The 72,089-nt window shown below is 38.4% G+C and overlaps 2 protein-coding genes across 2 annotated transcripts; one reads left to right on the forward strand and one right to left on the reverse strand.

The window, feature by feature from the left end:
- Positions 1-7,373: 7,373 nt before the first annotated feature.
- On the forward strand, positions 7,374-8,087 carry LOC133790125 (protein FAR-RED IMPAIRED RESPONSE 1-like). Its single transcript, XM_062227693.1, has one exon. The coding sequence runs from the start codon at positions 7,374-7,376 to the stop codon at positions 8,085-8,087; it is 714 nt and encodes a 237-aa protein (XP_062083677.1).
- Positions 8,088-28,973: 20,886 nt separating this feature from the next.
- LOC133790216 (uncharacterized) lies at positions 28,974-29,834 on the reverse strand. Its single transcript, XM_062227792.1, has 2 exons — positions 29,520-29,834; positions 28,974-29,426 (listed from the first exon to the last, which is right to left on the reverse strand). The coding sequence occupies exons 1-2, from the start codon at positions 29,832-29,834 to the stop codon at positions 28,974-28,976; spliced, it is 768 nt and encodes a 255-aa protein (XP_062083776.1).
- Between the last annotated feature and the right edge of the window lie 42,255 nt (positions 29,835-72,089).

Genomic DNA, 72,089 nt, shown 5'->3' on the forward strand with positions numbered 1-72,089 from the left:
CACCCAACATAGACATACCAAGTCATTTACAATAATCAATAGAAATAAAATCCTAATAGAAACTTCAACGAAAGTTGTAATTAGCCACAAGCAATCAAGCTTCCAACAAGTGTCAAATAAACTAGGTTTCCTTTCTAAATGGACATATAATAGATAAACCCCACCAATGACTATTAACCAATAATCTTCTAATAGAAAGCGTGAGATAATAACTTCATTATTCAAACTAGGAATAAGGAAAATAAAACAACGACCAACCATGATCATAAGCCTCGACACTAGATATCAAAATTTCATGTAACACATGGCCAATAAAAATCGAGGAATCCTCCTGTTCTGACAGTCAAGGAGAGAAAAATCGAGATCCCTAAAGAAGCGATGTGCGCAAATCGAAGAACCACCAACCACCCAATAGGTTTCAAAACCATCATCCACTGCCATTATAACTACTAACCCTACTAGACTAGCAGGGTGGTGGTTGAAACCTACCATTATTTTGAAATTTAAACAAAACAAAGCCAACAAAACTAGGCAAGAAAAAAACCAAAACTAAAATGAAAATCAACCACCAAACAAGTGTAGTTTTAAATCTACTACCTCTTGTCCACCTCCACGAAATTATCCCAAACCAAATGCCCCGAACCCATAATCTAGCCTTAACTGAACAGATCCTCTGGTGACGACAGCACCCACCTTGACGACGACAGAACCCACACAAAACCAGAACTCTAGCATCGTCAACCTCTGGAAAGGAAAAATATCGCCACCAACAAAACACAAAAAGTAGAAGATCCAAAGCAACCACCTTCCACGCTCAACCCCACCAACCCAATCTGCAGAGACATGCTCACAGCCATGCATGGCTAGACGTACGAATGACGCTGGTACCCCTGGCCGAGAAGAGAAGATGAAGAAAAAAGAAAACTTAGGAAGCTCTAGCAAAAAAATAAGGGAAACCCTATTAATATCTAATTAATTGACTAATTTTTGGTATAACTTTGGATTATTTATTAAACAAATTAAATTATTCAACCACAAAAAAGGCTAAATATTCAAGTTGAAATCAAAGTATACTTTCTTTGTTTTTTTTTAAAAACATATTGTTTTCGATACTTGAGTAGTTATAATCTAAATTTTTTTACATGATGGTGTACATTTACAGCAGTCATCTACTTATTTTTGAAAATTTTCGAATCATTTGCTAGTGTCCAAACAATTTGTTGTATGTGTATTTTTTTTCATACGCGTGTGAAAGAAACTGTTTGAACCCTAATTTCAATACTATAAATTATTCAGAATTTTTTCAAATTGATGGGATGTCAAGCGTAACTACGCTATACATTATCATATAAAAAATTAGAATTACCAAAAATACAAGTGGTGTTTTGTAGAGAGCTACTCAATAATTACCCTATATTTTATTTAAGAATCATAAATTTATAGGTAAAAAACCAAGCTGTAGTTGAATAATGTAAATAATCTAAACCTAACAAAAATAAATTTCATTAATGATACGACAGTTTATAGTTTTACATATTGTGTGCATATATATTATAGGGGTGTATTTTATTAATATATCAAGTGGATGAAAAATTGCACAACCGGTGATATATGATTAAATATTTAATCGTGTTGCGCACAATTAAAATTAAAAAAGATATATTGAAAAAACTAGTTCAACAATTTAATTAATTTACCTTTATGAATAACTTGATTTCATTAAAAAAACAAATTGAGATAATTTTCAATTTGCAATCTTTTTTTTTGGACAAAAATTCTATTTGTAATTATTTTTTAAAGGAATTCTATTTGTATTCTTTAATCTTTATATATATGTATCAAAAATCATTTTTATATTTAATTTTTTAAAAATAATTTATTATTAATAAATAATCAACTCATCCTTTTATACATTGGAAAAAAAATGCTACCCTTTGATCCCTCTCCTCCACTCCTATATCTAGAATCTAGAGGCACAAAGTTTGAAGATAAAGTATGCCATCTTTGATGTGTTTTGTGTAGGTTAAATACTTATTTGATACTCTGTGTTTTATCGAAATACAGATTTTGTATCGTATATTTTCAATAATGCTCATTTGGTATTCTATAATTTGAAGTCGCACATATTTTTTACATTTGACTCAAATTTAATTAATAAAATTTTATCAAGGGTTTATACTTTTTTAGATCATGTGTTTTGCCTCATTACCTGTTTGGACCCTATCTTTTAACAAATTATTTTTTGGACCCTGTATTTTGTAAAATAGTTCAAATAGGCCCCTAAACCTGATTTTGATGAACAAAAAATTGAGTATAATAACACATTTCTTAGGCAGAATGACTATATTTTTGTTCTGAGTTGTTAATTTGATGAATTATTTGTGATTTTAGTTCAAAAAACTTTGATCAAAATCGGGTTTAGGGGTCTATTTGAACTATTTTAGAAAACACAGGGTCCAAAAAGTAATTTGTCAAAACACATGGTCCAAACATGTAATGAGACAAAACACATGGTCTAAAAATGTATAAACAATTTTATCAATATAATCAAATTGCCCTCAATTATATGAGTTTCAAATTCAAATTTAATTATTTAATTGCATATAACTTAGGATAGTTTGGTCATATTGATAAAATTTATTGGACAAATTTAAATCTAAGGTACCAAAAATATACAATTTTAAATTACATAGTACTAAATGAGTATTATTGAAAACATAAAGAACTAATACATGCATCAAATTGTTATTTACCATTGATTTTTTATTTATGAAATGGCAAGTCATCTAATATTTTGAAATATGTTAATTTGTTACTTACAATGTTTTTTTTTAATAATAGAATCTTTTTAACGCATAAAAATAAGTGATCTCCTATTATAATTTTTTTTAAAAATAAAAATATTTAAATAATTTTAATTAATCAATAACCTAAAATTAATACTTTGTTTTTTCTTCATTTTTATTAACTTGATTTTTTTTTAATTTCTTAACATTTTTTTTATAAATCAACTATTTATGCGTGTCGCGTTTTTTTAGTTAATTTTGTTTTGCTTCTTCCTACATTTTTAATTAATTATTTTTAAAAAAATTAGATTTAATTTTAAAAAATTATTAATATTTTAATATGTTAAATAAATATTTTGGTAATATTGAAAATAAATTTGACTAATTAAAATTTTGTACAAGAATATATTTTTTTGACAAATACAAGAAATCTATTTTACTGATTTATTAAATTCAAATCCATGTTCTTTAAGTTTTTAAATATATTAGATATATAGTTATTATTGATTTACTTTTTTGGTTATAGTAGATTTTAAAACTATTTATTATATATATATAATACTTGTTATTTTTATTATTAATTGATTATTTAATTATTTTTGTGGTTAGATAATTATTAGAAAATTAATTAAATAGCTATAAATTAGAAAATTTTAAGTTTTTAAAAATATTAGATAGATATTTATATTATTGATTTACTTTTTTTAGTTAGAGTAGATTTTAAAACTATTATATATATATATATATATATGATATTTATCGTACCCGTTGCCCAAGAAATGAGTAAAATGTATTAATTCTATATGATCACTTATTTACAAATGATGCATGAATGTTCCCAAAATCAAGAAAAAAGTAGTCAAGAATGTGTAAGATGACCACTTGAAATGAAAAAAAAAAAGTAGTAATTTTAGATTTGACAAAGCATAAAATAGCTAGAATTGACATTCCTACTATACAATATACCTCCATGTCATGAAAATGGCTCAATCATGATTTTTGTATAAGAAACCAACATCTCAATCTTAAGTTGTGTATGTAAGCTCTTGATCGATAACTTCAATTCAACCTTGCAAGATAATATCAACAATGATGTTAATTAGATAAATTGAAACTACAACGACTCAGTGAACAAAAAAAGAAAGAGAATAATATTGATCTCGGTCATATTAAAATTCAAATTATATATGAAGATTGTAAATAAATATATATATTTAGAATTTAAATATCTCTCATTTAAAATAATTAATTAATTTTTTATTATTATAAAAAATAAAAATAGATTATCGTAATTATATATAAATATTTCAAATTTAAATATCTCTAATTTAATTAATAAATTAATTTAATTTAAATTTTATATGAATTAGATAGATATTTTTATTTTTTTTAATAAAAAATGTGAAAATGAGAAAATAGAAAAAAAAAATGCTTTGAGTAATTTTAGAGTGTCACGTGCTCTCATTTATATAAATATATTGATTTATAGAAATTTTAAGAGTGGGACCCACCACATTCTCACAAACTTTTAAATTAATAAAGTTAAAAGATTTTTTCTAAACCAATAGACCCACACCTCAGTCTACAAACTGACGACAAACTTAGGAAGATACCAGTTTTTTAATGAAAGAAAAAAAAAATGAAATGATGTATTAAAATTATATTGGTTAACACATTATGAAATTCAATCATAAAAGATGTTGATTCATTGATGCTGAGATAGGAACATAACTTTTGCCATTAAGTGTGAGCATTTTTTATCTAAAATGATTGGTCCACGTAAATTGGTTGCACAACATAAAGATGAATTTGAAAGCATTCTGCCTTTCTTTCACATTATTACTTTTACTAGAGGTGGGTTTCTCTCTCTCATTTCACTTTTACGAAACAAGACCACAAGCTAAGGCCAAAGACAATGCATGATGTAGTTTCTTCCCCAAATAATTAAACTAAATCAATATGCTAGTTTTATATAAAATTAACAAATAAATCTGTATACATATATATTACAAGTATAGTGACATGGAAATACAACTATAGAGCACCTGGAAAGTTGCAGGGCATAATAAGACTAAGTAACTAATATTTTAATATCTTGTAAGGTTGAAACGTGAAAATGCAAGAGATGAAACTTTTTTTTAATATCTTGACCATTGTAAAAAAATAAAACGTACCTAAGATAGTCGGTTGCGAAAGATAAAAAAAAAATTAACCTAGAGAGATAGAAAGAGAAAGAAATAAAAATGTTAGGTACCATGTTAGAAAACAATCAGTATAGAATGTGGGTGTCCAAGTATGTGCTTTTTTTTTCGTTTTAACCCTTTATTCATTAATACGTAGGGAGTTTGGTACGAGAGTTTGAATTAGTAGGAATGAGAATGTCAAATATATTTTTTGGAAAATTTATTATTGAGGGCTTGGAGGTTTGAGATTCCAAGTGAATCTTATTTTTTAGCTTGATTTGAGGATAATTTTTACTTTTTTGAACACTTAAGTTTTACATTCTGTTAATCTATACATCTTTAACTCTTCCTCACAAACTTAAACCTCGTACCAAACACCCATAGGATAAAGTATGTCCTTATTTGTCTCTCCCTATGTTTTTTTCACAACGAAGAGAGCAATGGGCAAAAGCAACAGTTTGGATTCAGGTTATGGCATTAATAAATCCATACATGTATAGACATATACATCTATACACACTTAATATCTAGGACAAGTTCCACAATAAAATTGACAAGACATAGGAGGCTTTTTTTTTTGGCAGAATTATTGTTTTTTTTCTTTGCACAGTTCGAAGAAAACCCAACTAATGATGAAAAATAACATACGTTGCCTTTGGTCTTTTTATTATAGTCTATGTCATTGTCTTGTTTGGTAAAAGTGAAATAACTAATGAGAGAGAATTCTTAAAAAAAAAAAAAAGAGAGAGAGAGAAAGTGAGAAACCACATCTGGGAAAACGTAAATTTGATGAAATAAGACAGAGAGAAAGATATACGAGAAGTGTATATACAAAAGATAGGATGCTTTTAAGTTCATCGGTTTACTATGCAGCTTCTCTACGTGGACCAATCATTTTAGATAAAAAATATTCTCACAAAATAGGGGTAAAAATGATGCCCTACCGAGCCACGTGTGTGTATATGCAATAATAAATATTATATCTTAAGAAAGTACATTTAATAATAAAAAAAATACCATGTTGTACAATTTAATAATAATAAAATATATTTACTTGGGACTTTTCATTTTCTTTGCAAGCAAGAAATCTTTATACTCTGAAAATGAAGAACCCATATCTACCGTGGAAGTAGATGAAGAGAGCAGGAGAGACGCCATTATCATCATCAACAATAAGTAGATATTTACACTGCTACGTATCATCCTCTAAATGTGTTGTTAATGAGTTTTGAGAAATTTATGTATGATATTATCACTAAATTTATTCATTTTTTACTTTTCTTTTCTTTTTTCTCTTTTTATAATGATTTTTTTAAATGATTTATAAAGATCTTTATTGACTTATAAATGATCAGTCTACTAAACTACAAATAGGATAAAAGTACATTTCAATTGCATAAATTCAACCTCCATGATTTTTTTTTTCTTTATAAAGTTGACAAATATAAACAATTAAGGAATTAGAGATTATGTTTCCTCATAGTTTCTCATTGTAGTGGGTATATATATGTATATATTTAGTTCACAGTGAATTACAGATTACATTACTTATTTTTCTAGGTGGAACTAATATATGAACATGGATTTTGCAAAACAAAAAAGTGAAAGAGTTTTAGATGTGCAAAAAGAGAAAGATGCTAGAGAGTGTTTAGAAAATCTAAAATCTCATGAATCTGAATCTGGGATGTATTTTAGCTCATTTAATGATCTTTATGATTACTATAGAGAATATGGGATGCAAGAGGATTTTGTAATAAAAAAGAAAACAACATGTGCTTCAAAAGACAGAAAAATAAGATTTTTGACTTTGTTGTGTTCTCGAGCTGGAAAATCTGCATCACAAAAGCAACATTGTCTTAATCCAATTCCTTTAACAAGAGTGGAATGTAAGGCCATGATTAATGATTCTATTCTTGAAGATGAAAAATGTAAGATTAATTTAGTTATACTTGAGCATAACCATGGATTAAGTCCTCAAAAGTCACGATTCTATTTGTGCAATAGAGAGATAAGTCTTGGTGCTCAAAGAAAACTTGAACTAAATGATCGAGCGGGAATAAGTGTTGTAAAGAATTTTCAGTCATTTGTGGTTGAAGTTGGTGGTCATGATAATATTCTATTCTTAGAGAAGGATTGTAGAAATCTTATTGAGCAATGGATTTAGATGATAAGTCAAGATTCAAAAATGGATTTTGGGTTGATGCAAGAAGTAAAGCAATATATGAAGAATTTGGTGATGTGGTTTCATTTAACACTACTTACTTGACAAACAATTATGATATGCCATTTGCGTCTTTTGTTGGAGTAAATCACTATGGCCAGTCAATTTTGTTAGGGTGTGGATTACTATCAAGTGAGACTACTGAAACATTTATTTCGATTGTTTGAGACGTGGCTTGCATGTATGTCTGGATGTGCTCTGAAAGCCATTATTACTGACCAAGCTAAAGCAATGAAAAATGCAATTGAGGTTGTGTTTTCCCAAAGTCGACATCGTTGGTGTCTTTGGCACATAATGAAAAAGATTCTTGAGAAGTTAAGTGGTTATCAATCATACAAGCCAATTAAAAAAGCATTGAAAAATTGTGTTTATAATTCTTTGACTAGGGAAGAACTTGAAAGAACATGGGGTCTATTCATCAACGATTTCAATCTTCAAGACAATGCATGGTTAAATGGTTTATATGAAGGAAGAAATCGTTGGGTTCCTACTTTTGTCAAAGACACATTTTGGGATGGAATGTCAACCACTCAACGTAGTGAGAGTATGAATGTATTTTTTGATGGATATGTCAACTCAAAGACAATACTTAAGCAATTTGTTGAACAATATGACATTGCTTTAAGAGACAAGATTGAGAAGGAGAATCGAGATGATTTTCAATCCTTTAGTACATCGATTCCATGTGTGACTCATTTTGCAATAGAAAAGCAATTTCAGACAGCCTACACAAATACAAAGTTTAAAGAATTTCAAAAAAAGTTAATTGGGAAGATTTATTGTGATGTTTCTTGTGTTAATGAAAGTTCTGGGTTATTCAATGTATGTGAGGTTGTGTTTTTTTATGAAGTAAGTAAAGAAGTTTATTTCAGTTCATCTCAACAAAGAAAATTATGAGGTTCAATGTGCTTGTCGATTGTTTGAATTTAAAAGAATTCTATGTAAGCATGCAATCTCAATTCTCATTAGAATGGGAGTTTCAAATGTTCCGATGAACTATATTTTATTATAGTGGAGAAAGAATATAAGAATGTATCATACAAAGATGAAACTTGTTTATGATGATTTACATAGCAATTTCGAAGCACAACGATATCATGAGCTCCAAAAGAAGTTTGACAAAGTCGCAGATTGGGCTATTGTGTCTGATGAAAAGTTTAAAATATTTTGGAATGTGATACATGACTTTGAAATAAAATTAGCTACATATGAGGCTAATTGTGTACCTGATTTTTCAACCACTCAAGGTTATCCTACCAAGAATCCTTATGATGAAATAATTAATGAAAGTATTGAACCTCGTTCTCCTGCTGTAGTTCGAAGACATGGGTGTAGAGTCCAAGAACTTTACTTAGCTAAGATAGATAGTAGTATTATAGTACTAATAGCATTATCTTTGTAACTGTGGATTTTTGGTTCAGACCGGGAATTAATTGGACACTCATAGTAGTACTTATAGATTTTCTAAGTTTAACCTATAGTTTAAGAATATTAATTTTAACCCAAGGTTTGATTAATATGACTGATATTAAGGATATTATTTATTATACTATAAGGTTTAGATAAGAACCAATAGGATTTTAAGCACATGTTATGAATGGGTGATTAAGGATTAAGTATTTTGAGGATTAAATTTAATAAGGGGTAAAGTTTGAATGCTATAAGGTCAGTCAGCAGCTTTGAATACGTTGAGGGCTTAGTCAACGCTGTTTATTCCATTCAAATTTAGCTAAAAATGTGTAATTTCGTGTTTAAATAATCAGCGTGTGCCGATATATCGCAACTATAGGGGGCGATATATCGCAGCACGTAGATACGGAAAACACGAGACGATGCACGACAGCCTCGGGCATACTGGCCCAGGCGATATATCGCCTACAGGGGGCGATATATCGCCTCCTTCAGTATATTTTGAAACATTTTGAAATCATTTTCCATTCAGTCATTCAACCTCTTGATAAGTCCAGCACCTTTTTGAACGAGTCTTCAGCCTCTCTTGAACGATAATTCAAATTATTTTCACCTAAAAAGCTATTATTTTTATTCAAGTAAAATTAAGATCCTTTCATTCCTAAACTCTATAAATAGGACCTAGTACCCAGCCATTATTCATCTTTTGCTCTAAGTTCAGAGGCTGCAAGTGCTAAGTGAGTGTGAGAGTGTAAACACCTGGGTTGGGGAATCATAAGCTTGATCATCATAAGCTTATCAAACACTTTGGGAAGTAAGGTTTTATAGTATTTCAGTTTGAGGTGTAGATTGGTCTTACAAGTCTTCAAGGTAACCCAAAACTCTAGTTCATTTCTGTACTTGTTCTTTTAAGTTCTCATAGTCTTCTACTCAGCCTCTAACCTTAATCTTTATTTTCGTTAGGAAACCTAAGTTCTTAAGCAAAAAGGTTTTGGTAAGTATTTTTCTCAAGGTTTAGTCCTTCCATTTCTTTCATTTCTTTTTCTTCAAAACTACTCACCCTGTTATATATGGTTTTAGGAGTGTTCCAAAAGTCTCAAACTCTGTCCTCATATCCCGGTAACTTTGGTAAGGAAAATAGGGTAGAAATGCATATGTTATATGTTTTATATGTTATCTTATGATTCTTATGTTATGATATGTTTGTAGGCTTGGGCATATGACCCATTTGACTAACAAAACCCCAAATAGATTATGGGCATATGACCTACTTAGCTAGTAGGACCCCACTAATCTAATGGGCATATGACTTGTTTGGTCTATGGGACCCCAAGTAATAATGGCCATTATAGTATGTGTATGATATATATATATGTTATGTTTTTTTATGTTTCTTATGAAATTTATGTATATGAACTATGTGTTAGATTTTCCTTGCTGGGCATTAGGCTCATTCCTTTTTGTTTATATGTGCAGGAAAATAGCTATAGTGGCGGTAAGATTCGTGGATGCTTGGGAGAATGTGTATCGGTGATGAATGGATTCAAGGAGTCGAGAGTTCGATTTCAAGGATGTAGTCTTTTATTTATGGTTTACATGTATTTTCCACACTTGTTATGTAATTCCTTTCATTTTAAATCATGTTTTGTTTTTAAAGACAATGGAATCCCATATCCTACTTATTTTATGAAAGTAACTCTTATTTCTACAAGTTTCCAATAAAGTTATGGTATTTTCGCAAAATGTAAATTTTATTAAGGATTTGTATGTATAGTTTCATTAATGGTCCAAAAGTCTAGAGTAGTGGGTCATTACAGTTGGTATCAGAGAAACAGTTCCTTCGCATGAAGTTCTCCTCGATACACACGCTCAAAGCTCCGAATCTGACCGCCAAGTAAGTATTTAAGTTATAGTTATTTTGCTTATATGTATAGCTAACAACTTTAGTGTTTATGTTTTCAGTTAAGAATGAACGGAGCTTTAACCTACCAAGATATCCGAGCCATTAAGGCCTTAAAAAGAATAAGGGAGCCAAGAAACACCGTAGGAGCACTAGAAAGGATCACTCGAAGATTGCTCTTGTTCCACCAAGAGATAGGTCACCTTCAAGAGGCTAAGCAAATAATGTTAAGATCAACGGAACAATATGTATTAATAATTAGGCTATTTAAAGATTTCCATCCTGTAATAGCAGCCTTAGAAGAAATATGGGAAACCATGAATGATGAGGATGAATTACCATTAGCGATGAGATATTATTTCCTCTTAGTTAGGTTCACTGCAAAATTCAAGTTTCAGTTCACAAATGAGCAAAAACATAGGATTCTCACAAACCTTCCTAGAGGACATTTTGATGCTCATGACAATGATGATTATGAGGAGATAGATGACGATATGCTAGATGAGGGATCGGATGTAGAAGATCCCGATTTTTAGATTAATAGTTTTTATTGTTTGTTTTATTTACTTTTTTATTTTATGATTGTAATAAGTGAAAATATTTTTCCAAATGAATAACATGCTATTTTATTACCATATATGAGTTTGATTTTATTTTCGCAATCATAATAAGTAATAAATAAAATGAATAATGACTAAGTTCGGTGAGGGTGGATACAAATCAATGAACCAAGTTTCCTTATTGAGAGTTAGGGGGCCATAGTAGTGGGAACGATTTTACTGATCCCAGCCCTCCCTCAATATGGTTAACTTTGGAACAAAGATAAGTTTCGAGCCTGAGGATTAAGTCATATAGGATGATTAGAAACACACTTAGAAAATAAAGATGACTTATTTTTCTAAGTATAGAAACCCACTCTAACTAATAAATAAAGACCTATATAATTTTTTTCATAAGAAGTCATAATAAATAGGTCCGAGATATGTTTGTTTTAGAATAAGTTTTTGCCTTAGAGCCTATTAGGTAAAGTTCTAACATGTTTCTTTCAACTGTTAGAACTCTGCTACGATGTCGCTCCGAAGATCTGCACGCACTAACGGAAACGCCTCCAATGCCATCCCAGCAACCAATGAAGCTCCTCCAGTTCGCCAAAGGGGAGTGCGTGCTACTGCCCGCCGCAACACGCCGGCACCACCAGCTGACAACAATGCGGAGATCGCCAGACTGCGACAGCAAGTCGAGGAACTTTTGCAGCAACAACGCCAACAAGCTCAAAGTCAGCCTCCGCCGCAGCCGCAGCCCCAGCAAATGGCCCCAGCACCCCAAAAAGTTGGTCCATATGGGGGATGGCCAATGACGAATTACGCGCCATATCCAGTACAGCACATGGAGCCAGTGTATGAGAGGTTCCGCAAGCAGCACGCTCCAAACTTCGAAGGGACTACAGACCCCTTTGAGGCAGAAGAGTGGCTAAGGAATGTGGAGCCGATTCTGACGCACATGAATCTCAGTAATGCGGACCGCATATCCTGCGTCTCGTCCTTACTCAAAAAGGATGCCAGGATATGGTGGGACTTGGTCCAGCAATCCCATGATGCTGCCACCATGACATGGACCCGATTTGTGGAGCTATTCCACAAAAAGTACTACAACTCAGCTGTACTCGCGTCAAGAGTTAAGGAGTTTGCCAACCTGAAGCAAGGAAATTTAACAGTGGCAGAGTATGCTCGTCAATTCGACCGCTTAGCAAAGTTTGCAGCGGAGATGGTTCCAATCGATTTCCTAAGGGTGAATAAGTTTGTTAGAGGACTTCGACCGAAGATCAAAATGGGGGTTAAGCTAGCAAACCCGGGGAACACTACATATGCCGACGTGCTTGAGACGACAATCGAAGTAGAAAGGTTGCAGGCCAATGTAAGCAAAGAGGAAGCCAGTAAGCCTGAACCTAGACCGCAAAGTCAACCGCAGACCAGTCGGAGCAACAACCATAATGGCAGCAATCAGTCAAACAACAACGGTAATGGTCAGAAGAGAAGGCATCCTGACAACAAGCAATCTGACAGCAATAAAAGGGCACGAACAAATAATGGGGGAAATAGGCCGGGCTACGTGGAGTACCCGCCATGTGCTAAATGTCAGAAGAAGCATCCTGGAGAATGCCGCGCAAACACCCAGGAGTGTTTTAACTGTGGTCAAGAAGGGCATCGTAAAAGAGATTGTCCTCAGCAGAAGCCAGAAGGGAAGAATGACGAAAAGATGGTTCCTGCTAAGGTTTTTGCTTTAACCCAAGGAGAGGCTGATGCTAGCAACAAGGTGGTCACAGGTCAGGTTTCTATCCTCAATAACTTATGCTATGTATTATTTGATTCGGGAGCCACTCATTCGTATATCTCGTTAGGAATGATAGAAAAACTAGACAAACCTAGTGAAAGATTTAGAACTAGGTTTGTAACCGAGTTGCCTTCGGGCAAAGTAGTTTTATCATCACGGATAGTACGAGGCGTACCAATCAAGATTGAGGACAAGGAACTAGAAGGAGACCTGATAGAACTTGTGATCAAGGACTTCGATGTAATACTAGGCATGGATTGGTTAGCACGGCATGGCGCAACCATCGACTGCAAACGCAAGAAGGTGATGTTCGAGACTCCTGACGGCCAGAAACTATGCTTCATGGGACAAGCTTCAGGACTACGCACCCCGTTAGTATCATCTCTCAAAGCTCAACGAATGATGGAGAAAGGATGTCAAGCGTTCTTAGCCAGCATCACGAATGTGGAGAAGGAGACATCACTTAAGGTTGGAGATGTTCGAGTTATACAAGAATTTCCAGAAGTATTTCCCGATGACTTTCCAGGATTGCCGCCAAATCAAGAAATAGACTTCACGATAGAATTAGTACCAGGCACCGAGCCTATCTCTAAGGCACCATACCAGATGGCACCTACGGAACTTAAGGAGTTAAAGACACAGTTACAAGAACTCCTAGACTTGGGTTTTATTTGGCCAAGCCATTCACCATGGGGAGCTCCGGTACTATTCATGAAGAAGAAGGACGGAAGTATGCGGATGTGCATAGACTATCGTGAGCTGAATAAAGTAACGATTAAGAACAAGTACCCGCTACCTCGGATCGACGATTTGTTTGATCAACTCCGAGGCGCGATGGTATTTTCAAAGATCGATTTACGATCAGGATATCATCAGCTCAAGGTAAAGGGAGAAGATATTCCTAAGACAGCCTTTAGGACTCGTTATGGACATTACGAGTTCTTGGTGATGTCTTTTGGTCTTACTAACGCACCAGCCGCGTTTATGGACTTAATGAATAGGGTCTTCAAGGATTACTTAGATAAATTCGTCGTTGTATTCATCGATGATATCTTAGTATACTCCAAGGATGAAGTAGAGCACGAGGAACATTTGAGGATGATTTTGACGCGATTGAAGGAGCATCAACTCTACGCAAAGTTCAAGAAATGCGAGTTTTGGCTTTCGCAAGTGGCGTTCCTCGGGCACATTATATCGAAAGATGGAGTTGCAGTGGATCCATCAAAGGTAGAGGCCGTGAAGAATTGGCCCAGACCAAAGAACGCATCTGAAGTAAGAAGCTTTCTAGGGTTAGCAGGTTATTATAGGAAGTTTGTAGAGGGCTTTTCTAAGATAGCCACTCCGCTCACCAACCTGACCCGGAAGCAACAAAAGTTTAACTGGAATGATAAGTGTGAGGAAAGCTTCTAGTTGCTTAAGGATAAGCTTTGCTCAACACCAGTACTCAGTGTACCGACACCCAACGATAAGTTCGTTGTCTACTGCGATGCATCGAAGCAAGGATTGGGTTGCGTACTAATGCAAAATGACAAGGTGATAGCCTATGCCTCACGACAGTTAAAGGAATACGAACAGCGCTATCCAACTCACGATATGGAGTTGGCAGCGGTGGTCTTTGCGTTAAAAATCTGGCGTCATTATCTTTACGGAGAACGGTGTGAGATTTATACGGACCACAAAAGTTTAAAGTACTTCTTTACTCAGAAGGAGCTTAACATGAGGCAGCGCCGATGGTTGGAGTTAGTAAAGGATTACGACTGCGAAATCCTATACCACCCGGGGAAGGCGAACGTAGTTGCCGATGCACTTAGTAGGAAAAGTTATGGGAATTTAGCAGCTTTAGCCGGAATAGAAAAGCCGCTACAGCAGGAGCTGATTAGTGCCGGAATAGAAGTAGTTATAGGCAAGCTGGCTAACTTGTCTATCCAATCGAATCTGCTAGAGGACATACGGATTGGTCAGAGACATGATGAATCGCTAGCAGCACATATGGAAGCAGCCAGAGAAGGCAAGAATACCGATTTCTCAATATCTAGCCAAGGCTTATTGAGATATAAGGATCGGGTATGCGTGCCAAATGATCAAAGTATTAAGAAGACAATTCTGGAAGAAGCGCACATCACCCCGTACCAGTTCATCTAGGGTATACCAAGATGACTCATGACATCAAGGCAATCTATTGGTGGCCAGGGATGAAGAAGGACATAGCGGAGTATGTATCTAAGTGTCCGATATGCCAGCAAGTGAAAGCGGAGCATCAGCGCCCTGCAGGTTTGTTGCAACCGCTTAGCATACCAGAATGGAAGTGGGACGATATAGCCATGGACTTCGTGACGGGTCTGCCAAAGACGAATAAGCAGCATGATTCCGCTTGGATAGTAATAGATAGACTGACCAAGTCAGCTCATTTCCTGCCTGTTAGAACTTCATACACGGTAGACCAATATGCAGACATCTACATTCAAGAGATAGTACGGTTGCATGGAATCCCCAAGAAAATAGTGTCAGATAGAGGATCGGTGTTTACATCGAGATTTTGGGGGAGTTTACAGCAGGCTATGGGTACTAAGTTAAGCCTTAGTACAGCTTTTCATCCTCAGACAGATGGGCAGTCCGAGCGTACGATTCAGATTTTAGAGGATATGCTACGCGCATGTGTGCTTGATTTCGGAGGATCATGGAACAAGTACTTGCCGCTGATCGAGTTCTCGTACAACAACAATTACCAGTCAACGATCGGGATGGCACCTTATGAGTTGCTGTATGGGAGAAGGTGCTGATCACCGTTGCACTGGGACGAGGTAGGAGAAAGGCAGCTTCTAGGGCCCGAAGCTGTTAGACAAGCTCAAGAAGCAGTAGCGCTTATTAGACAGCGTATGCTTGCTGCTCAAAGCCGTCAGAAAAGCTATGCGGATGCCAAGCGACGCGATGTGGAATTCCAAGTCGGAGATCAAGTCTTCCTGAAGATATCTCCTATGAAAGGTGTCAAGCGGTTCGGGAAGAAAGGCAAGCTTAGTCCCCGATTCATAGGTTCTTTTGAGATATTGGACAAAGTGGGACCAGTTGCGTATAGACTAGCCCTACCGCCAGCACTAGCCGATAGTCACAACGTGTTCCACATTTCGATGCTACGCAAATATGTGTCAGACCCATCTCACGTCCTCAAGTACGATACAATAGCACTTCAGAAAGACTTAAGTTACGAGGAACGACCGGTTAGCATCCTAGATAGAGGGATGAAGCAGTTACGATCCAAGAGCTTTCCTATAGTCAAAGTCCTATGGAGTAACAGTTCTGAACGAGAGGCAACATGGGAGTTGGAAGAGGACATGCAAGGCCGGTATCCGGAATTATTTGGTAAGTAAATTTCGAGGACGAAATTCTTTTTAGTAGGGGAGAATTGTAGAGTCCAAGAACTTTACTTAGCTAAGATAGATAGTAGTATTATAGTATTAATAGCATTATCTTTGTAACTGTGGATTTTTGGTTCAAACCGGGAATTAATTGGACACTCATAGTAGTACTTATAGATTTTCTAAGTTTAACCTATAGTTTAAGAATATTAATTTTAACCCAAGGTTTGATTAATATGACTGATATTAAGGATAATATTTATTATACTATAAGGTTTAGATAAGAACCAATAGGATTTTAAGCACATGTTATGAATGGGTGATTAAGGATTAAGTATTTTGAGGATTAAATTTAATAAGGGGTAAAGTTTGAATGCTATAAGGTCAGTCAGCAGCTTTGAATACGTTGAGGGCTTAGTCAACGCTGTTTACTCCATTCAAATTTAGCTAAAAATGTGTAATTTCGTGTTTAAATAATCAGCGTGTGCTGATATATCGCAACTATAGGGGGCGATATATCGCAGCACGTAGATACGGAAAACACGAGACGATGCACGACAGCCTCGGGCATACTGGCCCAGGCGATATATCGCCTACAGGGGGCGATATATCGCCTCCTTCAGTATATTTTGAAACATTTTGAAATCATTTTCCATTAAACCATTCAACCTCTTGATAAGTCCAGCACCTTTTTGAACGAGTCTTCAGCCTCTCTTGAACGATAATTCAAATTATTTTCACCTAAAAAGCTATTATTTTTATTCAAGTAAAATTAAGATCCTTTCATTCCTAAACTCTATAAATAGGACCTAGTACCCAGCCATTATTCATCTTTTGCTCTAAGTTCAGAGGCTGCAAGTGCTAAGTGAGTGTGAGAGTGTAAACACCTGGGTTGGGGAATCATAAGCTTGATCATCATAAGCTTATCAAACACTTTGGGAAGTAAGGTTTTATAGTATTTCAGTTTGAGGTGTAGATTGGTCTTACAAGTCTTCAAGGTAACCCAAAACTCTAGTTCATTTCTGTACTTGTTCTTTTAAGTTCTCATAGTCTTCTACTCAGCCTCTAACCTTAATCTTTATTTTGGTTAGGAAATCTAAGTTCTTGAGCAAAAAGGTTTTGGTAAGTATTTTTCTCAAGGTTTAATCCTTCCATTTCTTTCATTTCTTTTTCTTCAAAACTACTCACCCTGTTATATATGGTTTTAGGAGTGTTCCAAAAGTCCCAAACTCTGTCCTCATATCCCGGTAACTTTGATAAGGAAAATAGGGTAGAAATGCATATGTTATATGTTTTATATGTTATCTTATGTTTCTTATGTTATGATAAGTGTTATGATATGTTTGTAGGCTTGGGCATATGACCCATTTGACTAACAAGACCCCAAATAGATTATGGGCATATGACCTACTTAGCTAGTAGGACCCCACTAATCTAATGGGCATATGACTTGTTTGGTCTATGGGACCCCAAGTAATAATGGCCATTATAGTATGTGTATGATATATATATGTTATGTTATGTTTTTTTATGTTTCTTATGAAATTTATGTATATGAACTATGTGTTAGATTTTCCTTGCTGGGCATTAGGCTCATTCCTTTTTGTTTATATGTGCAGGAAAATAGCTATAGTGGCGGTAAGACTCGTGGATGCTTGGGAGAATGTGTATCGGTGATGAATGGATTCAAGGAGTCGAAAGTTCGATTTCAAGGATGTAGTCTTTTATTTATGGTTTACATGTATTTTCCGCACTTGTTATGTAATTCCTTTCATTTTAAATCATGTTTTGTTTTTAAAGACAATGGGATCCCATATCCTACTTATTTTATGAAAGTAACTCTTATTTCTACAAGTTTCCAATAAAGTTATGGTATTTTCGCAAAATGTAAGTTTTATTAAGGATTTGTATGTATAGTTTCGTTAATGGTTCAAAAGTCTAGAGTAGTGGGTCATTACAATGGGCGTCCTCCTAAGAATAGGAAAGTTCTCATGGTTGAAAGGTAATAACTAAGAAAAATAAAGGAATGGGTGAAAGAATCAGAAAAGAAAGAAAGAAAGTAAAGGTAAGGCAATTATCTTGTTATATATGGTCTTAAGCAATAATATTTAGTCCAAATCAAAGTTTACATAAATGTTCCATAGTTTTACAGGATACAAACAGGGGAGAAGGATGCAAATGTAATGAGAATGTTGTTGGTACATCAAATAGATTGAACATTCAAGTATAAATTAGCAATTGATTTGAGTATTTCCTGATATAATTTTTTCTATTTAATTATCTAGCAACTTGTATAACTTTCTATGTTAATCTTTTCTAGAATGAAGAAGTACAAACACAAGTGCCCATCTCTCATGATTTACCTACAACACAAATTTTAGGTTTGCAAATCCAACCAAATTTGCAAACCTTACCTTTGTCCTTCTTTCATTATCCACCATCATATAATTCGAATCCTTATATCATATATGCACAAGGTAAAACAAAAACTCTCATTGCAAGAATTGTTATTTTTATGTATAAATATACATTTTTTATTGTTTATATCCTTGTTAACTTAGTTTTTTTTTTTTTCTTTTAGAAGAAACTAGAGAATTGATTTCTGGCCAAACAAGTAGACATCATCAAATGTGAGAAGGTATTTTTTGCATGCCACTGATTATGAACCCATGATTTTGAAGAAGTTCAATGTAGTACTTGTGAAGATGTTTTGTAATATTTTTTGTTTTGGTTTTGCAAAGATTGTATTGAAGATATACAAAGTGATTATGATTTTCCATGATTATGAAGAAGTTCACCGATTTTTGGACAAAAAGAAAATGAAAGTAGTTCTAGACAAATTAAAAAATAAATTTTTTTTAGACTTTGTTCATGCATAAATACTTTAAAGAATATGGTAAGCATAATTATTTTGGAATTTAAAAAAAAAGTCTTAAATTCATCATGGATAAACAAAAAATAATAGAGGAGAAGATAAACACAAACAACCACAAATGAGATAACTAAATCTTAAATTATTTGGTGAGTTTTTTTATATATTTTTTTAAAATGAGATCTTGTAGTTTCTTATTGATTGAAGAGGAGAGATGAGTGATATACATCAGAAAAGGGAAGAAAAAAAATTGTTTGTTTGATCTTTGGAAAAAGTAAAGTAATAAAAAAAAAACCTAAACCCAATAAAATATGGTTTTTCTTAAAAAAAAAAAAAAAAACTAAACCCATAAATAGTAACATGTGATCTTAATAAAAAAATACTAACAGGTTAAATAAAAGTAAACAATTTATTATAATAATATCACATATACTATTTACAAAATTATATACAATATATACTATTTTATTAAACATAATTATACAAACACAATCCATTGAGCCACTTTCCTAATTTGTTTTACATATATATAACTTCCCATATTTAATATTATAGGAATTCAATTAATAAATCAAATAGTAATTACATATTATACAAATTAATTATTATCTCAATTGAATGAGATACGACAACTAATGAGCAATTCCATGAAATTTGAATCACCGTCTTCAAAAAAATAAAAGAAATTGTCTAAATATAATTGTTTAATTTTATAAACTAATATAATGAAAAAAAATAAACATAAAAGTATTCAGTATAAAAATATTCATTGAATAATAAATTAACAAAAATATTTATATAATTATAATATGCTATTCTAATGTATTCTTTTATTTTTATTGATAAAGGTTTAAAATAAAGGACAACTATGTATAATTATATCCTACCCGTCAAACTTAAATATTTTTGTTTATTTTACTATACCATGATAAAAATAAATGAAAATGGTATTTAATAATAGCATTATTGTCTAGCATATAAACTACTGTTTATTTTATTAAAGCATGATACACAAATATGACAATTATGTACATTTACTACAATGGTATTTGGGAAGATCGCTGTGCTTATAAAGATTTTGAGGTAATTGGATATCAACAACATTTAAGAACCACATCTACCAATTTAAAATAAACAATAAAATTAAAAAAATAAACAAATTTGTTTAAAGTACAATATATTCATTCATCATTGATAAAATAAAATTATTTTCTGAAAAATAAACACAAACACAATTATATATTCATAGCAAGAAATATTCATAAAAATAAATATAAACATAATTGTATATTCATAAAAAGGAAAAAAGAAATTAACATACAAAACAATCCAGACAATTAAAAATGATATCATGAGCATAAATATAAAAATAAAAAAAATTGTTACTAACAATAACCAAGATATTAAATTTAAATAAAAACATACTATTCAATTTAGAAAAATAAACAAACAGTAACGTTATTTTTTTGAAAGAGATGGAAGAGAGAGGGTCATGGTTTGATTTATTTTTTTGCAGATATAATTTGGTTTTTTGAAAAGAAAGATAGTGTGAAAATGTAAGTAAAATGGGAAGTTATAAATCTCACATTTCACGTTTAACAATAAATGGTATTTAAAAATAATATAAAACAAAATCAGAAATAAAAAAGAATCTAATTAATTAAAATCTTAAAAATATTAGGATTTGTATATAAAAATGATATTATTATTATCGGTATTAATATGGTAATATAAAATATTATTGTAATAAGTTGTATAAAAATCCCAAAAATAAATAAATAAGTAAATACATGTCACGTGGCTAGTTAAATAAAGAGAAGCTACCTATTATATGCATAATCTGTTGGTTTTTATTGATCAAATAAGATATTATACGCAGCAGAACAACAATCAAATTGTTAATTTAATCCCATAAGATTTATAGATCTACTTCTTCACATGCATGTATATATTGAATCCAAGACATGAATAGAAAAAAATACCTCATGTCCTTCCTTGCTGCTATCTTTTTGTATAGCAAAATCCTTGAGATCTCACACCGAGATCTTCCAAAATGTTCTAAGCACACAAAGAACGAGTGTGAGCTCGCTGTATAAATAATAGGCAAAATTTATTTATCAGATGTTCTCAACACATGAGATCTGATAAAGTTTGGACCTAGGTTTTGTGAAGAACAGTGACTTTTGTATGTATCACTGTTCTCTTTCTCTGAGAGAGATTTCAAGATATTTTTCTATTCTTGAAAAGTTACGTTCTAGAAAAACTGATATCCTATATTTAATATATCCAATATATTAAAATAAAATCTTAGTTATTTTAAAAAAATTGAAAATCACTAATCAGTTATCAGATTTTTGTTTAAATAATAATATTTTAATCATATTACAATATCTCATTATTTATTTAATTTTTAAATAACTAAAATTGTGGAACCAAGAAACTGTTCTGAGTCTCTTATGCGGGTAGCACAGTGACTGTGCACTGTGCTACACTTGTACCACATGCCAGTGATGGCATGTGATTTTTCCCAATTTTTATTATTATTTAAATACAAAAAATCCCAAAAATAAATTAATTCAAAATTAATTATATTTTGTTAAATCAAATAATTAATTAATTAATTACACATAATTATACAATAATTATGTTTGATACATAAAAAAATATTTTACTTATCAAATAAGTCATTTTTGCCCATTTTTGTATTTACCTTTGTCAGTGTTTGTTTGAGCCATTTCGGGGACCATGGACCTATAACATTAAGCTTCAATAAATTGAAACTAAATAATTAAACTCTTTAATTATAATAGTTAATTTATTAATTATGATATTTCTCCACTATAAATTCAGAATTGCACTCTTTATGTTATAGATATTCTTTTACAGAAATCTTATCTTAAGTCGTCCATTGATATAACCATCTTACAATAGTTCAACCTTCTAATTAATTAGTTCATAAATTAGAATGGAAGAATTACCATTTTACCTTTCTAATTTACTTCTTATTCCTTAAGTATCATTAATTCACTAGTGAATAATTAATCTATAATCTAATTATAGATTTGAGCTCAAAATCATTCAGTTCTAGAATTAACCCTTAAGGGAACTAATATACGATCCGTTAGGAAATATTAGATTCTGTATTGTTGATACATGTTCCCAGCCATCCATGATATTAAATCTCCAAAACAAAAGTCATTAGCCTCATTCTTTGAAGAGACCTTAACGAATGAATCAAAAGATTTAATAAACATGAACAGGAGTTCATGAACACTCAGGATTTAGGTTGATCTATAAATGATCATCAGTTATGATATGAATTACAAGTCTTTATTGTTAAATGGTTTTTGGATAAAGACTTTAATTCATATCTGTCCATGTCTTATATAATCATATTATATAAAGCACATTTACCAAGATGTCTTACCACATCAATAATCCGAATCTAGATTATTTGTATCATTATGATACTCAGTAAACCGTACTTACAACTCCAATTAAAGAATTCCATAACTTTAATTTGTTGTTGTTGACTATTTTTATTCATTCATGTGATCTTAATTTTCTCGTACTAATACAAGATCACATCCTCAATAATGAATATGGAATTTTTTTTATATTTACAAAATTATTCAAACAATAATTTAACAATCTAAATATAACAATAATAATAAATCATTGTATTTATTTATTCACAGAAAAAACAAATGGTTGTAGACCCTCTGAAGAAAGCCGATGAAAAAAAATAAGCAAATTGATAAGTGGATGGTTTTGGAGGAGAATGCCAAGCTTAAGGATGTGCATACTGGGCAGCATGGTCCATCTTGGTTTGAAGAATTGAAAACAATCCACACTTGGCTTTGGGATTCTGTAAGTACTTCAACAATACTGGTTTGTTAAATTTTGAACATGTCATAAGTTAATTTATTGAGTTAATTATCTTCTCTATAGCATGTTGATGCGGTCCTTCACATGTTGCGAAGGCAACGTCACTTCTTGCAGGAAACATTTCGTCAGGATGCGGTTGTGCTAAATACAAGCTTCTCCCAAATGATCATTGGTCAGGCTCAATCCTCTAAAGACACTAAGGTGAAGTTTCTATAGGATAAAGACATTCTGAGTTATGCCACTGGCAACGAAGCTCAGTTCCTGGCTCCTTGGAAGGGTGTCTGTGATATATACTTTGCCTTGCACATCGACAAAGCGAAGAATTTGGTCGTTGTTGAGGCTTCAGTTTCTACTTGGATGTTCACGGTATATGATTCAGATATATCGTTCGTGCGTGATGAGGATTTGGAGATTGTGATGAAGCCTTAGTTGTGGCTCTTGCCCAGTTTGATTTACCAGTCCAAACAATTATGTGACCATAATATGTTGCAATTGAAACCTAGTCAAAAAGCTCTAGAATTCACATGGCGACATCTACAACTGCACCAAGTCCCTCAAACCAAAAAAAGGTAAAAATAGGTACACTAATGTAACATTAAAATTGATTTTGTAGATACACTTACCTAGCAATTGTTACTGTCTACATTGCTTGCAGTGGTGATTGTGGCATGTACGCCATCAAACATATTGAGCATCTAATTGGGCGCCTACCACTAGACACCATTGTTGATGAGAACATTGTAGGAAAATATATGTTATTTCAATGAATATTGGTAAGAAATATTACAACTCTATCCAAAATAATACAAATAAACTTTAGATTGATTAAATAGTGTTACAACTCTATAACTGAAAATACAAATAAATAAGAGAAGGATTAGAAGAAAAGAATGGTGAAATACAATTCTAAGCAAAATGATAAAAATAAATTAAAAATGTTTGTAACAAAAGAAATGAGAGTATTACAACTCTAAACAAAAATACAAGTAAATAGAACAAGAAGAATAAGAAGAAAAGCAACAGTAGAAAATATTAGAACAAGAACAAATAACAAGAAACTCTCACTCACACAGCCAAAGTGAAGAGTGTTGGGGATCACCAACTTGAACAAGGTTTGAAACCTTTGTCCAAAAGCTTATTTCCCCTAACTTAAGCACTAAGGGATCTCTCACAGATTTTGGAAATTGCTTTCTAGAATAATCAAGCCTCTAGGTGTTTTCTAGCCAAGTGTTCTAATGGATATAAAATTGTTTCTTACAAGTGAGCAATATGCTCCTATTTATAGAGTTTAGAGACACCCTTTGAAATTCAAATTCCACCAATCCCTATGGTTGTTACCAATAATTAATTGGATGTTTATGGAATTAAAAATGAGATTTGGGAGTTATTTGTGTTTTTGGAGACGTTAAAAATATATTGAAAAAATTGCAAAAATTGGCCAGTCTGCCTCTGTGACCGCGACCAGGAGTATCAGTGGCCGTGGCCACTAGTCTCTATTCCCCAGGCCGCGGCCACCAATAATCCTGGCCTTGACCACTGGCCAATTTCATCACATGAAAATGTGTTGTTTTTCCAAACGATTTCAATCCACTCCTAAATGATTTTGTAACCCCCAAAACACATTATTGGGGTTAAATCCATATCTCTAACAGCTATTTCACATATGACTTTAAGAAATTCATCTCAGTATTATGTAACATGGGCAATATTTGGAAGTTACAAATTTGTGACTAAATTTGTAACACCAAATATGTTACATATTTGGAAATTTACACATATCTAAATATTGTAACTCTCTATTATATGTTACAATATGTGACACTCTTTGTCGCATTTATTTAATCTAAAGTATTATATTATAAAATAATATAACAAACATAGGAATGTTCAGACAGAAATGGTGCATTGACTTGTTCTGCCAAGACGTTACCTCTTGACATGGATTTGTTTCATGTTTTATTTCACTTTATCTATTGTTTGGACTTGTTGTAAACCTTAGAACTATATAATGAAGGTATTACGTGTTGCATTTATATCGGGGCATGTTGTATTGTATTTAAATCAGGGCATAATATAGTGATTTGTAATCAGACCATTCTCACTTAACCTCACCAAGGATTACACTTCGTGCCTCGCTATACCTCACCAATTCTCACTTAATCTCACCACGCCTCACCAAGGATTACACTTCGTGCCTCGCTATACCTCACCAATTCTCACTTAATCTGCACCATGCCTCATCGTACCTCACCATTCATTGACATATAGCACCATGTCTTGCTATGTCTCACCACGGCTCATCCCCGAACACTACACCCAGCTAACTTACCTTGCTATATCGCACCAACACTCACTACACCTCACCAAGAATCGCCATTTTTTTTTCAAATAGGAGAAACAATCAACATTTATTTGTCATTGACAAAAAAGGAAAATTGATTTCATTTGTTTCTTGGAAAATTCAAATAAAAGGTCAACAAAAAAATATAAAGATAATGAAATTGTTACAATTTATTCATGGTCTATATTTGCACGATTTCCTATTGTGGTCTGTACCACCGCTTGTGCTACATTTACGTTTCACCACTACTTTTTTGCCTTGTGACAAACAACGATTTTTCTTTGGCCTTCCCAATTTTCTCTTCTTTGGATGACCAACTGATTTTTCTCCACATGTACTGTAACGCCCCAACTCCAGGGACCGTTACGGTGTGCCTTGTAAACAGTGCTAAACTCGCTAATCAAGTCATTTGGCCAAAATCGTGTAACTAAGTATGATTAGCGGTTTAGGGATTAAAAACTTTGGATAAGATGTAACGTTTCACTAAAACGTTTAACATATATACTGGGATCCCAAAAGTATAACTTTAGAGTCTACTACAAGAAAATATTTACAACAGGCCGTTCTATGCGGCAAAAGAGGGTTTAACCCTAGTTCCCCTTTAAACCTCAGCCGTGACGGACGAGCAGCTGCATATGTACACGTCATCACCTAAGCTCTCCAACTCAAGGATGGTCCAGCTTTCTTTTGCCTTTACCTGCACCACAAAGCACCCGTAAGCCGAAGCCCAGCAAGAAAACACAATACAACATGATATAATATCAACAGTAATTGTATTAATTGTTCAGGACCAACAGTCCAAGAAAATAGGTGACTATCACAAAAGTCACAAATGTGGGGACAACACCCTTTAGCCATGTGATGATAGGATCACTGGGGCTTAACTGATAAGTGAACATCTCACTAGCTTCAACAGGATAGGTGCTGGTGATTAGTCACCAACATAACCTTCCTCCCGACTCTAGAGTCGTAACTATGGAACATCGCTCCCTAGCCATGTGACAAACAGTCACCGGGGCCATATGCCCTGGCTCTGAACATCTGGTCTTAGACCAGGCAAGCGCTTATAAGTTCATCGACTTTAGGGTCGGTCCAGCATTAATGCCATAGAGTCATTCAACGCTGATATCGATTAGATCCAATCTTCATTCGGCCCTGCGTCCTTGACGATCATGCCATTTCTGACCCTCAGGTCAGTGAAACACGACCAGTGCTCAACCCGTTGTGAGCTTAACTAATAAGTCACAGCCTCACAGACGGATCTGACACCATTGCCGATTCTGACTAATAAGTCAGTGCCATACACAAGTAAGCCATGCCACCAAACATATATCACATGTCCAATATCCATAAACAAGGTATTCAGCATGCTTACTTAACAAATATTAATACAATTAGGACCATGCACAAACCCAGAGGCACAAGCTCTGAACAACATCATACTCAATACTCAAATCATGTCCTAATCACATGTTTCTTGTGCATCACATGCATTATATTTAGCAATCCAACATGCACCAATAATAGCCATGCATGTCACATCTAACAATCAACCAACATGCATCAATAATAGCCATGCATGTCACATTTAATAATCAGCCAACATGCATCAATAATAGCCATGCATGTCACATTTAATAATCAGCCAACATGCATCAATAATAGCCATGCATGTCACATTTACACAGGGTGCAGTTTTCTTACCTCAGATTCGAGCTAGAATGATTTAAAGAACGACCCTTGAGAACGATCAACTTTTAGTCCTTTAGCGATCACCTAGTCATAACCAAATATAGGATATCATCAATAAAAATGATCAACATAGGTTCCCAAACCAATATCTAGCCTCCGGGACATCAATCCACACTTAACCGGGTAGTAGGATTGATCCCGAGGCCTATGGGTAGCATCCCCAAGACAAAATCCTATTTCTGGCCAAAACTGGCTCCATGGGTCGCGGCCCTCCCTAGCCATGCCGCGGCTCACCTTCAGACAGAGGCTAAATTCTCCCCAAAAGCACACACAGGCCGCGACACACCATAGCCAAGCCGCGGCCCTTTACGCGCACCAGCAAGCCACCAGCTTGCTTCCCCTGCGTTTTACCTTGAAACCAAATCCTCAAACCAGTCCCAAACCTCAACCTAACACCCAATTCAACCACTAAACATCATCTACAACTCACCCACATCAAAACCCAAAGTAAACATCAATCAAACTTCCATTAATTCCAACTATTTACCAAGAAATCACAAGCTGAAAGTTTAAAACCAAAAACAGGGTATACCATAAAACTAATGGCTGAAACTTACCTCAAACTTGATTTTGAATCCCCCTCAATGGCTGAATCACGACCCTAAGCTCCCACCTTTGATTTCCTAGCTTAACTCCTCAAGTTGGCTCTCAAAATTCCAAAGGGAGAAAGAGGGAAAAGATGCACGGGAGAGAAAGAAGGAGATGAGGATGATGCTCTGTTTTGTTCTGTATTTTCTACAGCCTTCAAGTCCATATAAATCCAACCCAAATGACCTAAATACCCCTAGGTCACTAAAGGTTCCTAAAGCCACCCCAAGGGCAAAATTGTCCTTTCCAACCTTTACCGTTAATTATAATTAACGCTCTCCAATTCCTGCTAATCTCAATATTCACAAATGCCAATAAATCATATCCCATTACCCTTTAATTCCCGGTAATGTTCTAATCATCAAAGTGACCCCGAGACTCACCCCGAGCCCCGAACTTAAACCCGTTACGACTAGACCGAACATTTACATCTCATGATCGTCTCATGCCGAATAGCCCGAACCAATCCACCTTATAATGTGGCTATATTAATAAATCACAACCATGCACCCAACATACACAATTACGCCCACAGCGGCCAAATTACCAAAATCCCCTCATAATCATGAATACACCCATATGCATGCATTTACCATCACATAATAATATAATTCACATGAACATGCATATGATCATTAAATAGTATCATAATTCAATTATGGCCCTCCCGGCCTCCTAATCAAGGTCTTAATCCTTATTAGGAAATTCAGGGCATTACATGTACTCCCACTTGCATATTCTTTATATTATCAGGAACTTCCCGATCGTCCTTGTTACCACAATGATATATAGTTTCGGCATACGACTCCCTCCAAGACAAAATGTAGTAAAATGGAGAACACAATGAATAAATGTTAATGTTGCGATGCAGTGTTGTAGCTGCTGCATGAACACAACGAATTCCAATGATCTGGAACATGGCGCAGGAGCATGTTTTTTCCAACAAGTTCACCTCACCATCGTTATTTGTATCCTTTACTTGAAATTCATGTTGGTCAAGGTTGTATACTTGCAAGAACTTGCATTTTTCAAAAATCTGAGATAAATCTTTCTCCATGAGAGGCGCCAATCTAGTGGCACTCTTCTAGGAAATCTCTCGGCAAGCACAAAATCATGTTTGAAGCATGAACCGAATGAATTCGACTAGTGTAGTGACTGGAAAGGTTCCATCATCCTTGGTCTTGTTGTTGTAACTTTCCACGTTGTTGCTTGTCATTATATTATATCGATTTCTAAGAAAGTACGCAGAAGACCACTCATTGAAACTGATACCCTCTAAATAAGAAGGTATGGAAGGATACTTCTCTTTTATCCTTTGAAAGTGTTTGTTGAAATCAGACTTTCGAAATTAGTAGGCTGCATTCCACATCAAATCATGACAGTGATCAGTCTTGAATATAGCAGCCACGTTCATAGTGATGTGGTGATAGCATGCACCGTGGTAGGCATTAGAGAAGACAATCTCCAATGCTTGTATAATACTAGCATGTATGTATGATACAAAGTCTAGGTTGTTGACATCCCTAATTGATTCCTTTAGTTTTCTCATGAAATAGGTCCACGAGTTCTGATTTTCACTATCCACTATTGAGAAAGCAATTGGATACAACTGGTTGTTTGCATCCAATGCAACTGCACATAACATGTGACCACCGTACTTTATCTTCAAGACTGTGTCATCCTCACATATCACAGGACGACACCATTTGAATCCCATTATGGAAACACCAAGGGAAAATAAGCAATAAAGGAATCGATTGTCTTTTGTCACAAAATCAGTTATTGTACCTGGGTTCTTGACCTGCAACATGTGCAAGTAAGCAGGTAATTTTCTATATGACTCTTTAGGTGACCCCCTCGTATACATCAGAGCTTTCTCTCTACATCTTCAAACCTTCATATAACTCATTTCGATGTGGTATTTGTTCTTCATATCCTCTTTTATGTTCTTTTCCATGTAGCTAGTCCCATAAATAGCATACTTGTTTTTTATGAGGCGGTCCACGACCCACGGTGATGTTTGACGGTGGTCTTTCTGTTGGAGTTCTAGTGAGCATGGATGTGTATTGTTGTAGGCAGTAATCTCAAACATGGAGGCTAGCACTAGTTTTTTCACCCTAAGCCTCCAACTACAATCAGAGTCTTTACAAGTGATATACCACACATCAGTTCCTGACTTTTTCACAACAAACTCAAAATTGTTCTTCATTCTGAACAAGTGTATATTGGTCTTCAAGTCAACTTTACTGTAAAAAATCTTCCCATGGTATATCTCCCCCAATGGGTTGCTAGATGAGGACGTGTAACGCCCTAAACTCCAGGGACGGTTATGGTGCACATTATAAACAGTGCTAAACTCGCTAATCGAGTCATTTTGCCATAAACGTGTAACTAAGTATGATTAGCGGTTTAGGGATTGAAATTTTTGGTTAACGTTTATTGTATACATTGGGATCCCAAAAATATAATTTAAAGGTTTATTACAACAAAATATTTACAACCAGCCGATCTAAGCGGCAAAACAGGTTTTAACCTTAGTTCCTCTCCTTCAAACCTTGGTCGTGGCGGTCAAACAGCTGCATATGTACACATCGTCACCTAAGCTCTCCAACTCAAGGATGGTCCAGCTTTCTTTTGCCGTTACCTGCACAAATAGCACCCGTGAGCCGAAGCCCAGCAAGAAAACTCAATATGCTCATGAACAGCAATAACATGTCATCAAATCATAAGGCACGCGCCTAACAAATACAACCCTATGCAAGTAGGCAAATGAGTTCACGTAATGATGAATATACAACATCAATCGATGATCATAATAATCATCCAGGGATTTTAGCCCCAAATAGAAGAGTGACAGTTGTAATAGTCACTAAGGTGGGTTCCGTTCCCATTAGCCATGTGACGATAGGGTCACCGGGGCTTTGCAAATAAGTGATCCTTTTACTAGCTTATCAAGATAGGTGTTTGATGAACTAGTCACCAATATAACCTACCGCATGACCATAGAGTCACAACCATGGGATTCCGCTCCCTAGCCACGTGACAAACAGTCACCTAGGCCTTTGGCCCTGGCTCTAAGTAACTAGTCCTAGACTATTCAAGTGCTTAGAATTTTCATCGACCTTCGGGTCGGTCCAGCATTAATGCTCCTAGTGTCATTCAACGCTGATATCGATTAGATCTAATATTGTATCGGCCCTGCGTTCATGATGCTTATGCTGTTTTCTGGCTCTTAGGTCAGTAATACGCGACCAGTGCCGACCCTGACTAGTCAGTGCCATACACAAGTAAGCAATGCTACCAAACATATATCATATGTTAAATATCCGAATATAGGGCATTCAGCATGCTTACTTAACAATTGCTAGCATAATTAGGATCATGCATAAACACAGAGGCTCAAGCTCTGAACAATCTCAAATTCAATATTCATATCATGCCCTAATCACATGTTTCTCGTGCAACACATGCATCACATTTAATCACTTGACATGCCTCAACAATAACCATGCATGTCACATTTAAACATCCAACATGCATCAAGAATGACCATGCATGTCATATACATGGGGTGCAGTTTTCTTACCTTTGGTCTAAGCACAGGTTACCAATAAACGAGCCACAAGCACGATCCTTAATCCAAGCCTCTAGTGATAACCTAGTCACAACCATAAATGGAGATCCAATGAGTTCAAGTTCTAAAACCAAGTTTCTAACTAAATCCTCCGGCTAATAAGCTTCTAATCTTCCCTAGGATCGATATGCCTCGATCCTCACTTGAATCTGAGTCCTAGAACTCAAGTTTCCTTCAAAAATGCGACCGGGAGACGAAAATGGAACTTAGAGGGAGAGAGAACTTCCTGAACGTTCTTTTTATTTCTTAAAAGGTTACTTCAAGCTTAAGTAGCTTCAAACAAATCCTAACGCTCAGAGTCCCGAAAACACTCCCGGGAACAAAATAGTCAAAACCTCCAGAATTTCCCCCTAATCTTACTAACTCCCAATTTATCACCAAATATTGATTCCCATTACCCAATAACCCGGTAATGCTCTAAATACCCCTTGACTCACTCCGAGTCAAGCATAAATCTCGTTGTGACTTTCCCACTAGCTTACCTCCTAGGATCGTCTCGTGCTGGGTAACCCTGGCATAACCAAATAATAATAAAGCACCACACACATATCACATATATGCCAAATATGCCCGAAATGGCCAAAATATGAAAATCACCCAATTACTCAGATATGGGTTCACATGCATATTTAATACACCTAAACATGCATATAATCATTTAATAACATGATAAATCAATTATGGTCCTCCCGACCTCCTAATCAAGGTCCTAAACCTTATTATGAAATTTGGGGCATCACAACTATCCCCCCTTATAGAAATTTCGTCCTCGAAATTTATCTGAACTGCCCGGAATAAGAATTCCGCACAACTGATTCTAGTTTCCCCAAGTCTCTCTCTCCACCTCACTGTTTCTGCAACCTTAACTTAACCCCAGGTATAACTTTGTTCCTCCGAATCTTATTCTCTTTGTCTCATATCTGGATTGGCTATTCCTTATAGGATAACTTAGCCTCAATCTCCAGATTCTCATAACTAAACTCATGAGTTCTTTCAACCCACGTCCTCGGCATGGAAATACAAAATACATTGTTCACAACTGACAGTGCCAAAGATAAGGTTGAACCAAAGTCAACCTGACCAGTCCTATCCAGGACTCAAACTGTTATACTACTTTAGGGCTCAACTTGCCCTTAACTCATCACCCCTTTCCATGGTGATACTTTTATGGAAGATACAATCCTCTACTTGGAACTCCATGTTCCTGGTTTTCTATTCAGTAAAATTTTTCCATTTACTCTGAGAAGTGAGCATCCAAGCTCCAACCTCTAATAATCTCAATGGTCCCCTAAATCACCTCAGGATCCAGAATCAACACCTCATCCATCTCATTCCAATGAACTGGTAATAAACATTCTCTATCATACCTTATCTCATAAGGTACCTTTCCAACACTGGATGACTCTCTTTCTTTCTCTCTCTGACTTACCATCAGTCTGAGAATAATAAACTGTACTCAATTCCATTTATATATTCATCACCTTCCTTAACCCTTCCATAACCTGGAAGTAACAATAGAGTCTTCATCTGATAAGATAGACCTTGAATTTCATGAAGGCGCCCTATCTCTTTCTCACATAAAGATTTGAATATTGATCAGCTGTATGATTTACTCTTACTGATAGAAATGAACTCACTTAGAATACTGGTCCATGATGACCTAATGCCAACTCATACTCGCCCACTAACCTGGGTAATCCCACTGCGAAACCCATCGCGATGCTTTCTTATTTCCATTATAAAATACTCAAAGGCTACAACGGCCTTACTAATTTCTGATACTCTGTCTTGACCTGCTAACAGGTTAAGAACTTTACCACGCATTCCATTACATCCATCTCCATCTCAGGCCACCACTATAAAGCTTTCATATCCTGTTACATTTCCATGATGCCTGGATGAGGAGAATAAACGAGTAGCATGAGATTCATCCAGAATCTCCCAATTAATCCCAGTGTCCATTGGATTCCAAATCCGATCCTTATACCATAATAAACTCATACCTGACACTGTTTAATCCTTAGCTAATCCAGCTAAGACTTCCACTCAATCTTTCCTATCTGTGGTTCACTTAATTATTTTCCTTTTAATCCTCTCTGAGATAGTAATCTTAAGCACAAAACTGGCCACTTGGCCCACCAGAAACTCTACTCTAGCTCTGGTCAGATCCTTTAACCAACATATTACATAGGCATTAACTTTTCTCTGCCGTTGAGGTGTCATAACAAGCTCTAACTGATTCTGATCTGCAAGAAGACTCAGAACTCTTTCCCAAGGCACCTGTAATTATTATATTTGATTGATTAAATAAGTGTTACAAAAAGTGATTATTTAATCTAGTGGGGGAATGTTATATTATTTCATATAATATAATATTAGATTAAATAATGTGACAAAATATGATTTGTCACACCTTGTAACATATTATTGAGAGTCACAAAATTGGACATATGTGTGTGCCCAAATGTGATATATTTTGGAGTTACAAAATCAGTTACAAATTTATAATTCCCAAATATTACCCAATAATGTGTGTTACACATTTGAGATTGGATTTCATAAAGCCATAATGAAATATGGCTGTTGGAGACATGTTTTAACTCCCAATAGGTATTTGGAGGTTACAAAATCATGTGGGAAAGGATTTGGTACGTTTTGGAACGATTTAGAAAATGACATTTTTTGTGCTGAAACAAGGCTGTGGCCGCGGTCACTGTCTTTCCTTGGCCGCGGCTTGGGGGACAGAGGCCAGTGGCCGCGGCCACTGATGATCCCGGCCGCGGCCAGCGAGGCTGACAGCCTATATGACTTTTCAGTTTTTTCCAAATTGAACGGTTCTAACATCCCAAATAACTCCAAAATCTCCATTTTAATTCCATAAATATCCAATTAAACATTGGTAACAGCCATGGGGTTGGTGGAATTTGAAATTCAAAGGGGTATCTCAAACTCTATAAATAGGAGCCTAATGCTCACTTGTAAGACACACCATTTTCCAACCACAAAGCACTTGGCTAGAAAATACACCTTGAGGCTTGATTATTCCAGAAAGCATTTCCAAAAATCTATGAGAGATCCCTTAGTGCTTGGGTTAGGGGGAAATAGGCTTTTGGACAAAGGTTTTAAACCTTGTTCAAGTTGGTGATCCCCAACCCTTTTCACTTAGGTTGTGTAAGTGAGAGTTTACTATTGTTTTGTTCTTGCATTTTTTTCTCTATTGCTTTTCTTCTTATTTTCATTTTCTATTTACTTGTATCCTTTTTTTTAGAGTTGTAATCTTCTTTTCTTTTGTTTCATACACCTTTCCTTTACTTGTAATCTTTTGATTAGAGTTGTATCTTTCACCATTCTCTTCTTCTCTTTCTTCATCTTCCTTTGTTTGTTTGTTTGTATTTTTAGTTATAAAGTTGTAACACTCTTTTTAATAAATCATTATTTATTTGTGATATATTGCATAGAGTTGTATTATCTTACCTTTTCCATTGAGGCAATCTATTTTTTCCTAACAGTAATATCCTTACCACCCAAGGAAACTCCTGCCCCTGAGTCGTTCCTTGACCTTGGCAAATCTCCGCAAGAAATACATCACGATACCATCGTCCAAGAAGATCACAAATCCCATTCAAATAAACCTTTGAATGCTCTGTTCATCTGATTCATAAACACTTAGCATTAAACAAATTCTCAAGACATACTCAGCACTCTCAGTGCTCTTATCTGCTACAAACACAGTCTTCTGCATATCCTTCTCCCTGATCTTCAGCTGGTAATAACTAGAACAAAGATCCACCTTGGAGAACACCATATTACTCAATAACTGACCCTTTAATTCCTACAACTTTACTAAACCATACAATATAGTGCCCCAAATCCATCCCTGGCACTAATCCAATCATCGTTCTATTTTCTTTTCACATAAAGGAAACCCTGGAAAATCCCCTGGAAACACATCCAGAAACTCACAGACTAGTCCAGTCTGTCCTGATCCCACTGGCACAATCTAAGTGGTATCCACCACACTAGCTAGGAGTTCCATGCATCTCCCTGCAATAAAACTCTAGCTCTCAATACAGACGTCATAACCAATCCATACACAGTACCAATTGTCACAAGGCTTTCCACTTCAAGCTCAAGAGTTACTATACTTCCCTTGCCATTTAGTATTTCCCACACTTACTTAACCAATCCATATCGATAGAATCATACCAAAGCCAGTCATAACCAGATTTATCAAAGTCACCGATGAGTCTTTTTTTATCATAACCCAACTCATCTCTTAAATTACTAATACAATATTGTGTTCCTATCACCACATAACCATGCAATCTGCATAATAACTTTATGCTTCTCTATATGCAACAAACAAAGGAACATCATGGCACCAAAACCAATCGACATAACTAAAAAATCAGAACTAGAAAACTGACCTGCCACCCTTGAGGAACTAGTCTCAGTCTCAGACTCTGACTGCCTCAGAATAAACACTCGAGCTGGAGTCGATCTGTCCATCCCCTATTTCCCATCCTCTCTTAGCCTTGGGCAATTCTTCTTGAAATGCCCAACCATTTTGCATGAGAAACATGCCTTTGCTCGGCATTCTCCCAGATGACGCCTCTTACACTGAGTGCATACTGGACGAGTCTTCCAACTTTCATTCTTACTTACTCCAATAAGTTGAGGTACCACTATCCGAGCTCTGTGCTCTTTGGCACTCTTTTTCTCATTTCTTATGCTCTCAACAGCAAGAGCTTTCTCTACCACCTGAGCATAGGTAGAGATTTCATGCACTGGGGCAACTCTAATGCCCCGAGCTATTCCAGAATTCAATCCTTGAATAAACTATTCCTTCCAAGCTACATCTGTGGGTACCATGTCAAAAGTGAACTTGGCCAACCCATCAAATCTATTAACATACTCGGTTACTAATGCCTTTCCCTGAACGAGATTCACAAACTCATTAATCTTAGCAGTCTTGGCTACATCACAATAATACTTTTCATTAAACAGCTGCCTAAATTCTTTCCAATCCATCACAGTTGTGACTTGTGTCTGGGATACTACTTCCCACCACATCTGGGCATCATCCCGCAATACATATGTAGCACAAATCACCCTATCGTGACCCATCAACCCCATACTGTCCAGAATGAAACTGATCATGCCCATCCATTGCTCAGCTCTGAATGGATCTAGGCCTCCCTCGAAGACTGGAGGGTAATACTCTTGGAATCTTCCATAGAGAGATTCCCATCTGCTCTCAACCCTAGGCTGAGCCAAAGCTGATGCCACTCCTGGCATAATCAAGGAAGAAGTGTTTCCCGACAGGTTCTACTGTTGCTTCAAACACCTAATATCTTCCTCATGCCTCTGCAATCTTGATTGCAAATCTGTGAACATCTGCTGAAAATTCATAGGAGCAGATGAAGAACTAAAACCCTGGCTGTAATTCCCAGCCTCAGTATAACTACCACTAGGCCTCATTATCTGCCTTGGATATAAACCTGTTGATTGAATCTGCAGTCAATAACTTAACCCATTAATCATGATGAGCATATCAAGAGCTTTCCCCACGGGATCAATCTTACCACACCACATTCACAAATCACTTGCAGTGCTATAAACATGCCCATGGCATTCATACATCAATCATAATCCTTGCTCTTCCTACATTCACACTATGCTTCCAACTCCAACATGCAAATATCACAATTATATATATTCATGGAGCAGGTAATCATATGATCACATTCATATATATTCACGGAGCATATAATCATATAGTCAAGAGCCAGGCTCTATCAGAATCTCATGCTCCCTAACACAATGTGCAGGTAAAGCATTTACATTCTATTTAAGCAGTTAAGCACATAATTACAAAAATAGTTACCATTCCTTGAGTGAAGCTTTCTTTAGTGACGAGTGTACATGCCCAGCTTGTCTTCAGGAACCATAAACCTTGGCTCGCTCTGATACCAAATTGTAACGCCCTAAACTCCAGGGACCGTTACGGTGCGTATTATAAACAGTGCTAAACTCGCTAATCGAGTCATTTGGCCATAAACGTGTAACTAAGTATGATTAGAGGTTTAGGGATTAAAATTTTTGGTTAATATGTAACGTTTCATTAGAATGTTCATTGTATACATTGGGATCCTAAAAATATAATTTAAAGGTTTATTACAACAAAATATTTACAACCAGCCGATCTAAGCGGCAAATTAAGGTTTAACCCTAGTTCCTCTATTCAAACATCACCCGTGGCGATCAAGCAGCTGCATATGTACACATCGTCACCTAAGCTCTCCAACACAAGGATGGTCTAGATTTCTTTTGCCTTTACCTACACCACATAGCACCCGTGAGCCGAAGCCTAGCAAGAAAACTCAATATGCTCATGAACAGTAATAACATGTCATCAAATCATAAGGCACGCGCCTAGCAAATAAAACCCTATTCAAGCAGGCAAATGAGTTCACGTAATGATGAATATACAACATCAACCGATGATCATAATAATCATCCAGGGTTTTTAGCCCCAAATAGAAGAGTGACAGTCGTAATAGCCACTAAGGTGGGTTCCGTTCCCATTAGCCATGTGACGATAGGGTCACGGGGCTATGCAAATAAGTGATCCTTTCACTAGCTTATCAAGATAGGTGTTCGATGAACTAGTCACTAATATAACCTACCGCATAACCATAGAGTCACAACCATGGGATTCCGCTCCCTAGCCACGTGAAAAACAGTCACCTAGGCCTTTAGCCCTGTCTTTGAGTAACTAGTCCTAGACTAGTCAAGCGCTTAGAATTTTCATCGACCTTCGGGTCGGTCCAGCATTAATGCTCCTAGTGTCATTCAACGCTGATATCGATTAGATCTAATATTGTATCGGCCCTGCGTTCATGATGCTTATGCTGTTTTCTGGCTCTTAGGTCAGTAATACGCGACCAGTGCCGACCCTGACTAGTCAGTGCCATACACAAGTAAGCAATGCTACCAAACATATATCATATGTTAAATATCCGAATATAGGGCATTCAACATGCTTACTTAACAATTTCTAGCATAATTAGGATCATGCATAAACACAGAGGCTCAAGCTCTGAACAATCTCATATTCAATATTCATAGCATGCCCTAATCACATGTTTCTCGTGCAACACATGCATCACATTTAATCACTTGACATGCCTCAACAATAACCATGCATGTCACATTTAAACATCCAACATGCATCAAGAATGACCATGCATGTCATAAACATAGGGTGCAGTTTTCTTACCTTTGGTCCAAGCACAGGTTACCAATAAACGAGCCACAAGCACGATCCTTAATCCAAGCCTCTAGTGATAACCTAGTCACAACCATAAATGGAGATCCAATGAGTTCAAGTTCTAAAACCAATCCTGAAACCAAGACCTAGCCTCCGAGACATCAAATCCCACTAAACCGGGTAGTAGGAATGATCCCGAGGCCTTAAGGTTTGAGTTCCCAAGCTTAAAACATCATTTCGGCCATAAATACCCTCAAGTGCCGCGGCCCCAACTCACTGAGCTGCAGACCCGAGCCAAAATAGAGGCATCAAGGGCAAGCGCCGCGGCGCCCCATACCTAGTGCTGCGGCCCCTGGAGCTCACAACATATTCCACCTACTTCATCGAGCTTGGGCCGCGGCGCCCAAGAATAGGGCCGCGACCCAACCTCGAACCAGCCAATTCTCCCCAATTTTAACCTTTTAAAACCTTCCAAAAACATGTCCAAACATCTCCAAACTCACAAATCAAAGTTCCCAAACATCCCCATGATCCAAAACCCATAAAACCCAAGTCTCAAATCTAACAAAAACTCATCGAAACACAAAGTCTAATTCAAGCTTAAAAACTTAGAACTTAAAACTTGAATTACCTTCGATTGAGTTTTTTCCAACTAAATCCTCTGGCTAATAAGCTTCTAATCTTCCCTTGGGTCGCTATGCCTCGATCCTCACTTGAATCTGAGTCCTAGAACTCAAGTTTCCTTCGAAAATGCGATCGGGAGACAAAAATGGAACTTAGAGGGAGAGAGAACTTCCTGAACGTTCTTTTTATTTCTTAAAAGTTTACTTCAAGCTTAAGTAGCTTCAAACAAATCCTAACGCTCGGGGTCCCAAAAACACTCCCGGGGACAAAATAGTCAAAACCTCCAGAATTTCCCCCTGATCTTACTAACTCTCAATTTATCACCAAATATTGATTCCCATTACCCAATAACCCGGTAATGCTCTAAATACCCCTTGACTCACTCCAAGTCAAGCATAAATCCTGTTGTGACTTTCCCACTAGCTTACCTCCTAGGATCGTCTCGTGCTGGGTAACCCTGGCATAACCAAATAATAATAAAGCACCACACACATATCACATATATGCCAAATATGCCCGAAATGGCCAAAATATGAAAATCACCCAATTACTCAGAAATGGGTTCACATGCATGCTTAACACACCTAGACATGCATATAATCATTTAATAACATGATAAATCAATTATGGCATTCCATGCCTCCTAATCAAGGTCCTAAACCTTATTAGGATATTTGGGGCATTACAGGACGTGTGTGTTTCTATAGATGCAAGGATATCTTTTTTCGTAAGCATTGGAGTACTACACCTTGCGTGATCACCCTTTGTAAACATTGGCTCACTTCAGTTTCTATGATCTTCAGTTGTGCCAGGACGATTATTGCTTGTTTAGGGGCTATGTCTGAGCATAATCTTCTTCTACTTTTTGGGCAAGCATAATATCGACATTCCCATAGGGCTCGTACTCATATAATGTGTCAGAGGGGGCACTGTTTCATGAACAAATGTACTACCTCTCACAGGGATATCACCTTCAACATTAGGCATAGCATTAACTTCTGGATCGTAACTCTGAACCTCACTACGAACTTCGTTGGTATCAGGGCATACAAGAGATGGATTTACATTGACAATATTCTTCATCGCAGTCACAAATAAAGGAATCCGTTGTTGGACATACTGTGATATTTTTGCCAAGAAAAATCTCACTCCAGAATCACTATTAATACGAGTGAGTTTTAAGGGATGTGGATCTCACGTGTATGAGACTTCCATTTTTAGCTCATACAATGATCTATCAACCTGAAGCACTTCATGCATAATGGCAAGCAGTTCCAAGTAAGTTACATCCTTCTCCATGATAATCCCTTGAGTCTCATCATCCTTGAAAATCCAATTTTTACCATCTTTCTCCCAAACACCATTGAACGAAACAAATGCATGGACTGTCGAACCTAAGATGATCAATATTTATAAAAATAATTAGAAACAATGTTAAAGCATCGAGCAATGTAAATGTGATGACTTGTGGTGAGGGATGGTGATGCTTGGTGAGGTCTGGTGAGGTGTTCATGTAAAATGTTATCGAGGTCTTGTGAAGGTTGGTGAGGTTTGGAAAGGTTACTTCATGATACATGTTGTCGAGGTCTGGTGAGGCTGGGTGAGGTCCCTTAATGTGAAATTTTATCAAGGTTAGGTGAGGCTTGGTGAGATCTGGTGAGGCGTGTTCATGTCGAATGTTTTCGAGGGCTGGCGAGGCTTAGTGAGGCCTGGTGAGATGTGTTCATGTGAAATGTTATCGAGGTCTAGAGAAGGTTGGTGATGTCTGGAAATGTGACTTCATGATACATGTTGTCGAGGTTTGGTGAGGCTGAGTGGGGTCTGAAGAAGTCTCTTAATGTGAAATTTTATCAATGTAAGGTGAGGCATGGTGATGTGTGGTGAGGCATGTTCATGTTGAATGTTATCAAGGGCTGGTGAGATGTGTTCATGTAAAATTTATCGAGGTCTTGTGAAGGTTGGTGAGGTCTGGAAAGGTGACTTCATGATACATGTTGTCGAGGTCTGGTGAGGCTGGGTGAGGTCTGACAAGGTGCCTTAATGTGAAATTTTATCAAGGTCAGGTGAGGCTTGGTGAGGTTTAGTGAGGTATGTTCATGTCGAATGTTATCGAGAGCTGGTGAGGCTTGGTGAGGTGGTTCAAAAAAAAATTCTTCAGAAAAATGCATAAAATTCCAGATCCATTAAAGTTCAACAAAAACAAAAAATGAAGACAAATATAGCAATCTAAATGTTCAAATATAGTAATAAGTGCTAAAAAAATACCCACCACAATATAAAAACCAAATTTATTTACCCATTTATTTTGAAGAGATTTGAGGAAAAACTTCTAACTTTGTTGATGGAGAAGAAGGTTGGCGTGGTGCTGGCGATGCTTCTGCGGTGAACCTGTGGTGGCTGCCGGGGCTAGGTGGGGAGGAGGCCGATTGGTATAAGATCTCTTTTTTTTTTTCTTCTACACCACTTTTCTTTTGTTTACATGATAGAGAGAGAGGGGATAATAATAATCAGGGGTAGTTTAGGTATGTTTAACAAAGATTAGCATAGTTGGTAATAATTATAAAATTGGGTCATTTTGTTGTTGTGGGGTTGTACATTATGCATATAATAGGTAATTTCTCTAAATAAATTACATATGAATTGGGCTATAACTCCATCGGGCCATATTGCAGCTTTCATATATATATATATATTACTCTCTCTATCTTTTACCTTACTTTTTTATAATATTATATAATTTTTTAAGTTCAATAAGGTTAATATAGTAAGTTTGCACTTTTATTATATCTTACAAGATTTTGTCATTTTGTTACTGTTGTTCGTATTTTTACCTCTGACACGTGGCAACCTCAAGTGACTGGCTTGAACGTTCGTAGGCATCCCCGGGGCATGTTACTGCATGAGGTCTTTATTCGAAGCAAGGGTCCTCTTAGGTGAGACCTTGCCTTTGATAGTGGACCATGGGTGCCATAGTAGATTACTCCCTGATGTTTGTTCTCGGAGAGAGAGGTTATCCAGCTCGGACAATTAAGGAGAGGGGTCTCATCTCCCAATATTTTCCCAGGTCCGAGGTTTTGGGTCTCAGACCTAAGATAAGGCGCAACGTGTCAGTAAACGTAGGTTTTCAGAGCCAGAGGATCGTCTGACAACCTTTATGGGCGATCCGTCAACAATGTTGTCGAGTGTACGACTCAAAAAATAGCACACCCACTACGCTGCCTGACATGGAGGAACTTATAGCATGCCCTGACAATACTTGGGGCATGTTCCCTATAAAGTATTGAATTGGTATTAACCCCCCAGTAATGGGAAGAATGTGTATTAATTACTTATGATTAGTATTAATGACCCCAACCTCTATAAATAGGGCTGGGAGTCTCATTGTAAAGGGTTTGATTTTTTAGAGAGAAAAGACCTTGTACTCAGAGCAATCTAAACGCTGCCTATGAATACACCATTGGAGCTTGCAATCACAAGCTTACAATCCTCTTAATACAAGAGACTCGTGGACTAGGGTTCTTTTATAACTTGAACCACGTAAAAATCCTTGTGTTCTTATAGTTGATTTCTTTGATCTTTCTTATTAAAGTTGATAGCGAAAAAGGCAGTCAACATTTTGGTGCTTTCATTGAGAGCTTGAAGAAGGCATTTGAAATTCTCACAGCCATGGTGACTACACAAAGAAATGTTACAGATGAGGTGCTTCCTCCTACCAGAGTTGAAGGAGGAGAACCCAGTAGGCAACCACCTCAGGACGTGCCTGAGATGATGGAGGACTACGATGAATACATCGAGTATGACGGCGAGGATAATGGTGTTGACCAAGGGTATTACGAGGCAGAATTCCCTCAGCCCATGGAGGCGGAAGATACATCGGAGGTAGTGGTGCTCCGTGAGCAGGTGGCCACCTAACTACAAAAGATTGATGCTCAAGAAGGTAACATCACTGCCCTTCTAGAGATGGTACTTCTCATAAAGGCCACTCTTGCAGCCTAAGGGCCGCCAGTGGACCCCAATGACAACATACCATTGGGGCATCCAACAAGCGTACCACCTGCGCACCTCACTGGAGTGCCACATGTCAATGTGGCTGGGGTGCCTCCCGAGCACCCAGCCGTAGAGGCATGAGATCCGCCAGCTGAGGTGCCTATCGGGCACCCGGCAAGAGTTGGAGCCTCGATGTCACCACAAGATCATGGTAAGGGAAAGGCTGGTGATAATTATGCTCCAAAGCATAAGAGGGCTCGTCCAGAACCCGAAGGCCACCAGGCTGGCAAAGATAACGACACAGGGGCCTGAGGACACCACCATGCAGTTAGTGCCCGTGGGGCTCGGGGCGTTCCGCCCTTACGTGCCCATACAGATCGCGCAAGGCATGAAGCTGGTGTCCCCTCGGGACCTAACCAGCCCCGTAGGGCTAGTCTATATGCAACTGCTCCCACTTTGTCCAATATTTCAAAAGGACCTATAAACCGAGGACTAAGCTTGTCTTTCTTCCCAAACCGCTTTACGCTTTTCATAGGAGATATCTTCAGGAAGACTTGATCTCCAACTTTGAATTCCACATCACGTCACTCGGCATCCGCATAGCTTTTCTGATGGCTTTAAGCAGCAAGCATACGCTTTCTAATCAGCGCTACTGCTTCGTGAGCTTTTCTAACAGCTTTGGGACCAAGAAGTTGCTTTTCTCCTACCTCGTCCCAATGTAACGGAGATCTGCACCTTCTTCCATAAAGCAACTCATAAGGTGCCATCCCGATCGTTGACTGGTAGCTATAGTTGTAGTAGAACTCTATCAGTGGCAAGTACTTATTCCATGATCCTCCAAAATCAAGTACACAAGCGCGCAACACATCTTCTAAAATCTGTATCATATGCTCGAACTGACCGTCTGTCTGGGGATGAAAAGCTTTACTAAGACTTAACTTAGTACCCATGGCTTGTTGTAGGCTTCCAAAATCTCGATGTAAACACCGATCCTCTATCGGATACTATTGTCTTAGGGATTCCATGCAACCGTACTATCTCTTGGACATAGATGTATGTGTATTGCTCCGCTGTGTATGTAGTCTTAACAGGCAGGAAATGAGCCGACTTGGTTAGTCTATCTATTACTACCCAAGCTGAATCATGTTGCTTGCTTGTTCGTGGCAAACCCGTCATGAAATCCATAGCTATATCGTCCCATTTCCATTCCGATATGCTAAGTGGTTGCAACTGTGATCAAAAGTATGTTGAAATCCATAGCTAATTGACCCAACGCCTTAGTATTTCAGCATACCATAGCTATACTTTTCTTATTAGCTATATCACGGCTATTTTAAGGTTTGATTAATAAAGCTGATCATTAAAGTTACTCATAAGGTGCCATCCCGATCAAGATTGAAGACGTAGAACTAGAATGAGACCTGATAAAATTGGAGATCAAAGACTTCGACGTAATACTAGGCATGGACTGGCTAGCAAGGCATGGCGCAACCATCAACTGCAAACGCAAGAAAGTGGCGTTTAAGACTCCTGACGGCTAGAGACTATGCTTCATGGGACAAGTTTTAGGATTACACACACCGCTAAAATCATCTCTCAAAGCTCAAAGGATGATAGAAAGAGGATGTCAAGCATAGTTAGCCAGCGTCACAGATGTGGTAAAGGAAACATCAGTTAAGGTTGGAGACATCCGTCTTGTAAGAGAATTCCCATAAGTATTCCTCGATGACTTACCACGATTGCCGCCGACTCGTGAAATTGACTTCACGATCAAATTAGCACCGGGCACTGAGCTTATCTCCAAGGCACCATAATGGATGGCACCTACCAAACTCAAGGAGTTAAAGACACAGCTACAAGAACTCTTAGACTTGGGTTTCATCAGACCGAGCCATTCGCCAAAGGGAGCACCGGTTCTATTTGTGAAGAAAAAGGACGGAAGCATGCGAATGTGCATAGATTACTGCGAGCTGAATAAGGTGACGATTAAGAATAAGTACCCGCTACCCCGAATTGACGACTTGTTTGATCAACTTCGAGGTGCGACCATGTTTTCAAAGATTGATTTATGGTCCGGGTACCATCAACTCAAGGTGCAGGGAGAGGATATTCCTAAGACAGCTTTTAGAACTTGTTATGGGCATTACGAGTTCTTAGTTATGTCTTTCTGTCTTACCAACGCTCCAGCCGCATTTATGGACTTAATGAATAGGGTCTTCAAGGACTACTTGGATAAATTCGTCGTGGTGTTCATCGACAACATCTTAGTATACTCAAGGGACAATGTCGAACATGAAGAACATTTAAGGTTGATCTTGTTACGACTAAAAGAGCATCAACTTTACGCCAAGTTCAAAAAGTGTGAAATTTGGCTTTCGCAAGTAATGTTCCTCGAGCACATAGTATCCAAGGAGTTGCAGTAGTCCCATCTAAGGCAGAGGCTGTAAAGGTTGGCCAAGACCAAAGAACGTGTCTAAGGTAAGAATTTTTCTGGGACTAGCAAGTTATTATTGGAGGTTCGTAGAAGGCTTTTCTAAGATAGCCACTCCGTTTACCAACCTAACCCGGAAACAGCAAAGGTTCAACTGGACTGATAAGTGTGAAGAGAGTTTCCAGTTGCTTAAGGATATGCTCAACACCAGTAATTTATGTACCGACACCCAATGACAAGTTTGTAGTCTACTGTGATGCGTCGAAGCAAGGGTTGGGTTGCGTGTTGATGCAGAATGACAAGGTGATAGCCTATGCCTCAAGGCAGCTGAAAAAGTACGAGCAACGCTATCCAACTCACGATATGGAGTTGGCAGCGGTGGTATTTGCGTTAAAAATCTGGCGCCATTATCTTTACAGAGAACGGTGTGAGTTTTATACGGACCACAAAAGTTTAAAGCACTTATTCACTCAGAAGGAGCTCAAAATGAGGCAGCGCAGGTGGTTAGAACTAGTGAAGGATTACGACTGCGAAATCCTATACCACCCAGGAAAGGCAAACGTAGTTGTCGATGCGCTAAGTAGGAAGAATTATGGAAGTTTAGCAGCACTAGCCGGAATAGAAAAGCCACTACAGCAGGAGTTGATCAGTGCCGAGATAGAAGTAGTTGTCGGTAAGCTGACTAATTTGTCGATCCAGTCAAATCTGTTAGAAGATATACGGATTGGGCAAGGGCATGACGACACACTTGTGGTGCATATGGATGCAGTTAGAGAAGGCAAGGCCACAGATTTCTCAATATCAGGTCAAGGTTTATTGAGATACAAGGATCGGGTATGCGTGCCAAATGATCAAAGGATTAAGATGACGATTTTAGAGGAAGCGCACAATACCCCATACTCAGTTCACCCAGGGTCGACCAAGAAGACTCACGACATTAAGGCAAATTATTGGTTGCCAGGGATGAAGAAGGACATAGCGAGATTTGTGTCTAAATGCTTAATATGCCAGCAAGTGAAGGCAGAACATCAGCGGCCTGCGAGCTTATTGCAACCACTTAGTATACCGAAATGGAAAGGGGACGATATAGCTATGGATTTCGTGACGGGTTTGCCACGAACAAGTAAGCAGCGTGATTCAGCTTAGGTAGTAATAGATAGACTAACCAAGTCGGCTCATTTCCTGCCTGTTAAGACTTCATACACAGCGAACCAATACGCAGACATCTATGTTCAAGAGATAGTACGGTTGCATGGAATCCCCAAGACAATAGTATTTGATAGAGGATTGGTGTTTACATCGAGACCTTGGAGTAAGTATTTGCCGCAGATAGAATTCTCCTACAACAATAGCTACTAGTCAACGATCGAGATGACACCTTATGAGTTACTTTATGAAAGTGTAGATCGCCATTACATTGGGACGAGGTAGAAGAAAGGCAGCTTCTTGGTCCTGAAGCTGTTAGAAAAGCTCAAGAAGCAGTAGCACTGATTAGAAAGTGTATGCTTGTTGCTCAAAGTCGTCAAATTAGCTATGCGGATGCCAAGCGACGTGATGTGGAATTCAAAGTTGGAGATCAAGTCTTCCTGAAGAAATCTCCTATGAAAGGCGTAAAGCGGTTTGGGAAGAAAAGCAAGCTTAGTCCCCAGGTTATAGGTCCTTTTGAGATATAGAACAAAGTGGGAGCAGTTGCATATAGATTAGCCCTACCGCCAGCTTTAGCAGAAAGCCACAATGTGTTCCACATCTCAATGCTATGAAAGTATGTGTCAAACCCATCTCACGTCCTTAAGTACGATATGATAGCACTCCGGAAAGACTTGAGTTACGAGGAACGACCGGTTAGCATCCTAGATAGAGGGATGAAGCAGTTACGGTCCAAGAGTATTCTGATAGTCAAAGTCCTATGGAGTAATAGTTCTGAACGGGAGGCAACGTGGGAATTGGAGGAAGACATGAAAGCCCGGTATCCGGAATTGTTTGGTAAGTAATTTCGAGGACGAAATTCTTTTTAGTAGGGGAGAAATTGTAGAGTCCAAGAATTTTACTTAGCTAGTTAGATAGTAGTAGTAGTAGTAGTAGTAGTAGTAGTAGTAGTAGTAGTAGTAGTAGTAGTAATAGCTAGTAGTAGTTATAGTATGTTTATTACTATGGATTTTAGTTCAAGTCGGGACTTAGTTGGACACTCATAGCAACACTTATAGATTTTATAAGTTTAACCTATAGTTTAAGAATAGTAATTATAACATAAGGTTTGATTAATATAGCTGATTATAAAGATGATATTTATTATACTATAAGGTTTAGGTAGAACTAATAAGTTAATGACACTTGTCGCGTGCACGTTTATTAAGAAATTAAGTATTTTTGAGGAATAGTTTTATGAGTAATATTTGAAAACCCCAGAATCTGCCAACAGCTTTGAAATCGTTATAGGACTCAGTCAAAGTTGTTTAATCAATTCAAATTAGGCTGCAAAAGTGCAATCACATGTATAATATTTCAGCGTATGCCGATATATCGCAGCTCTATGGGGCGATATATCGCCACTCAGGGAATACGAAAAAACACGTAACTTAGCACGAACACTTCAACAAGCCTCGGGAATATAAGCCCAGGCAATATATTGCCTACCATGGGCGATATATCAGCTCCAGGGAAATATTCTTGAATAATTTTGAAACTGAGCTTAATTCAACCCATAACCTCTTAGCTAGCCTCAAAATCTTTTGACCGAGTCTTAAGCCTCTGCTGAACGAATATTCAAATGTTTTTCAATTAAAAAGTCATTATTTTTATTCAAGCTAAAAGAAGATATTTTCATTCTTAAACTCTATAAATAGGACCTAGTACCCAGCCTTTTCTTTCATTCTTCAAGCTGATTTCAGAGCCTTCAAGCTGCTAGGTATACTTTAGAGTGTTAAACACTTGGGTTAGGGTTATAAGCTTTATCATCTTAAGCTTATTAAACACTTGGGAAGTAAGGTTAATAGTGTGTTTTTCGATATCGAGGTGTAGTTCGGTTATAGTGCATTCAAAGGTATTCCTATTCCTAGTTCATTTCTGTATATTTCATTAGTTTTAATAGTTTTTCTCTACTCAAATCCTAACTCAATATTTTCCATTCTTGATTAGGTAGTTAAGTTCTTTGAACTTGAGGTTTCTTTCAGTAAGCTATTCTTCTCGGTGGTTTTAGTTCATCTCTTTTCTTTTAGAAGTTCTCACCTTTCTATTGTTGGTTTTAGGAGTGTTCCAAAATCCCGTCCTTGTTCTCACATCCCAGTATTGGTAAGGAAAATAGGATAGCTTCTATATGTTATGTGTTATGTGTTATGCTTATGTGTAATATGTTATGATATGTTTATAATACGTTATGTTATGTTTTTATCTAGGGCTCATAGTTGTTTGGTGCCCTAGTGTTTATCATTTTTATGCTTATAGTTATGATATGCCTTACCTCAAATATTAGACAGGGGATTTAGATGGGTTATCATATACTACCATATGATTTACCCTACCTCAAATATTAGACAGGGGATTTAGATGGGTTATCATAAACTACCATGTGATCTAACCTACCTCAAATATTAGACAGGGGACCTAGATGGTTTATCACATGTCATAATGGCCATTAATAGTGTAGTCTTATGTGGTATGCGTTATTATAGTCATATGTTTATAGTTTATGATTATGTTTATGTTTATATGTTTTTAGTAGATTTTCCTTGCTGGGTATTAGGCTCATTCCTTTATTTTATATGTGCAAAAAAATAGTTATGGCAGTGGGAAGATTCTTGGCGGCTTAGGATTGTGTATTGAGGAAGAATGGATTCGGTGGACTACGTGAACGATTCGAGGACGAAGTCGTTTTTAGTCATTTCAATTATATTTTCTATGTATTTTCTGCACCTGATCTTGTAACGAATTTATTTAAGATTTAAGACATGTTTTATTTTCAAATAATGGGATCCCATATCCTTCCCCGAATTTTTATGTATTTTAACCTTTGCTTTACAGTTTTTAATAAAGTTATGACTATTTCGTATGTAAGTTTTCTTAAGAATAGTGTCTATGTATAAGTAGTTTTAATGGTCCAAAGTCTAGAATTAGTTGGGTCATTACAAATGCACATTTGGGGTGGCCTCCGATAAGTTCTTAGGCTTCATCGTAAGTGCTTGGGGGATTAAGGCGAATCCTGAGAAGATCAAGTCTCTAATCAAAATGCCATCTCCCCAGAAACATGAAGATGTTCAAAACCTAACAGGAAGGATCGCAGCTTTGAGTCGTTTTGTCTCCAAAGAAACGGACAAGTCCATCCATTTCTTCAATGTTCTTCGAGGGAGTCAGGGGTTTGAAAGGACAGAGGAGTGCGAACAGGCGTTCCAACAACTCAAGGCGCACATGAAAAACCTTCTGATCCTGTCCAAGCTAGTAGACGGAGAGCATCTCCTAGTCTACATGGTTGTTTCGGAAGACGCTATAACATCCTAAAATCCAGGGACCGTTACGGTGTGCATTTTAAACAGTGCTAAACTCGCTAATCGAGTCATTTGGCCATAATCATGTAACTAAGTATGATTAGTGTAATGCCCAAAAATTCCTAAGGTTTAGGACCTTGATTAGGAGGTTGGGAGGGCCATAATTGATTTATTATGTTATTAAATGATTATATGCATGTTTAGGTGTATTAAATATGCATGTGAACCAATTTCTGATTAATTGGGTGATTTTCATATTTTGGCCATTCCGGGCATATTTGGCATATATGTGGCATATGCGTGTGGTGCTTTATTATTATTTGGTTATGCTAGGGTTACTCAGCACGAGACGATCCTAGGGGGTAAGCTAGTGGGAATGTCACAACGAGATTTTTACTTGACTCGGAGTGAGTCAATGGGTATTTAGAGCATTACCGGGTTATTGGGTAATGGGAATAAGTATTTGATGATAAATTGGGAGTTAGTAAGATCAGGGGGAAATTCTGGAGGTTTTCACTATTTTGCCCCCGGGGACGTTTTCGGGACCCCGAGCATTAGGATTTTTTTGAGGCTACTTAAGCTTTAAGTAACCTGTTAAGAAATAAAAAGAACGTTCAGTGAGTTCTCTCTCCCTCAAAGTTCCATTTTCGTCTTTCGATCTCATTTTCGAAGGAAACTTGAGTTCTAGGACTCAAATTCAAGCGAGGATCGAGGCATAGCGATCCTAGGGAAGATTAGAAGCTTATTAACCAGAGGAATTTGTTGGGAAACAACTCAATTGGAGGTAATCAAAGTTTTAAGTTCTAAGTTTTTAAAGTTTTTAAGCTTGAATTGGACTTTGTGTTTTGATGAGTTATTGAATGATTTGAAGCTTGGGTTTTGTTGGTTTTGGATCATGGGGATGTTTGGGAACTTTGATTTTTGAGTTTGGAGATGTTTGGATAGGTTTTTGGAAGGTTTTAAAAGAGGAAAATCGAGGAAAAATGGCTGGTTCATGGTTGGGTCGTGACCTTGTTCTTGGGCACCGCGGCCCAAGCTCGATGAAGAAGGTGGATGTTTCTGATGGGCCTGAGGGTCGCGGTGCTTGAAAGGGGGGCTGCGGCGCTTGGGGACATTTATGGCCAAATCGATGTTTTGATTATGGGAACTCAAACCTTAGGCCTCGGGATAGTTCCTACTACCCGGTTTAGTGGGATTCGATGTCTTGGAGGCTAGGTCTTGGTTCTGGGATTGGTTTTAGAACTTGAACTCATTGGATCACCGTTTATGGTTGTGACTAGGTTATTACTAGAGGCTTGGAATTAGAATCGTGCTTGTGGCTCGATTATTGGTAACCTGTGCTTGGAATAAAGGTAAGAAAACTTCACCCCATATGTGACATGCATGGTTATTCTTGATGCATGTTGGATGTTTAAATGTGGACATTGATAGCGTATCGAATGTTTAGCAATCTTTCTCACTTGCGCATGGTTATTATTGAGGCATGTTGAGTGTTTAAATGTGATGCATGTGATGCACGAGAAACATGTGATTAGGGCATGCCATGAATATTGAATATGAGACTGATCAGAGCTTGAGTCTCTGTGTTTGTGCATGATCATAATTATGCTAGCAACTGTTAAGTAAGCATGTTGAATGTCCTACATTTGGATATTTGACATATGAAATATGCCTGGTAGCATTGCTTACTTGTACGTGGCATAGACTAATAAGTCAGAATTGGCAATGGTGTTAGTATTAGCTGTGAAGCTGCGACCTACTTGTCAAGTTCAGCAGTAGTACTGAGCACTGGTCACCTGGTATTGATTAAAAAATCAAGAACAAACTTAGCGTGTTTAACGCAAGCCGATAAAAGATTTCATCTAATCGACATCTGCATTGAATGACTCAAATGAGCATTAATGCCGGACCGACCTCAAGTTCAATGAAAAAACTAAAAATGCAGGTCTAGCCAAAGGCTAGTTACTTAGAGCCAGGGCCTGAGAGCCCCAGTGACTGTTAGTCATATGGCTATGAGTGTTGAGCCCGAAGTGACTTACGCTGCAGTCACTCATTTGATTGGAGCCAGGGCTAGAAAGCCCAGTGACTATTTAGTCACATGGCTATGGGTGCTGAGCCCAGGTGACTACTTCGCCACATGATTGTGGGTGCCGAGCCCCGTAGTGACTTGTTCGTCAGTCACTCATTTGATTAGAGCCATTGCCAGAAATCCCAGGTGGCTGCTTTGTCACATGGCTATGGGTGTCGAGCCCCGTAGTGACTTGCTTGTCAGTCACTCATTATGGTTTAACAGAACCTAAAAGTGATATTCACTCATCTGTTCAGGGCTATAAGCTCTGTATGATCATAATGATCATCATTTGCATGGCTGTGGGTGTTGAGCCTCATGGTGACTTGCTTGTCAGTCACTCATTATGGTTAATGGAACCACCAGCGTTAAATCACTCATCTGATTAGGATTGACTTGATAATCATCCAATCAAGAGAGCAGGATTTCTTATCCTAGATTCCCCAGCATTATCTTAACTTAATTGCATGCTTAATTAGAGCTATATTTGCTAGGCATGCTAGATATGATTTGATGACATGTTATTACTGTCCATGAGCATATTGAGTTTTCTTGCTGGGCTTCAGCTCACAGGTGCTATGTGGTGCAGGTAAAGGCAAAAGAAAGCTGGACCATCCTTGAGTTGGGGAGCTTAGGTGACGATGTGTACATATGCGACTACTCGACCGCTACGACCGAGGGTTGAAAGAGGAATTAGGGTTAAACCCTATTTTGCCGCTTAGATCGGCTAGTTGTAAATATTTTATTGTAATGAACCTTTAAATTATATTTTTGGGATCCCAATATATACAGTAAACGTTCTAATGAAATGTCATCAAACCATAATGTGCATGCATAGCAATAATAGCCTTAATCACACATGCAAATAAGTTCAAATAATGATGGTTGTGGGCCCTGCCCTCCTGTGTGGATGACTGTCAAGTCAATCCTAAACATATGAGTGATTAACACTTGAGGTACTGATAACCATGCTGAGGCTTATAGCCCTAATCAAATGAGTGATTGAGGAGTAAGTCACTAACATGGGATCTACACCCTTAGATGAGTGACTGATAAGCAAGTCACTAACATGGGATTTGCACCCTTAGATGAGTGATTAATAAGCAAGTCACTAACATGGGACCAAATGAGTGACCATGAAGTCACTTGTGTGGGTTCCGTACCCTTAGCCATGTGACGATATGGTCACATGGGCCTTCTGGCCCTGGCTCTGAGTGACTAGTCATAGAAATAGACAAGCGCTTTTAGTTTTCATCAAACTTGAGGTCGGTTCGGCATTAATGCTCATGATGAGTCATTCAATACCCGGACCATAACTCGATCTTTGAAAATACAGTCACGCCTCGGAGTTGATCAAACAAGTCGTCGATCCGAGGTAGCGGGTACTTGTTCTTAATCGTTACCTTGTTCAGTTTGCGATAGTCTATACACATCCGCATACTTCCGTCCTTCTTCTTCACGAATAGCACCGGAGCTCCCCATGGCGAATAGCTCGGCCTAATAAAACCCAAGTCTAGGAGTTCTTGTAGCTGCGTCTTTAACTCCTTGAGTTCCGTAGGTGCCATCTGATATGGTGCCTTAGAGATAGGCTCAGTGCCCGGTACTAATTCTATTGTGAAGTTAATTTCCTGAGTTGTCGGCAATCCTGGCAAGTCATCAGAAAATACCTCTGGGAATTCTCGTACAATACGGACGTCTCCAACCTTAAGTGGTGTATCTTTTACCACATCCGTGATGCTGGCTAAGAACGCTTGACATCCATTTTCCATCATTCTTTGAGCTTTGAGACATGATACCAACGGGGTGCGTAATCCTAAAGCTTGTCCCATGAAGCATAGTTTCTGGCCGTCAGGAGTCTCAAACATCACCTTCTTGCGTTTACAGTCGATGGTTGCACCATGCCGTGCTAGCTAGTCCATGTCTAGTATTACGTCAAAGTCCTTGATCACCAGTTCTATCAGGTCTCCTTCTAGTTCTACGTCCTCAATCTTGATTGGTACGCCTCGTACTATCCGTGATGATAGAACTACTTTGCCCGAAGGCAACTCGATTACAAACCTAGTTCTAAATCTTTCACAAGGTTTGTCTAGTTTTTCTATCATTCTTAACGAGATATACGAATGAGTGGCTCCCGAATCAAATAATGCAGAGCATATGTTATTGAGGATAGAAACCTGACCTGTGACCACCTTATTGCTAGCATCAGTCTCTCCTTGGGTTAAGGCAAAAACCCTAGCAGGAACCATCTTGTCGTCCTTCTTTCCTTCTGGCTTGCGCTGAGGATAATCTCTTTTTCGGTGTCCTTCCTGACCACAGTTAAAACATTCCTTGGTGTTTGCGCGGCATTCTCCAGGATGTTTCTTCTCACACTTAGCACATGGTGGGTATTCCACGTAACCCGGCCTATTTCCCCCATTATTTGTTCGTGCCCTCTTATCGCTGTCAGATTGCTTGTTGTTAGGATGCCTTCTCTTCTGACCGTTACCATTGTTGCCTGACTGATTGTTGCCATTATAGTTGCTGTTCCGATTGGTCTGAGGTTGACTTTGCTATCTAGGTTCAGGCTTACTAGCTTCCTCTTTACTTACATTAGCCTGCAACCTCTCTACTTCTATTGTCGTCTCAAGAGCGTCGGCATATGTAGTATTTCCCGGGTTTGCTAGCTTAACCCCCATCTCTATCTTCGGTCGAAGTCCTCTAACAAACTTGTTTACCCTCAGAAAATCGGTTGGAAACATCTCAGATGCGAACTTGGCTATGCGGTCGAACTGACGAGCATACTCTGCCACCGATAAATTTCCTTGCTTCAAGTTGACAAACTCCTCAACTCTTGAAGCGAGTACAGCCAAATTGTAGTACTTCTTGTGGAACAGCTCCACAAATCGTGTCCATGTCATGGTGGTAATATCATGCGATTATTGGACCAAGACCCACCATATCCTGGCATCCTTCTTGAGCAATGATGAGACGCAGGATATGCGGTCCGCATTACTGAGATTCATGTGCGTCAGAATTGGCTCCACATTCCTTAGCCACTCTTCTGCCTCAAAGGGGTCTGTAGTCCCTTCGAAGTTTGGAGCGTGCTGTTTGCGGAACCTCTCATACACTGGCTCCATATTCTGTACTGGATATGGCACGTAGTTTTCCACTAGCCATCCCCCATATAGACCAACTTGTTGGGGTGCTGGGGCCATTTGCTGTGGCTGCGGCTGAGGCTGAGGCTGAGTTTGAGCCTCTTGTCGTTGCTGCTGTAGAAGTTCCTCGACTTGCTGTCGCAATCTGGCGATCTCCGCAGTGTTGCCAGCTGACGGTGCCGGCGCGTTGCGGCTGGCAGTAGCACGCACTCTCCTTCTGCAAACTGGAGGGGCTTCATTGTTCACTGGAACAGCGTTGGAGGCGTTTCCGTTGGTGCGTGCAGATCTTCGAAGCGACATAGTAGCAGAGTTCTAACAGTTAAAAGAAACATGTTAGAACTTTACCTAATAGGCTCTAAGGCAAAACTTATTCTAAAATAAACATATCTCGGACCTATCTATTATGACTTCTTGTGAAAATTTTATAAGTCTTCTTTATTATTTAGAGCGGGTTTCTATACTTAGAAAAATAAGCCATATTTATTATTTCTAAGTCTATTTCTAATTATCCTATATGACTTAATTCTCAGGTTCGAAACTCATCTTTGTTCCAAAGTTAACTATATTGAGGGAGGGCTGGGATCAGTAAAATCGTTCCCACTACTATGGCCCCCTAACTCTCAATATAGAAACTTAGTTCATTGATTTGTATCCACCCTCACCGAACTTAGTCATTATTTATTTTATTTATTATTTATTATCATTGCGAAATTAAAATCAAACTCATACATGATAATAAAATAACATGATATTAATTTGGAAAAATAGTTTTTCACTTATTACAACCATAAAACAAAGGAATAAATAAAATAAACAATGAAAAACTAACTATTCTAAAAATTAGGATCTTCTACATCTGATCCTTCATCTAGCATATCATCATCTAGTTCCTCATAATCTTCATTATCATGTGCCTCAAAATGTCCTCTAGGAAGGTTTGTAAAAATCCTATGTTTCTGCTCATTTGTAAACTGAAATTCTGATTTTGCAGTGAACCTAACTAAGAGAAAATAATATCACATTGCCGCTGGCAGTTCATCTTCATCATCCATTGTTTCCCATATTTCCTCTAAGGCTACTATTACAGGATGAAAATCTTAAACAGTCTAATTACTAATACATATTTTTTCGTTGCTCTCATCATAATTTGCTTAGATTCTTGAAGGTGACCTATTTCTTTGTGGAACAAAAACAGTCTTCGAGTGATTCTTTCTAGTGCTCCTACGGTGTTTCTTGGTTCCCTTATTCTTTTTAAAGCCTTAATGGCTCAGATATCCTCATTGCTTAATGCTCCGTTCATACTTAACTGAAAACATAAATACTAAAATCGTTAGCTATACACATAAACAAAATAACTATAACTTAATTACTTACTTGGCGGTCAGATTCGGAGCTTTGAGTGTGTGTATCGAGGAGAACTTCATGCGAAGGAACCGTTTGCTCTGATACCAACTGCAATGACCCAACTACTCTAGACTTTGGACCATTATCGAAAACTATCCATAGACACTAATCCTTAATAAAACTTACAAGTGAAATGATCATAACTTTATTAAAAACTTGTAAAAATAAATGTTAAACTTACTTAAAATTTAAAGTAGGATATGGGATCCCATTATTTTAAAACCAAAACATAACATAATTGTAATTAAAAGGGATTACATAATAAAGTGCGAAAAAATACACATAAAACCATAAGTAAAGAAACTTCATCCTCGAATCGAACTCTCGGCCCTTCGATTCCATTCCGCCTCAATACACATGCCCAAACTACCAAGAACCTTTCCCGCCATCAAAGCTATTTTCCTGCACATATAAATAAAAGGAGTGAGCCTAATGCCCAGCAAGGAAAATCTAACACATAAACCATATACATAAATTTCATAATGTAACATAAAACATATCATAACACATATGTCACATACATACTATAATGGTCATTATTACTTGGGGTCCCATAAACTAAACAAGTCATATGCCCAATAGATTAGTGGGGCTTGCTAGCTAAGCAAGTCATAAGCCCATAATTTATTGGGGCTTGTTAGTTGTACGGGTCATATGCCCAAGTCTACAATTATACATATTATAGCATATTACATAACACATAATCATAAGATAACATTTATCACATCATATAACACATAAATCCTATCCTATTTTCCTTACCAAAAATACCGGGATATGAGAACAGTTTTGGGACTTTGGAACACTCCTAAAAACCATAAATGGAAGGGTGAGTATACTAAAGAGAATGAGATGAAACGAATGGAAGAACTATACCATTAAGAATATACTTACCAAAAACCTTATGTTCAAGAACTTAGATTTCCTATCCAAGAATAAAGAATAAAGTTAGGGGCTGAGTAGAAAACTATAAGAACTTGAAGAAAATAATACCAAATGAACTAGAGTTTTGGAATACCTGCTTTATGACCAATCTAAACCTTGAAGCGAAATGTGTTATAAACCTTACTTCCCAAGTGTTTGGTAAGCTTAAAAATGATTAAGCTTATAATCCCCAACCCAAGTGTTTACACTCTCACAATAACCTAGCAACTTGCAGCCTCTGAACTTAGCTTGATGAATGAATGAAAAATGTTCGGTGCTAGGTCCTATTTATAGAGTTCTAGGAATAAAAATCTTCTTTTTGGCTTTGAATAAAAATAATAAATTTAATTGAAAATATTTGAATATCCTTCATCCAAAGGCTTAGGAATTGGTCAAATTGTTCAGAGAGATTTAAGGATTCAAAGCTTGATTTTTAAAACAAAAATAATACAAACAAATAGAATCCTAACTTCTAACTCCCTAAATCTCGTAACTCTAAACTCCCCTGCAGTAAAATCAATATATCTAGAGCTGTAGGACTCTGATTTAGACTCTCTTTATACTGTTAGAAAGCTCATTAAATTATCTACAACTTTTTAGAAATACTATTTTTCAAAATTCATAACATAACTGGGTCAAAAATAAGTCGGAAGTTACAGTACCCTAAAGTTACGAAAAATCTATTTAATTATCTAAATAACACAAATAAATAAAATTGTGATAAATGTCATGCTCCTAACAGATTTTGGTGAAGACAAGTCTTATATTTCCCTTATTTTATCATTAAAATAATAATTTCTTAATAATCATGCATATGACAAATGACATAATCCTATTGGCTCTATCTAAACCTTAGGTTATAATAATTATCATATTAATAACCAGCAATATTAATCAAACCTTAGGTTAAAATTAATATTCTTAAACTATTGGTTAAACTTAGAAAATCTACAAGTGCTACTATGAGTGTCCAATTAAATCCCGGTCTGAACCAAAATCCATAGTCATAAAAATACTACTACTATTACTATTATACTACTATCTAACTAGCTAAGTAAAGTTCTTGGACTCTACAATTCTCCCCTACTAAAAAGAATTTCGTCCTCGAAATTTACTTACCAAATAACTCCGGATACCGGCCTTGCATGTCCTCCTCCAACTCCCACGTTGCCTCTTGTTCAGAACTATTACTCCATAGGACTTTGACTATAGGAATGCTCTTGGACCGTAACTGCTTCACCCCCTTATCCAGTGTAACGCCCTACTACCTTAGAGCCGTTACTAAGTGAGTTTAAAACAGAAATTGTGCATTTAATTGACTCAAAGTGGTTTCTAAAACCAAAAGTGTGATTAAACCAGAGTTTAAGGCTGTATTCTTTTAAAATGGTCAACTTCATTGAAAACGTTAAATATAAAACATCTGGGATCCCAAAATAAGGTTTACAAAATGTTTACAACACCAAAATAGATTTACACTTGATCATCTATCAAAAGAATGGTTAAATACAGCCATATACAAAATGCCCCCAACCAAAGCAGTCGGGCAGGCCGAACATGTACGCGCCGCCCCCACGCTCTCCATACTCATGGCCGGTTGACTGACTCCTTGCTTTTACCTGCCACACGGAGCACCCGTGAGCCGAAGCCCAGCAAGAAAACCCAAATAACACATAACATATACAAAACACATAGCTGGCAATAATTCACTGATACATAGGAAAACCACCATAATAAACAAGTACGGCCATGCCGCTCCCAAGGCCTTACCAAAGCCTGGAGTTTCGGTTCTCACCGCGAGGATAACTCATGTATCCCTTGGGTCCCACCCTGAATATAAGCATCCCATGTGCTGTGTTACTTTCGGCCCACGGCCGTCCCGGCCTATGCCGTACCCGGCCTATGCCGTACCCGGCCTCTGCCGCTCGTTTCATCATAATCACACATATAGTACATTCAAAATAAACATTCACACACATCATGGTTCATTTAAGGTTAAGCATTTGCACGTAATACAATCCGGGGCCACGCCCTACAATCACACAGTGGGGCCATGCCCTAAACTCGGGTGTTACGATTTTCTTACCTTTAGATTAAGTAGCCTTGATCAACCTGACTCCTTGAGCACGATCTTACCCGAGCCCTAGCGCTTACCTAAGAAAAATCCACAAGTCAAAGTCATCACCAATCCTCAAGTCCAAAACCTAGCCTCGGGACTAATCCCGAGCCCCCGGGAAGTCCTAAATCCCCAAAACTAAGTGGCGGAATCGAGCCCCGAACCCTAGGTCAAAATCCCTTCACAAAAGCCCAAAAATCCCCTCTGTGAACAGTGCAGTGCTACAGCGCTCAAAAGGTAGCGTTGTAGCGCTACAAGCAGAACCACCCTCACCAGACAGGGGCTAGCGCTACAGCGCCCCCTGCCTAGCGCTGTAGCGCTAGTTGCAGCATAGCAAAACCAAAAATCGCATCTTGCGATTTTCTTCCCCCATTTCGAACCCAAACTTGTCCAACTCTTTCCCAAGCCCAAAAACAAACATATATACACCACACACTCATCCCAAGCACCCCAAGAACTCAATCCCAAGCTCAAGCAACCCACAACTCAAAATCTAACCCAATGAACCCCAAAACCAGAAAAATCAATCAACAACAAGGATAGGGTCTTAGAAATCATACCGTGGGTGGAATTTCGACCTTGAACTGCACCCTACACCTCCTTGGCTTGCACCTTTACAACCTTGACCTGTTTTCCCCAAAAACCCCATCCATTTAGCTCAAAAACACAGTTCAAAACCAGCAAAACCCTAAAACCGAAAACCTCAAGAACTTACCTCAAATCTCTGATTTGATCTTGCTAATCTCTTGCAAATCCACAAACCTAGCTTACCACTGAGCTTCACCTCAAGAAAAATCAAAGAAAAAGGGTGGGAGAACCACAAACCAAATCTTCAAAGCCAACCCTTCAGCTTTCCCTCTCTTCTTTTCTCTTCTTTCTTTCTTTCTTTCTTTTCAGCCTAAAATTTTCTCTACTAAATCCACTAAGTATAAAGGCCACCTTTATTTTATCTCTTGCAAGCCTAATGACCAAAATACCCTCTCTTACCAACTCTAAGCCTTTATGTCCATAAAGGGCATTTTAGTCATAATACCCAAATTCCCACTAATTCCTCAAGTGTTCCTAATAATTCCCGTTCGCTACCCAATGCCTAATAAATCACCAAATACATTCCCAAATTCTCGATTAACTCCCCAGGCTTAACCCAAGCCTGGTACAGGTTCCCGCTTTGACTTTCCGCTAACCCGCTCGTTCTAGGATCATCTCGAGTCATAGATCACAGGTATCAACATAGTCATGCCCAACATGGCCAAATTACAAATATGCTCAATCAGGTCTACATGCATATTAATTCACATAATCATGCACCACAATTAATCACATAATCATAAAACGTGCACTAAATCATAATCATGCATAAAACCCATTAAAGTCCCACACAGAATTCCATTATGCCCTCCAGGCACGCTATCTCAGGCCCTAAGCCTTAATACCGAATTTGGGGTCGTTACATCCAGGATGCTAACCGATCGTTCCTCGTAACTCAAGTCTTTCTGGAGTGCTATCGTATCGTACTTGAGGACTGTCATAAAGGGTCAAGCACTCACCGATTTCATTACCGAGTGCACCGAGAATCAGGAGAGGACTGAGTGCACCCGAGTGGTCGGACTAGCCTAGAAGTTGTTCGTGGATGGGTCTTTGAACAAAAATGGCACTGGGGCGAGACTTATTTTGGTTTCCCCCAAGGGATATAGGGTGCATAACGCCCTCCTATTTGGGTTTATTGCCTCTAACAATGAAGCGGATTATGAAGCCTTAATCGCTGGTCTCCGTGTGGCACTGGAGCTTAAGGCTGAAGGACTCGAGATCTTTAGTGATTCCCAACTCGTGGTGAACCAAGTTCTAGGAGAGTACCAGGCCTGGGGAACAAAGATGGCAGCGTAATTGGCAAAGGCTCAAGAAATTCTGCATAACTTCCGAAGATTCACTATTCGACAAGTACCATGGGAGCAAAATTCCAATGTAGACGCTCTGGCTAAACTGGCCACGACCAAAGTTGTTGAATTAATCAATGTAGTCCCCATAGACTACTTGGAGTCTCTGAGTATCTCGGCTCCTGACTAGGTGAAGTCAATACAACCCCAGGATGGGTGGATGGAGCCAATAGTTAAATACCTTGGCTCCAGGGAGTTGCCCCAAGATAAGAAGGCCGCTCGAAAGTTGCTATACCATGTACCGAGGTACATAATTATGGACGGCAGGCTTTACAAGCGAGTTTATTCTTTGCCTTTGCTTCGGTGTGTATCCAAGCAGGAGGTTGGTTTAATACTAAGAGAGGTACACGAAGGTTTCTGCGGAAATCACGCTGGGGGGTAGAGCCTATCCAAGAAAATCTTAAGACAAGGGTATTTTTGGCCCACCATAAATGGAGACGCGATGGATTACCTCAATAAATGTGAAAAATGCCAAAGCTTTGCCAACATCCCATGAGCGCCTCCAAATGAGCTTACTCAGATGACCAGCCCATGGCCTTTTGTTGTCTGGGGCATCGACCTTACGGGTCCCTGCCTATAGGGAAAGGAGGGGTGAAATATGTCATAGTGGCCATCAACTACTTCACGAATTGGGTTGAGGTCGAGTCTCTTGCCACAATCACCTCCAAAAAGGCTTTGGATTTCGTCATCTAAAATATTGTTTGCCGGTATGGGCTTTCGAGGAAGATTCTCCGACAACGGATTGCAGTTTGACAGTGTAGTGTTCACGAACTTTTGTCAACGACATGGTGTCATCAAGAGCTTCTCTTCCGTGGCCCATCCGCAGGCCAATGGCCAAGTGGAAGCGGTTAATAAGACACTCAAGTCCACTTTGAAGAAAAGGGTGGAACATGCAAAAGGAGCTTGGCTCGAGGAGTTGTCTAGGGCATTGTGGAGCTACCGCACCACTGCCCAGACCTCCACTGGCCATTCTCCCTTCTCGATGGCCTACGGGTTTGAGGCTATGCTCCCAGTTGAAGCAGCAATATCCACACACCGACGAGATACATATGATTCGACCATGAACCATGCTTTACTTCGAGAGTCTCTAGACCTCTTGGAAGAGCTACATGAAGCTTCTTAGCTTCGAGTAGCGTCCTACTAGCAGAAGGTAGTCAGATATTTTAACTCCAAAGTAGAAGATAGAAAATTTGGGGTCGGAGATTTGGTGTTGCAAAGAGTCTTCTTAGCCAGCCGGGACCCCAGTGTGGGAGTGTTGGGACCCAATTGGGAGGGTCCATATCAAGTCGAGAGCGTTGTGTGTTCGGGAACATACATGTTATCCTGACTAAGTAGGGAGTTGATTCCTCACGCATGGAATGCCGAGCATCTTCACCGGTATTACTATAACGCCCTGCTAATTAGGTCCGTGACCAAGTGTGTTTAAAACCAGTGCTGGACTTGCTAAACAAGTCATTTGAACTAAACATGTGATTAAGCCACTACAGGTTTAGGTAGTTAAAATTTTGGTCAAGTCATAACCTTTTCATTAAACCCAAAAACAAGTTCTTTACACAGGATCCAAAAAAAACATTAGTTTAAAAACTAGTTACATCATCCAAGTTACATAACAAGCCGACCTAGGCGGAAAAAGGTGGGATCAACCTTAGCTTCCTTAAGTGTCTCGACCGTGGTGGCCGAGCGGACTGCATATGTACATGTCACTGCTATCGCCCTCCGGCTTATGGCTAGTTGAGTTTCTCTTTATCTTTACCTGCACCACAAAGCACCTGTGAGCCAAAAGACTCAGCAAGAAAACATATTAAATAATTCACGAAGTACTATAAATATTAAATAGTAATAACTAAATCTGGTATACACATTATAGAATTTGGCAACCATAGAGTTGCATAAGTGCGTGTCGCACTCCCTTTCCATTTGTTTGGCATTCGAGCCAGTCAAGTGCGTGTTGCACTCCCAGGGTGGTCCAGCCATGTTGGCCCGCACTCCACGTGCATAATGCCAATCTCAACTCATAAGTCGAGTCCTATTGACCCTCGACTCATAAGTCGAGACTCACAAGCCCCCAACTTATAAGCCCAAGCTTTAAAACCCTCGGCTTATAAGACGAGTCTCTCAAAAACCCTTGTGCCCTCAACTAATAAATCGATCTCCAACTAACATCCTAATAATCCCCTGGTTTATAAACCGAGCTCTCTACTCACAACAGACAATCACATATTTCATTTATCACACATACATACAGATACAATGTATTATAATACACTCCAACCACATACATAGGCATAATCATAATCAAGCGCATTTCAGTGTGCTTAACCAGATATTCACAAACATAATTATAATCATGCTCATTAATAGAGCCAAAGGCTTAATCATATTTTTTTAACCATCGGGGTAAGCCCTAATTACACATTCACATATTAGGTGCAGTCTTCTTACCTTCAGTCCAAATGCAAATTACTAACGACGACCCTTGAATACGATTTGATCCGAGCCCTTAGTGTTGACCTAGTCACAACCATAATAAGGAATTCCATCAACAACAAGTGAATAAAGGCTTTCAGATTGAATCTTAGCCTCCGAGTCATCGAATTCCACCCAACACGAAAGTGGAATCGATCTCGAGCACAAAAGGTTAAGTTCTCAAACTCAAAACCTCCTCAGGGCCAAAAATCCCCTTAAGAGTCGCGACCCCATACTCCTATGTCGCGGCCCGCCTCCATCCAGAGGCTCAACCTCCCCAAAATTCAGACACGTGCTGCAGCCCAACCCTTGTAGCGCCGCGGCCCACCCTTGCCACAGAGCCCACCCTGGCTCCCCTTTGCTCCATAGGGTCGCGGCACACCAAGAACAGAGTCGTGGCCCAGCCCTTCGAACCCATAATTTCTGGGTTTTTCCCCCAGCTGAACTCAACTAAACACAATCCAATTATACTCAAATATTTCAATTTAATCCCCATAATCAATATAACTTTTTTCGAGTAATAAAACCTAGCTAATTACTAGCTTAAAACTCATCAACACACCCAAAATTCATTCTCTAAACCCACAAACATGCAAACACTCAAGCCTTCAACTAAAGCCACAGAAACATTAAGAAGAAGTTGAATTAAACTCCTACCTCAGAGATGAAAATGCCCTTGAACTAATTCCCAAGTTTCTTAAGCTCAATCCTCCAATTTTCCAAGCTTAGTTCTTCAATTCCTCAAAGTTTCTCAAACCACTGAGAGAGATAAAGAGAGTTACAGGAAAGAGAAGAAATTCTATTTATTTACTCTGCTTCTAACTTACCCTCAGCTAAAGAAACACTTAACTTAAGTCTCTTGTGACAGTCAGAATCCCGTGATCCGTAAGGGGAAAGACCGAGTAGGCTGTGCAATCCCACACCGCCTGGGGAAGGTCAAGTGTAATGATTCTAAGACTGTGTAGGTATGGGACTACATAGTTGAAGAGGGCTTAAATGGATTGATGGGTACTACCTATATCAGGAAGGTGCATCTTCTTTTTGGTAGCCCATCACTTGAGAACTCCATGGTTAAGCGTGCTTGGCCTGGAGTAATCTAGGGTTGGGTGACCTCCTGGGAAGTTTTCCTAGGAAGTGTGCGAGTGAGGACAAAGCACGCTGGAAAGACTTGTCTTGGTTTGTAGGGCTAGTCGTCATTCCAGAAAGCAGCCATAGTGATGTGGGGCGTCACATCTCTAGTTTAGGCACAAATGACTCAAATGCCCCTAGGCCAATCCAAACTCTCCATAACCCTCCAAGGGCAATTTTGTCAATCGCCACTTCCCGTGAATCCCCGAGTGTTCCTCTAAATCCCCAACTATTCCAAAATAATAATCATAAAATCTCTCATTACCCGATAAACCCCGGTAATGTACTAAATTACTAAAGTACCCCTAAGCTTGCCCCGAGCCAGGTATTGTACCCCGTTGTGACTTTTCCGCTAACTTGCTCACCGGGATCGCCTCGTGTCGAGTAACCCAAATATATCCACATAATAATGTGGTCTCAATCACACAGACTCAAATTTACAATTATACCCTCAGCGTGTCAAATTACTAAAATGCCATTCTTATAAGAAACGGGCCTTCATACACATATTTAACATTTCTAACATGCAAGCATAATTATATTATAATATAATTCACATAATAACATGCTCATACTATATTAACACATAATTAGTGCAATTATTGCCTCTCGACCCTCTAATCCAGGCACTAAGCCATATTAGGGAATTTGGGATGTTACAATTACCAATAATATGAGAAGCAAATATTGTCTATTTCTGTAATACCCCATGTAGCCTTCGGGCACATATAATGGAAACGGTGTATGTAAAACACGGTAAGAAATTTATTGTCTGCTTATATTCTTTGTTTTCCTTTACTTTCTATTAATGTTGTGTAAGAGCACCCGCTCACCTGGGCAAGTGATCATAGACTAGTCTCCAATCACTTGGGGGCATGGAGTTAGGGCAGCACTACGCCTCACAAGAAATGATCTAGGAAACTAAACTTGTCAGTTGTCAAGAGTAAGCCTAGCATCGCCATCCCGAGAGTAGAAAATCCTAGGAAACTAGTAAAGTCTATCCTAAAAGGCAGCTTGTTCAAGGTAGAACTAAGCTTACCACCTAGGAGATAGATAACCCAAGTAGCGCGAGAATAGACTATTGTAACGCCCTACTACCTTAAAGCCGTTACTAAGTGGGTTTAAAATGTGCAATCAACTCGCTAAACGAGGTTTTAGAACAAAAGTGTGGTTAAATAGAAGTCTAGGCTGTAATCTTTAAAAAGTACTTTATTTCATTAAAAGTTCAAGAGTTTAACGTTCAGGATCCCAGAACTCGGTTTATAAAATATTTACAACTCAAAACAAGTTATAAGTAATTAACCATCAAAACTAGGGTTTGTACAGCCATTTCTCAAAAATATCCCCAACCAAAGTTGTCGGGCAGGCCAAACATGTATGCGCCGCCCCCACGCTCTCCGTACTCATGGCTGGTTGACTTTCCCTTTGCCCTTACCTGCAACACAGAGCACCCGTGAGCCGAAGCCCAGCAAGAAAACTCATACAGCACATAACATATGCATATCATACAATCACTATAGCAGATAACTCATATTTAGTCAGACAGTCCATAAGATTTAAACACATACACGGCCATGCCGTCCTAGATGCGTTACCAAAGCCTGGGATCTCGGTCTACACCATAAGGATATCCCATGTATCCATTGGGGTCTCACCCTAACCACGAGCACTCCATGTGCTAGGTGGTATTCCCAGCCCCACTGCCATTCTCGGCCTTCGTCGTTCCTGGCCCCTCACCGTTCTCGGCCCCTTTGTCGTTCACCCTGCTATTACCATGTTTAGCATTCTCAAATAATAATCAAATATATAATCATTCATTTAATGCTACATCCTAGCAATAATACAATCTAGGGCCGCGCCCTACAACAAAACTATGGGCCCAAGCCCTGCTCTACGGGTGCTATAGTTTTCTTACCTGTATCCCAAGCTTTCCGATGCACCAAGGTCGCGAGCACGGTCCTCTAACCCGAGCCTCTCCAAAGACCTAGTCACAACACATATAAACACCCTTTAATGCTAACCAATCCAAAACCACTTCCCGGGGCCAATCCCACACTCTCGGAATCCCCAAATTCCTAAAACAATACATCGGAAACATCCCCCGAACCCCCGGAGCAAAAGCTCAAAATTGCAAAATTCCATGTTCTGAAAATGGCCTAGCGCTGCGGCGCTGCCCTAGAGGGCCGCGGCACCCAGCAAGTCAGAGAGCCTTCCCCTGTCCTGAAGCAGCCTCGCGCCACGACGCCCAAGAACAGAGCCGAGGCGCTCCTTCGCGAACCCAGAAATCTGGGTTTTTCCCCTGCATTTTCCCTGAGCCAAAACACTCCCAATTCACTCCTAACACATACCCAAACCCCAAAATCAGTTTAAGACCCCAAACAAACCATTTAACAAACTATAAACCTCAACAACAAGCTCAATTACTCACTTACACTCAAAATCCACACTTGAGTGTAAGATTTCAGAAATTTAACATTAGCCCTCCAAACTCAAACCAGAATTTGAGTAGGATGTAAATCAGACCTCCAAATTCCTAAACCTTATTAGATATGAAAATTCAAACATATTTAAAATCCTTACCTCAATCAAGTGTTCAACTTTGAGCTGCTCTTCCCAATCAAGTCCCAAGCTTAACCCACAACCTCCTGCTGAACCTAACCTCAATTTATCCCAAAAGTTCCAAGCAAAGCACATAACTCAGTTCCAATTCCATGATACTCTTAGCTGAATCTCACAACACATACATAGAATTTTACTTACCTCAATTCACTGAGTAATCCTCCAAGTTCCCTTAGCTTAAGTTTTCTTCTTAATCCCAAGAGGTTTGCCCTTAGTTTTCCCTTTCCTCCTCTAGGTTTCCTTTCAATTTCAGCAAGAACAAGATAATTCCTAAGTGTAAAACGTGGATGGCTCTTTTCCCTCAGCTGAAGGTTCTTTACCTTGCCAAATTACTATCCTATCCTCCCATAGTTGTCCTCTCCTAACTAAACCTCAAGGGCACTCTTGTCCTTTCCCCTATATTACAATTCTACCATTTCTTCCACCTAAACTTGTTACTCTCAACAGTTACTAATGGTTACCCAGGTTACTCAATCACCAATAACAATTAACCACAAATCCTCAACTCAACTCACAAAATTCCCCAAAGTACCCCTAGGCTCCTCCCGAGGCGGGTATAAAATCTCGTTGTGACTTTTGAGTTACCTAGCTCTCTAGGACCGTCTCGGCACGTGCATCACATTAATATCACCACACCCACGTGGTACAAACCACATAATACAATTATCACATTTATGCCCTCAACGGGCTAAAATTACCAATTTACCCCTATCATGCAAACGGGGCCCACATGCATATTTATACCACCTAAACATGCATTCTAATCACATATTCATTTAAATTCATATATTATCATATTAATTCACTAATTTCCCTCCAGGCACGCTAATCAAGGTCCTAAACCTTATTAGCAACTTGGGGTGTTACAACTATTGTCACCTCCCGTGGACACCAGGCCCAAGGAGCTCTGGCTAAATCTTTTGGTCTCGAGGTGCGAACGAATGGCCGAGTACCCTGTACTTGGCCCCAGGATATCTGTGGCAGGGGAAACTTGGCTAGTCGACGAGCGAGGCGCCCCTAAGGTCACTATATCCCATATCTAGAAAACCCCATGTAGCACAGACTAAGAATTTAGGTTACCTCCCGAGGACAGCACGCGCCCGGAGAGTAATAACCAAATCCTAATCTGTGCGATATGAACGGATACCCAGGCATCCTACACCTGGGAACTTCGTTGACATCACCTCCTGAGGAGGTGTAAGATGGTATGGAAATGATAAAATATGCACTCGGAGAGCAGTGTCGAAACCCCCGACCTCTCGAGGGGGTAGTTAGTTTCTCATGCTAGGACCCCTGAAAGCCCAAATATTTGGATTGCGGGGGCATAAGATGCAAAGTGAAGACAAAGAGTGAATTTCGCGTCAAAGTTACTTCTAGGACTATGGGCCTACAAGGGACTAAACGTGGGAGCCACTAGTAAAGTAGTTTAAGTTCTTGTTCTTGTGACATTTATGTTACGTTGAATTTATAGAAACAAGTGTTTAAAACAGTTGAGTTCTTGTTCGTGTTACGTAGAATTTATAGAACCAAGTATTTAAAATTATTTGAGTTCTTGTTCTCGTAACATTCGTGTTATGTTGAATTTATAAAACCAAGTGTTTAAAACGGTTGAGTTCTTGTTCTCGTGACATTCATGTTACATTGAATTTATAGAACCAAGTGTTTAAAACGGTTTGAGTGCTTATTCTCGTGGCAATTTAAGTTACGATGAATTCATAGGACCAAACCAAATAAAAAGCAGGGCATGCTACATAATTCTTAAATGGGTGAATAATTACAACTATGCTCGGGGGCTCGAGCGATTATTTGTCTATACCCCAATAATTTTATGGCATGCAGGCCTAAATGCAAAAATTATAATCAGTATTCGGGAACCTCCGCCACCAGTTCAATGATCGAATCTCCACTCGGGGTACCCCCTGCCTGGGCTGTCTCGGCAGCTGGGGTCACCTCAATTGGTTGAGTGGCCTCAGTAGAAGGGGTCTCCTCGGCCGTTGGAACCACTTAGGTTGCCTCAGCAGCTTGGGTAGCTCAAAGGCGCTCGTTGAAAAGGAGCTTGTACTTCTCGGGCTCCTCAGTGAAGTCCAAGTTCATGTCCTGGTTGTGATACTATGCCACATAGATGGAGTCCTCGGCAATAGACTCAGTCTCCTGTTTGAGCTTCTCCACCTGGCACCTAGTAGAGTTATTCATCTCCATGACTTAGAGGGCCTTCCTCTCGGCTAGCTCAGCCCAATCGATAGCTTCCTTAGCCTGCTCCTGAAGCTAGGAGTTCTTCAGGGCCATTCGGGCGATCTCGGCTGTGGCTTTCTTAGCCTCCTCCTGGGCTCGCTACATGCCCTCAACGAGCGCCTTCAGCTCCCCTTTTCCTTGCTGCATATCCTCGGAGGCCTTCTGGATGGTCTCCTCAAGCTCCCGAGAGCGTTTTCGCTCGGCCTCGAAGGCAGCTTTGGCTCGGGCAAGTTCTTCTCGAGAGTCTTTCATTTTCTCCTTAAGGGAGACAATTTTATCCTGGGATTTCTGATGTTCGTATGACTTCTCCATCATGATGTCTCCTAAGTGCTGGCAGGCCAAGGCAGACTACAAATAAATATATATATATATATAAATGTGTTAGCTTAATAACACCATGTTAAGCTGAATTTAAACAAAGGAATGATTAGCTTACTCGGATAGAGGCATACTGACACGAGGCCACGACAGATGCCTCGTTACTGTCGCCGAGTTGGGAGAAGCTTCGGGCAATCAACTAGCACATGGTGGAGCTGACCCCCTGGATGAGCTCAACAGCGAAAGGAGCAACGATCTCCCCTAGCTTGGTGGAGAACAAAGTCTCCAGCTCGACTCGACCAATTGGAGGGACGATGGGCCTCTCTCGAGGCGGTTTGAGTTGATGAAGGGTCTCGGCTGTCTTGTGCAAGGCTTTGTTGCCTTCCTCCAGCCTCTCTTCAAAGTGTTGAAGCATCTTCTTGTACCGCTCCAACAAAGTCGCCTCATACTTCTTAGGGTACACCAGGAGACAGACTTGGGGTGGCACTATCTCCTACTCTGAGTCTTGAATCGACCCTTGGTTCGATTCTGGGACCTTCTCTGGCCTTGCCTCTTGAACTGCCTCGTCTGACCCGGGCGAGGAGGGGACCTCCACTACCGAGGGCAAGTCGGCTGCAGGGACCTCCGCAGGGGGAGTGGAGACTCTCTGCCTCTTGGCCAGAGGAGAGGGTTTGGGTTGCTCCCAAGGACGCGATGACCCCTATCCTGCCGAAGAGCTAGAGGGTGCTCCTAACCTTAGCGCAGATCGAGCAATGTCCGCCAATACCATGTGAGTTGCATGAACAAATTAAATAGTTAGTGTACATTCTACACAAAAGGACAATGCAATAAATAAGTTACTCAGAGGCTCACCATGAGTTGAGCCTCGATGCAAACAGTGAGGGTGTACTATCCTATTCCCGGCCTCACTGCTAATGTTGGTGCCATATTGGTGAAATCAGCTCGAGGTGAAAGACGTCACTCGGTCTAAGGGTACGAACCCATGAGAGGTGGATTGCCTCCTAGGGTGGTGGAGATAAATGTCTATGAGATATAGGTAATCGTGGAATTCTTCCCTAGTCCAATGCTGATGTGAGATTTGACCACAATGAAGGAGTGCTGGGGAAGCCTAGACATGCTCGGGACTTATCCTATCACCTACTCGAAAAGCAGAAGTCAGAGCGAAAGGTGATTTACCTGAGTCCAGGTGGGAAGCTTCCATCCCTGCCTGAAGCTCTTCCTCGAGCTCCCGATCCTCTTTGGCCTCTGGGCCTCTTCTATAGCACGCGCGTTCACCAACCTTTCTTCCTCCAGTCGTTTGTGAAATGATTTCTTGGCCAGCCCTTCTATGTAATTGATATGACGGGACGCCAACTCCCGAGACTTTTTGGACTGGCAGTATTTGGTCAGCTCCAGGTTGCTTATTTGTTGTTCGACGCTGAGAAGCCTTGACCTAATAAGATTCGCCTCTATTACCAGGACGCTAAGGTCCAAGTCCCGATCGGGGAGAGCCTTCATCGCCTGGAAATGATCCTCAAAGAGTTGTACATATGTAGTTCGGCATGAATGACTTATTCAAAAGGAAATGACTAAGTATCAAATACAAAAAGGCCCTAGTGATGCAAAGAATAAGCATGTTCAAAAAGATACTTACCTACTCGGGCGAAGTCAAGAATTAAGGTCGGATTACTATGGGTCGGGAAGCCATCCGTAAAGAA

Source organism: Humulus lupulus, chromosome 1 (genome assembly GCF_963169125.1).
Source record: "Humulus lupulus chromosome 1, drHumLupu1.1, whole genome shotgun sequence".
In the NCBI taxonomy this organism is placed as follows: Eukaryota; Viridiplantae; Streptophyta; class Magnoliopsida; order Rosales; family Cannabaceae; genus Humulus; species Humulus lupulus.

Coding starts and splice junctions, on each gene's coding strand:
- LOC133790125 (XM_062227693.1), top strand. CDS start 7,374: ATGTCTGGATGTGCTCTGAAAGCCATTATTACTGACCAAGCTAAAGCA.
- LOC133790216 (XM_062227792.1), bottom strand. CDS start 29,834: ATGAAGAACAATTTTGAGTTTGTTGTGAAAAAGTCAGGAACTGATGTG. Junction 29,427..29,519: donor TCGAAATGAGTTATATGAAG/GTTTGAAGATGT, acceptor CACATGTTGCAG/GTCAAGAACCCAGGTACAAT.